Genomic DNA, 61,811 nt, shown 5'->3' on the forward strand with positions numbered 1-61,811 from the left:
AGAGAAGAGAACAAGAAAATGTGGAATCCTCTATGTCACAGTATAGAGATTCCTTGAGGTGTCAGAGGAAAAGAGAAATAGAAAGAAGAATGAGAAGAAGAATTCGAACTTTAATTAGATAAGGTTCGAATTGTGCATTGAGAAGGAGTGGTACTCCATAAATAGAAGGATGTGAGAAGGAGGGAAGTAGTTTTTCGAAAATTAATTAAAATATTTTGAAAACATTTTTGAAAAAACACTAATTGATTTTCGAAAATAAAAGTGGAAAAGAAATCAAGTGATTTTTGAAAAAGATTTTTAAATTAGAAATCAAAAAGATTTGATTGAAAACTATTTTGAAAAAGATGTGGTTAAGAAGATATGATTGGTTTTAAAAAGATGAGATTGAGAAGATATGATTTGAAAACAATTTTAAAAGATATGTTTTGAAAACAATTTTAAAAGATATGATTTTAAAATAAATGACTTGCCTAACAAGAAAAGATATGAGTCAAACATGAAACCTTCCTCAACAGAAAAGGCAAAAAATGTTCAATCAAATCATTAATTGTTAGTAAGTATCTTTGAAAAAGGAAAGAAACTAATTTTGAAAACATTTGATTGAAAAGATATGATTTGAAAAAGATTTGATTTTGAAAAACTTTTAAAACTTGAAAAAAAATTGATTTGAAAACAAAATCTTCCCCCTTTGCCATCCTGGCGTTAAACGCCCAGAATGGTATCCATTCTGGCGTTTAACGCCCAAAATGCACCCTTTTTGGGCGTTAAACGCCCAACCAGGTACCCTGGCTGGCGTTTAAACGCCAGTCTGTCTTCTTCACTGGGCATTTTCGAATGCTCAGCTTTTTCTGTATAATTCCTCTGCAGTATGTTCTGAATCTTCAATTCTTTGTATTATTGACTTGAAAAGACACAAATTAAAAATATTTTTGGATTTTTAATAATCAAAATGCAACAAGAATCAGATAACAATGCATGCAAGACACCAAACTTAGCAGTTTGTATACTACTGACACATAAACTCTCAAGTCAAAAGAATTCAAAGATCAGAGTAAGAAATCATCAAGAATTACTTGAAGATCCTTAAGACACATGAATGAATGCATGCAATTGACACCAAACTTAAGATGAGACACTAGACTCAAGCAAGAAACATCAAATATTTTTGGTTTTTATGGTTTTTATGAATTTTTTTTTTGTGATTTTCGAAAATTAAGTGGAAAAAGATATCAAAATTCTTAATGAGAATTCCAGGAATCAGTGCAATGCTAGTCTAAGACTCCGGTCCAGGAATTAGACATGGCTTCACAGCCAGCCAAGCTTTCAAAGAAAGCTTCGGTCCAAAACACTAGACATAGCCTAAGGCCAGCCAAGCCTTAGCAGATCACTGCTCCAAAAGCAAGATCAACAAGCTCTTGTGTGATAAGTTGAAACCTCGGTCCAATGAAATTAGACATGGCTTTACAGCCAGCCAGATTTCAGCAAATCATCATGAAACTCTAGAATTCATCTTCAAGAATTTCGAAAAAAAATAAATGCCTAATCTAAGCAACAAGATGAACCGTCAGTTGTCCATACACAAGAACAATCCCCGGCAACGGCGCCAAAAACTTGGTGCACGAAATTGTGATCAATACTTTTCAAAACACAAACAATCCCTAGTAATGGCTCCAAAGACTTGGTGCTCAATACCATGGCATAAACACAACTTCGCACAACTAACCAGCAAGTGCACTGTTATTCAATCATTGAATCCTACTCAGAATACCACAGACAAGGTTAGACCTTCCGGATTCTCTTGAATGCCGCCATCAGTTCTTGCCTATACCACGAAGACTCTGATCTCACGGAATGGCTGGCTCGTTTGTCAGGCGAGCACTCAGTTGTCAGGCGATCAACCATGCATCATGCAATCAGAAATCCAAGAGATATTCACCAAGCCTCGAATGCTTGTAGAACAAGAATGGTTGTCAGTCACCTTGTTCATAGGTGAGAATGATGATGAGTGTCAATCATCACCTTCATCAAGTTGAATAACAAGTGATATCTTGGACAAAGAACAAGCGGAATTGAATAGAAGAACAATAGTAATTGCATTAATACTCGAGGTACAGCAGAGCTCCACACCTTAATCTATGGTGTGTAGAAACTCCACCGTTGAAAATACATAAGAACAAGGTCTAGGCACGGCCGAATGGCCAGCCTCCCAAAGTGATCAAAAGATCTAAAGAAAGGGTTCCAAAGATCAGAAGATGATGTCAAATACAATAGTAAAAGGTCCTACTTATAGAAAACTAGTAGCCTAAGGTGTACAAAGATGAGTAAATGACATAGAAATCCACTTCCGGGCCCACTTGGTGTGTGCTTGGGCTGAGCAATGAAGCATTTTCGTGTAGAGACTTGTCTTGGAGTTAAACGCCAGCTTTTATGCCAGTTTGGGCGTTTAACTCCCAATCAGGTGCCAGTTCCGGCGTTTAACGCTGGAATTTCTGTAGGTGACTTTGAACGCCGGTTTGGGCCATCAAATCTTGAGCAAAGTATGGACTATCATATATTGCTGGAAAGCCCAGGATGTCTACTTTCCAACGCCGTTGAGAGCGCGCCAATTGGGCTTCTGTAGCTCCAGAAAATCCTCTTCGAGTGCAGGGAGGTCAGAATCCAACAGCATCTGCAGTCCTTTTCAGTCTCTGGATCAGATTTTTGCTCAGGTCCCTCAATTTCAGCCAGAAAATACATGAAATCACAGAAAAACACACAAACTCATAGTGAAATCCAGAAAAGTGAATTTTAATTAAAAACTAATAAAAATATACTAAAAACTATCTAGATCATACTAAAAACATACTAAAAACAATGCCAAAAAGTGTACAAATTATCCGCTCATCAGGGATCCTGTGGGGTCCACAGATCCTGAGGTGTCAAGGAAAATTCATCCCTGCACCATGTGGCGAGCAAATATGCTCTTTATGCCAATTCTGGCGTTAAACGCCGGGCTGGTGCCCATTTCTGGCGTTTAACGCCAGCTTCTTGCCCTTTCCTGGCGTTTAACGCCAGTCTGGTGCCCCTTTCTGGCGTTAAACACCCAGAATGGTGCCAGACTGGGCGTTAAACGCCCATTTGCTGCCTTTATTGGCATTTAAACGCCAGCAAGATCTTCATCCAGGGTATGCTGTTTTTCTTTCTGTTTTTCATTTGTTTTTGCTTTTTCAACTGATTTTGTGACTTCTCATGATCATCAACCTACAGAAAATATAAAATAACAAAGGAAAATAGATAATTATAACATTGGGTTGCCTCCCAACAAGCGCTTGTTTTAATGTCAGTAGCTTGACATTGGACTCTCATGGAGCCTCACAGATACTCAGAGCAATGTTGGAACCTCCTAACACCAAACTTAGAGTTTGAATGTGGGGGTTCAACACCAAACTTAGAAGTTGGTTGTGGCCTCCCAACACCAAACTTAGAGTTTGGCTGTGGGGGCTCTATTTGGCTCTATTTTGAGAGAAGCTCTTCATGCTTCCTCTCTATGGTAACTGATGAGCGGATAATTTATACGCTTTTTGGCATTATTTTTAGTATGTTTTAGTCAGTTTTTATTATATTTTTATTTGTTTTTAGTTAAAATTCACTTTTCTTGACTTTACTATGAGTTTGTATGTTTTTCTGTGATTTCAGGTATTTTCTGGCTGAAATTGAGGGACCTGAGCAAAAATCTGATTCAGAGACTGAAAAGGACTGCAGATGCTGTTGGATTCTGACCTCCCTGCACTCGAAGTGGATTTTCTGGAGCTACAGAAGCCCAATTGGCGCGCTCTCAACGGCGTTGAAAAGTGGACATCCTGGGCTTTCCATCAATGTATAATAATCCATACTTTGCCTGAGATTTGGTGGCCCAAACCGGCGTTCCAAATCAGCTCAAGAATGCCCGGCATTAAACGCCGGAACTGGCACAAGAATGGGAGTTAAATGCCCAAACTGGCACAAAAGCTGGCGTTTAACTCCAAGAAAAGTCTCTACACGAAAATGCTTCAATGCTCAGCCCAAGCACACACCAAGTGGGCCCGGAAGTGGATTTTTATGTCATTTACTCATTTCTGTAAATCCTAGGCTACTAGTTCTCTACAAATAGGACCTTGTACTATTGTATTTTCATCTTTGGACATCTAGTTCTTAGATCAGATCTTTAGATCTTTGAATCTTTGGATCCTTGATCATTTGGAGTCTTTTGATCACGTTTTGGGGGCTGGCCTCACGGCCATGCCTAGACCTTGTTCTTATGTATTTTCAACGGTGGAGTTTCTACACACCATAGATTAAGGTGTGGAGCTCTGCTGTACCTCGAGTATTAATGCAATTACTATTGTTCTTCTATTCAATTCAGCTTGTTCTTATTCCAAGATATTCATTCGCACTCAAGAACTTGATGAATGTGATGATTATGTGACGCTCATCATCATTCTCACTTATGAACGCGTGCCTGACAACCACTCCCGTTCTACAAGCAACAAGGCTTGAATGTTTATCTCTTAGATTCCTTAATTGAAATCTTCGTGGTATAAGCTAGAATTGATGGCGGCATTCAAGAGAATCCGAAAGGTCTAAACCTTGTCTGTGGTATTCTGAGTAGGATTCAATGATTGAATGACTGTGACGAGCTTCAAACTCCTGAAGGCTGGGCATTAGTGACAGACGCAAAAGAATCAATGGATTCTATTCCAACCTGATTGAGAACCGACAGATGATTAGCCGTGCCGTGACAGGGTGCGTTGAACATTTTCACTGAGAGGACGGGATTGTAGCTACTGATAACGGTGATGCCCAACATACAGCTTGCCATAGAAAGGAGTAAGAAGGATTTGATGAAGACAGTAGGAAAGCAGAGAGACGGAAGGGACAAAGCATCTCCATTCGCTTATCTGAAGTTCTCACCAATGAATTACATAAGTATCTCTATCTTTACTTTATGCTTTATTCATATATCATCCATAACCATTTGAATCTGCCTGACTGAGATTTACAAGGTGACCATAGCTTGCTTCATACCAACAATCTCTGTGGGATCGACCCTTACTCGCGTAAGGTTTATTACTTGGACGACCCAGTGCACTTGCTGGTTAGTTGTGCGAAGTTGTGAAATTATGTTTATACCATGGTATTGAGCACCAAGTTTTTGGATTCATTACCGGGGATTATTTGAGTTGTGAAAAGTAGAGATCACAATTTCGTGCACCAGTAACAGTGGGATATTCTTGAGCCTTAAACACAAAGGATTCTTCATTCACTTGAATGATCAATTCTCCTCTGTCCACATCAATCACAGCCTTTGCTGTGGCTAGGAAGGGTCTGCCAAGGATGATGGATTCATCCATGCACTTCCCAGTCTCTAGGACTATGAAATCATCAGGGATGTAATGGTCTTCAATCTTTACCAGAACATCCTCTACAAGTCCATAAGCTTGTTTTCTTGAATTGTCTGCCATCTCTAGTGAGATTCTTGCAGCTTGCACCTCAAAGATCCCTAGCTTCTCTATTACAGAGAGAGGCATGAGGTTTATGCTTGACCCTAGGTCACACAAGGCCTTCTTGAAGGTCATGGTGCCTATGGCACAAGGTATTGAGAACTTCCCAGTGTCCTGTCTCTTTTGAGGTAATTTCTGCCTAGACAAGTTATCCAGTTCTTTGGTGAGCAAAGGGGGTTCATCCTCCCAAGTCTCATTACCAAATAACTTGTCATTTAGCTTCATGATTGCTCCAAGGTATTTAGCAACTTGCTTTTCAGTGACATACTCATCCTCTTCAGAGGAAGAATACTCATCAGAGCTCATGAATGGCAGAAGTAAATCCAATGGAATCTCTATGGTCTCAGTGTGAGCCTCAGATTCCCATGGTTCCTCATTAGGGAACTCATTGGAGGCCAGTGGACGTCCATTGAGGTCTTCCCCAGTGGCGTTCACTGCCTCTTCCTCCTCTCCAAGTTCGGCCATGTGGGTCATGTTAATGGCCTTGCATTCTCCTTTTGGATTCTCTTCTGTATTGCTTGGAAGAGTACTAGGAGGGAGTTTAGTAATTTTCTTGCTCAGCTGACCCACTTGTGCCTCCAAATTCCTAATGGAGGACCTTGTTTTAGTCATGAAACTTTGAGTGGTTTTGATTAGATCAGAGACCACGGTTGCTAAGTCAGAGTGGCTCTGCTTAGAATTCTCTATCTGTTGCTGAGAAGATGATGGAAAAGGCTTGCCATTGCTAAACCTGTTTCTTCCACCATTATTGTTGTTGAAACCTTGTTGAGGTCTCTGTTGATCCTTCCATGAGAGATTTGGATGATTTCTCCATGAAGAATTATAGGTGTTTCCATAGGGTTCTCCCATGTAATTCACCTCTTCCATTGAAGGATTCTCAGGATCATAAGCTTCTTTTTCAGATGAAGCGTCCTTAGTACTGCCTGTTGCAGCTTGCATTCCAGACAGACTTTGAGAAATCAAATTGACTTGCTGAGTCAATATTTTGTTCTGAGCCAGTATGGCATTTAGAGTGTCAATCTCAAGAACTCCTTTCTTCTGATTAGTCCCATTGTTCACAGGATTCTTTTCAGAAGTGTACATGAATTGGTTATTTGCAACCATTTCAATTAGTTCTTGAGCTTTTGTAGGCATCTTCTTCAGATGAAGAGATCCTCCAGCAGAACTATCTAATGACATCTTGGACAGTTCAGACAGACCATCATAGAAGATACCTATGATGCTTCATTCAGAAAGCATGTCAGAGGGACACTTTCTGATCAATTGTTTGTATCTTTCCCAAGCTTCATAGAGGGATTCTCCTTCCTTCTGTCTGAAGGTTTGGACTTCCACTCTAAGCTTACTCAATTTTTGAGGTGGAAAGAACTTTGCCAAGAAGGCATTGACTAGCTTTTCCCAAGAGTTCAGGCCTTCTTTAAGTTGTGAATCCAACTATATCCTAGCTCTGTCTCATACAGCAAAAGGAAATAGCATAAGTCTGTAGACCTCAGGGTCAACCCCATTAGTCTTGACAGTGTCACAGATTTGCAAGAATTCAGCTAAAAACTGATAAGGATCTTCCAATGGAAGTCCATGAAACTTGCAATTCTGTTGCATTAGAGAAACTAATAAAGGCTTAAGCTCAAAGTTGTTTGCTCCAATGGCAGGGATAGAGATGCTTCTCCCATAGAAGTCGGGAGTAGGTGCAGTAAAGTCACCCAACACCTTCCTTGCATTGTTGGCATTGTTGTTGTTTTCGGCTGCCATGGGTTCTTCTTCTTTGAAGATTTCTGTTAGGTCCTCTACAGAGAGTTGTGCCTTAGCTTCTCTTAGCTTTCGCTTCAAGGTCCTTTCAGGTTCAGGGTCAGCCTTAACAAGAATGCTTTTGTCTTTGCTCCTGCTCATATGAAAGAGAAGAGAACAAGAAAATATGGAATCCTTTATGTCACATTATCGAGATTCCTTGAGGTGTCAGAGGAAAAGAAAAATAGAAGGAAGAGGTAGAAAATTCGAACTTATCAAGGAAAGATGGAGTTCGAATTGTGCATTGAGGAGTAGTGTTAGTCCATAAATAGAAGGATGTGAGAAGAGGGGAAGAAATTTTTGAAAATAAATTAAAAAGATTTTAAAAACATTTTGAAAAACTCTAATTGATTTTCGAAAACTAAGAGTGGAAAAGAAATCAAGTGATTTTTGAAATAAGAAATCAGAAAAATATGATTGAAAACTATTTTGAAAAAGATATGATTAAAGAGATATGATTGAAAAGATATAGTTTTAAAAAGATATGATTGAGAAGATATGATTTGAAAAACAATTTAAAAAATTTGATTTTAAAAATTAATGACTTGGCTAACAAGAAATATATGATTCAAACATTAAACATTTCTCAACAGAAAAGGCAACATACTTGAAATGTTGAATCAAATCATTAATTGATAGCAAGTATTTTTGAAAATGGAAAGAAATTGATTTTGAAAAAGATTTGATTGAAAAGATATGATTTGAAAAAGATTTGATTTTGAAAAAAATTTTGAAAACATGAAAAAATTTGAATTAAAAAACAGAATCTTCCCTCTTGTGCCATCCTGGCGTTAAACGCCCAGAATGGTGCACATTCTGGCGTTTAACGCCCAAAACACTACCCTTTTGGGCGTTAAACGCCCAACCAGGCACCCTGGCTGGCGTTTAAACGCCAGTTTTCCTTCTTCACTGGGCGTTTTGAACGCCCAACCTTTTCTGTGTAATTCCTCTGCTGTATGTTCTGAATCTTCAATTCTTTGTATTATTGACTTGAAAAGACACAATTTAAAAATTTTTTGGATTTTTAATAATGAGGAATAGTCAAAATGCAACTAAAATCAAATAAACAATGCATGCAAGACACCAAACTTAGAAGTTTGTATACTACTGACACTAACAAATGAGAATGCATATGAGAAACAACAAAACACTCAAGTCAAGAGAATTTAAAAATCAGAGCAAGGAAATCATCAAGAACAACTTGAAGATCAATGAAGACACATGCATGAATTCGAAAAATGCAAGAAGAACAGAAACATGCAATTGACACCAAACTTAAAATGAGACACTAGACTCAACAAAAAACATGAAAATATTTTTGGTTTTTATGATTTTGTAATTTTTTTGGATTTTTTGAAAATTAAGTGGAAAAGAAAATAAAGATATCAAAATTCTTAATGAGAATTCCAGGAATCATGCAATGTTAGTCTAAAGCTTTAGTCTAAAGAAATTAGACATGGCTAGCCAAGCTTCAGCAGGACATTGCATTCAAGAGCTAAATTGATGAAAATCAATCAGCTTTAGTGATGATAAGAACATCACCTTGAAACACTAGAATTCATTCTTAAGAACTCTGAAAAAAATACCTAATCTAAGCAACAAGATGAACCGTCAGTTGTCCAAACTCGAAACAATCCCCGGCAACGGCGCCAAAAACTTGGTGCACGAAATTGTGATCCATTCTTTTCACAACTCAAACAGTCCCCGGTAATGGCTCCAAAAACTTGGTGCTCAATACCATGGTCTAAACATAATTTCACAACATCGCACAACAAACCAGCAAGTGCACTGGGTCGTCCAAGTAATAAACCTTACGCGAGTAAGGGTCGATCCCACGGAGATTTTTGGTATGAAGCAAGCTATGGTCATCTTGTAAATCTCAGTCAGGAAGATTCAAATGGGTATGGGTGATATATGAATAAAGCATAAAATAAAGATAGAGATACTTATGTAATTCATTGGTGAGAATTTCAGATAAGCGTATGGAGATGCTTTGTCCCTTTCGTCTTTCTGCTTTCCTACTGTCTTCATCCAATCCTTCTTACTCCTTTCCATGGCAAGCTGTATGTTGGGCATCACCGTTGTGAGTGGCTACAATCCCGTCCTCTCAGTGAAAATGTTCAACGCACCCTGTCATGGCACGACTAATCATCTGTCGGTTCTCAATCAGGTTGGAATAGAATCCATTGATTCTTTTGCGTCTGTCACTAATGCCCAGCCTTCAGGAGTTTGAAGCTCGTCACAGTCATTCAATCATTGAATCCTACTCAGAATACCACAGACAAGGTTTAGTCCTTCCGGATTCTCTTGAATGCCGCCATCAATTCTAGCTTATACCACGAAGATTCTGATTAAGGAATCCAAGAGAGAAACATTCAAGACTTGTTTGCTTGTAAAACGGGAGTGGTTATCAGGCACGCGTTCATAAGTGAGAATAATGATGAGCGTCACATAATCATCACATTCATCATGTTCTTGGGTACGAATGAATATCTTAGAACAAGAACAAGCTGAATTGAATAGAAGAACAATAGTAATTGCATTAATACTCGAGGTACAGCAGAGCTCCACACCTTAATCTATGGTGTGTAGAAACTCCACCGTTGAAAATACATAAGAGATAATAGTGATCATTGGCTTCGGCCCCAGAGAGGGAACCAGAAGAACCAAGATGATCTAAGAACTAGACGTCCAAAGATGAGAATACCATAGTAAAAGGTCCTATTTGTAGAGAACTAGTAGCCTAGGGTTTAGAGAAATGAGTAAATGACATAAAAATCCACTTCCGGGCCCACTTGGTGTGTGCTTGGGCTGAGCATTGAAGCATTTTTGTGTAGAGACTTTTCTTGGAGTTAAACGCCAGCTTTTGTGCCAGTTTGGGCGTTTAACTCCCATTCTTGTGCCAGTTCCGGCGTTTAACGCCGGGCAGTTTTGAGCTGATTTAGAACGCCAGTTTGGGCCATCAAATCTCGGGCAAAGTATGAACTATTATACATTGCTGGAAAGCCCAGGATGTCTACTTTTTAACGCCGTTGAGAGCGCGCCAATTGGACTTCTGTAGCTCCAGAAAATCCACTTCGAGTGCAGGGAGGTCAGAATCCAACAGCATCTGCAGTCCTTTTCAATCTCTGAATCTGATTTTTGCTCAGGTCCCTCAATTCCAGCCAGAAAATACCTGAAATCACAGAAAAACACACAAACTCATAGTAAAGTCCAGAAAAGTGAATTTTAACTAAAAACCAATAAAAATATAATAAAAACTAACTAAAACATACTAAAAACATACTAAAAACAATGCCAGAAAGCGTATAAATTATCCGCTCATCAATGACCACATCATATATCTTAACCATTCAACAACATCAATAATTCAATGCCTATCTTAGGGCCTCTAGCCTAAGTATTTCCTACCACATTACATATTAGATACGAGAAATCGAGACCATACCTTAGCCGATTTCCCAAACCACTTGTCCACAAGCCTTCTAGGTCTCAACACCTCCAAGAACAGATTTTTACCACCAAAAATCCCTTTTTAAACTTTCCAAGGTCTCAATCAAGCTCCAATATTCATATATACATAACCTAAGCCACAATCATCATACCCATACACAACATCTCAATACCCAAACATCATAGAACAACAAATTATACTAGGGTTGAGAATCTTACCACACCCAAGGTCCAAGGAGACAAGATTAATCTTCTCCTTCAAGAGAGTTGGGTCCTATAACATCAAAGAGCCCAAAATCTCAACATTTTTTCTCATGAAACTCGAAAATAAGGCTGGAAATTCAAAGAGAAAAACGTGGCTTACCTCAAGATTGGTTGTATGGGTTTTGTAGAGCTCTCCGCGGTGAACGCGTGGCCGCAAATGGAGCGGCAATCGGAGCTCTAGATCAAAAGTTATGGTGGTTTAAAGATCAAGGGAGAGATAAAACTTGAGAGAGTGTTCTTCCCTCCATGGCCTCCATTTTTCAGCGTGTGAGTGTCTCAAATGAGGAGAGAAAGTGCTAAAAACTAGGATTTTAGTTTAGTTATGTTGGGCTAAGGGCCCACTTTGGGTTCAGTTGGCCCGGTTTGGCCCGTTCGGTCCAATCTTGGTCCGATTTCTATAAAATTGGTACCGAAATTCTCGTCTCAATCTCCTCTATCATATTAAGCCATAAAAATCACATTTTTAGCTTTCTAGAATAAATTCTCATTTATGGGTTAATTAGCCATTAATTAACCGGGTCTTACATTCTACCCACCTAATTGGGAATTTTGCCCACAAAATTCAAATTACATTACCCGAGAATAAGTGCGGATAATCCATTCGCATCTCTGACTCAAGTTCCCAAGTGTGTTCCTCAACACTGCCTCGACTCCAAGCCACTTTGATTAATGAAACCTCTTTTCCACGCAACCGTTTGATACTAGTATCATCAATTCTAACTGGAGCCACTGGAAGCGTCAAATCTCCTCTTAACTGAACCGATTCAGGTTCCAACACATGGCTAGCATCAGGAGTATACTTCCGAAGTTGTGACACGTGAAACACGTCGTGCAGGTTCGAAAGATGCGGTGGTAGAGCCATCCGATACGCCACCGGTCCAATCCTCTCCAGGATCTGAAATGGACCAATGTATCTAGGATTCAACTTCTTTGCCTTAATCGCCCTAAGCATCTGATCGACGTAACTCTTCTGGCGACTCTGCGCCATAAGCATCCTATCTCAGATTTTCTTGACTTGTTCAATGGTCTCAGCTATTATCTCTGGCCCCAACAAGCCTTTCTCTCCAGCTTCATACCAACATAGCAGAGATTGACATTTCCTCCCATACAAGGCCTCATACGAAGCCATTCCGATGCTCGCATGGTAACTATTATTGTATGCAAACTCCAATAACGGCATATACCGATCCCAACTCACCGATTGGTCTAAAACACAAGCTCTCAACATATCCTCTAGTGTTTGGATTGTCCTCTCGGATTGACCATCTGTTTGAGGATGGTAAGCCGTACTTAAGCTTAATCGGGTTCTAAAAGCTTTCTGAAATGCAACCCAGAACCTCGAAGTAAAATGAGGATCTCTATCAGAGATTATAGTAGCAGGTACACCATGAAGTCTCACAATCTCTTTTATGTATAACCGTGCTAGCTCCTCAAGGGTGTAAGTCATCCAAATGGGTAAAAAGTGAGCTGACTTCGTCAGTCGGTCCACAATCACCCAGATAGCATCAAAACCAGCCTTAGTCCTTGGCAATCCCGACACAAAGTCCATTGCAATACTTTCTCATTTCCATTGGAGAACCTCTAGGGGTTGCAACATCCCTGAAGGTCTTTGATGTTCAATCTTTACCTTTTGACAAGTTAAGCACTTTGAAACATATTCCGCCACATCATTCTTCATATCCGGCCACCAAAATATCGCCTTTAAATCATGGTACATCTTAGTACTTCCCGAGTGAATGGAGAATCCGCTTTTGTGTGCCTCCTTTAAGATATCTTGCCTCAAAGTGCCAACATCCGGCACAATGATCCTACCCTTGAATCTCCATAACCCATCTTTTTCTTTCGACGCTCTTCACTGTTTCCCTTGCTCAATAGCCGGTAACACCTTCCATAATACTTCATCATTTTCATGAGCCTTTAGGAGTTCAGACTTAAAGTCACTTGAAATTTCTAATCGGCTCAAACACAAGGTTCCAGATACTTCTCGAGCACCAATTTTTAGACTCTCGAATTCCTTGAGCAACTTTTCCTCTTGAAGCATCATCCAAGCCGCATATAACGACTTCCGACTTAACGCATCCGCCACTACATTTGCCTTTCCCAGATGGTAATTCAATTCAAAGTCGTAGTCCTTTAATAATTCCATCCACCTCCTCTGCCTCATATTAAGCTCTTTCTGATCAAAGAGATATTTCAAGCTCTTGTGATCGGAGAAGACTTGGAACTTAACCCCATAGAGATAATGCCTCCAGACCTTCAAGGCAAACACAATCGCAACGAGTTCCAAATCGTGCGTAGGGTAACTAACTTCATGAGGTCTCAACTGTCATGAGGCATACGCCACCACACTATGATGCTGCATTAGCACACACCCTAGACCTTTTAATGAGGCATCACAGTACACCTCAAACGGTTCGTTCAGCTCAGGTAGCACCAACACAGGTGCAGTGGTTAACTTTTTCTTCAATGCCTGAAAGCTCTCCTCACACTTAGGAGACCAAACAAACGGAGTGTCTTTGCGGGTTAACTTTGTCAACGGCAAAGCTAATTGTAAAAAGCCTTTGATGAACCTTCAGTAATAGCCAGCTAAGCCCAGAAAACTCCTTATCTCAGTTACTGTGGTTGGTTGCTTCCAACCCATCACAGCCTCCACCATAGTTGGATGTACGGCTATTCCCTTCTTACTCACCACGTGACCCAAAAACTTCACCTCACTCTTCCAAAACTCACACTTAGACAGTTTCGCATAGAGTTTCTTCTTCTTTAGAATATGCAACACGGTCCTCAAGTGTTCTGCATGCTCTTCTTCAGTCTTGGAGTAAATCAGTATGTCGTCAATGAAGACAACAACGAATTTATCCAGAAATAGACGGAACACTCTATTCATGTAATCCATAAACACTCCAGGAGTGTTCGTCAACCCAAAAGACATTACAGTGTACTCGTAATGACCATAACGACTCCTGAAAGTAGTCTCTATTTTCGTCCAAAGTTAATTAGCCATTAATCAACCAGGTCTTACACTCTCGATCCTAAAGGAATATTAATAATATAATGGCATAAAAGATCATCTAATTGCATATAATGAAAATAGTGCATATTAAATAATAAAACCTATAAAAGGATATGTACTCTCGATCCTAAAGGAATATTAATAATATAATGGCATAAAAGATCATATAATTGCATATAATGAAAATAGGACATATTAAATAATAAAACTTATAAAAGGATATATACTCTCGACCCTAGAGAAATATTAATAATATAATGGCATAAAAGATCATATAAATGCACATAATGAAAAATAGGTCATATTATATAATTGAATAAAACTAATAAAAAAAAGGCATGTACTAATGACTTTAAGAGGACATGAATACATAATGGACAAGCATGATCATTGTGGATAAAAGATGAGGAATAAGATAATTAATGCTATGAGATACCAAAACATGATAACATGCATAGATGGAAAAATAATAATAGAGCATAATACATGCTAAACATAAAAGTTAAAAAAAAGCATAATTTCCTACTATTTTTCTAATGCCTCTTTATTGTCTATGAGCTTGCCTCTTGTGTTTGCATACAGAATATTTTCGTAGAGAGAGAAGGGGGAGGATTAGGGTTTGAGAAGGGTGATCTTCTACCTATTGGTGTACCCCTATTTATATACTTTCAGTGGCAGGGTGGTTGGGATCATTTTAAATTAAAAAAAAGGGCGGTTATTAGATTCTTATCCATAATTCAAAATTCTAAACCCATCTCCTAACTGATTTTCAAAAATTCGAATTTAATTTTGTTTCTAGAAGGGATGAAGGGAGGTTGTTACAGTCTCTATTAAGCTTGTCGATTTTTCAAAATTCTAATAAAATCGATAATATTTCCGTCTATAATATGAGTTTGAGAATTTTACCTTCTTACTAAAATCGACAACATTGCCGTCGATATTATTTTATAAAATAGACGACATTTCTGCCGATATTTGATTCAATAAAATTGACAATATTTCCGTCTATAATATGAGTTTGTGAATTTTACTTGCTTAATAAAATCAACAACATTTTTATCGATATTTGATTCAATAAAATTGACATAATAGCCGTCAATTTAATTATTTAGATACCGACAAATTCTTTGTCTATATTTTGTTTTATTTGTCTATTTTAAATTTAAAAAGTGACAACGCTACCGTCAATTTTAATAGCTATATTTTTTAATTATTTTTCTATTTGAAAAATAGTAAATAATTAATGCAAATAAATTTTTAAATATAAAAATAAAATTTATACAGAATATTAGATAACAAGACGAATAAACCTTTAAATATAAAAATAAAATTTATACTAATGTGATATTAGATACCAATGTGATAGCTTTATTTGAATCTATAAATATTCAAGAAAGAAAACACTCAGAAGGAGTATTGAGTACACCTACTCTTCTAGAAAAGGACAAGAAACTAAGGATTTGAACCGTACCTTCCCAGGCCAGCTGGTCTTTTTACATGACTAGCATTTCGTGAAGTAGAAGAATTGCTTTGGCTTGAGTCTTCCTCTCCTATGAACTTGGATCGTCCCATTGTGGCATACCCAAACTTGGCAATATCATTATACCTGATAGCATTATTAAAAAGTCTAATTTTTAAGACAAACTCAAACATGACTTGAAGCACCAAATTAGTAAATCCAAAGCACATATTCACCAAAATAAACCGTCGATTTAATTATTAACGTACCGACAATGTCAACGCCTATTTTTTATTTATTTTTGTTTATTTTAATTTAAAAAAGTGACAAACAGTGTGATTAGCGGATAATTTATACGTTTTTTGGCATTGTTTTTAGTATGTTTTAGTTAGCTTTTATTATATTTTTATTAGTTTTTAGTTAAAATTCACTTCTCTGGACTTTACTATGAGTTTGTGTGTTTTTCTGTGATTTCAGGTATTTTTTGGCTGAAATTGAGGGACCTGAGCAAAAATCTGATTCAGAGGCTGAAAAGGACTGCAGATGCTGTTGGATTCTGACCTCCCTGCACTCGAAGTGGATTTTCTGGAGCTACAGAAGCCCAATTGACGCGCTCTCAATTGCGTTGGAAAGTAGACATCGTGGGCATTCCAGCATTGTATAATAGTCCATACTTTGCCCGAGATTTGATGGCACAAACAGGCGTTCCAAGTCAGCTCAAGAATTCTGGCGTTAAACGCCGGAACTGGCACAAGAATGGGAGTTAAACGCCCAAACTGGCACAAAAGCTGGCGTTTAACTCCAAGAAAAGTCTCTACACATGAAAGCTTCAATGCTCAGCCCAAGCACACACCAAGTGGGCCCGGAAGTGGATTTTTATGTCATTTACTCATCTTTGTAAACCCTAAGCTACTAGTTCTCTACAAATAGGACATTTTGCTATTGTATTAAGGGAATCTTTTGATCATGTTTTTATGATTGAACCCTCTTTGGGAGGTTGGCCATTCGGCCATGCCTAGACCTTGTTCTTATGTATTTTCAACGGTGGAGTTTCTACACACCATAGATTAAGGTGTGGAGCTCTGCTATATCTCGAGTATTAATGCAATTACCACTGTTCTTCTATTCAATTCAGCTTATTCTTGTTCTAAGATATTCATTCGTACCCAAGAACATGATGAATGTGATGATTATGTGACGCTCATCATCATTCTCACTTATGAACGCGTGCCTGGCAACCACTTCCGTTCTACAAGCAAACAAGGCTTGAATGTTTATCTCTTGGATTCCTTAATCAGAATCTTCGTGGTATAAGCTAGAATTGATGGCGGCATTCTTGAGAATCCAGAAAGTCTAAATATTGTCTGTGGTATTCTGAGTAGGATTCAAGGATTGAGTGATTGTGACGAGCTTCAAACTCGCGATTGTGGGGCATTAGTGACAGACGCAAAAGAATCACTGGATTCTATTCCGACATGATCGAGAACCGACAGATGAATAGCCGTGCTGTGACAGAGCGCGTTAAACATTTTCACTGAGAGGACAGGACTGTAGCCACTGACAACGGTGATGCCCAACATACAGCTTGCCATGGAAAAGGAGTAAGAAGGATTGGATGAAGACAGTAGAAAAGTAGAGAGACAGAAGGGACAAAGCATCTCCATACGCTTATCTGAAGTTCTCACCAATAAATTACATAAGTATCTCTATCTTTATTTTATGTTTTATTTATCTTTTAATCATTAATCCTCCATAACCATTTGAATCCGCCTGACTGAGATTTACAAGATGACCATAGCTTGCTTCATACTAATAATCTCCGTGGGATCGACCCTTACTCGCGTAAGGTTTATTACTTGGACGACCCAGTGCACTTGCTGGTTAGTTGTGCGAAGTTGTGATAAAGAGTTGAGATTGCAATTGAGCGTACCATGTTGATGGCGCCATTGATGATCACAATTTCGTGCACCAAGTTTTTGGCACCGTTGCCGGGGATTGTTCGAGTTTGGACAACTGACGGTTCATCTTGTTGCTTAGATTAGGTACTTTTCTTTAGAATTTTTAAGAATGAATTCTAGAGTTTCAAGGTGATATTTTTATCATCACCAAAGCTGATTGATTCTCATCAATTTAGCTCTTGAATGTAATGTCCTGCTGAAGCTTGAGTAGCCATGTCTAATTTCTTTAGACTAAAGCTTTAGACTAACATTGCATGATTCTTGGAATTCTCATTAAGAATTTTGATATCCTTATTTTCTTTTCCACTCAATTTTCAAAAAAATCCAAAAAAAAATTATAAAATCTTAAAACCAAAAAATAATTTTATGTTTCTTGTTTGAGTCTAGTGTCTAATTTTAAGTTTGGTGTCCATTGCATGTTTTTAGTCTTTTGATTTTTGAAAATTACATGCATTATGTTCTTCATTGATCTTCAAGTTGTTCTTGATGATTTCCTTGCTCTGATCTTTAAATTCTTTTGTCTTGAGTGTTTTGTTGTTTCTCATATGCATTCTCAATTTGTTAGTGTCAATAGTATACAAACTTCTAAGTTTGGTGTCTTGCATGCATTGTTTATTTGATTTTAGTTGCATTTTGATTATTCCTCATCATTAAAAATTCAAAAAAAAATTTGTGTCTTTTCAAGTCAATAATACAGAGAATTGAAGATTCAGAACATATAGCAGAGGAATTATACAGAAAAAGCTGGGCGTTCAAAATGCCCAGTGAAAAAGGAAAACTGGCGTTTAAACGCCAGCCAGGGTGCCTGGCTGGGTGTTTAACGCCCAAAAGGGTAGAGTTTTGGGCGTTAAACGCCAGAATGGATACCATTCTGGGCATTTAACGCCAGGATGGCACAAGAGGGAAGATTTTGTTTTTAATTCAAATTTTTTTCAAGTTTTCATAATTTTTCAAAATCAAATCTTTTTCAAATCATGTCTTTTCAATCATATATTTTCAAAATCAATTTCTTTCCATTTTTCAATAATACTTGCTAACAATTAATGATTTGATTCAAACATTTCAAGTATGTTACCGTTTCTGTTGAGAAAGGTTTAATGTCTGAATCATATCTTTTAAAATTTCTTGTTAGCTAAGTCGTTAATTTTAAAAATCAAATCTTTTTAAACTGTTTTTCAATCATATCTTTTCAATCATATCTTCTTAATCACATCTTTTTCAAAATAATTTTCAATCAGATCTTTTTGATTTCTAATTTCAAAATCTTTTTCAAAAATCACTTTATTTCTTTCCCAACTTTAATTTTCGAAAATCATTCTTCAGTTTTTCAAAATTTCTTCAAAATCTTTTACTTTAATTTCTAAAATTCTTCCCCTCTTCTCACATCCTTCTATTTATGGACTAACACCCCTCCTCAATGCACAATTCGAGCTCTATCCCTCTTGATAAGTTCGAATTCTTCTACCTCCTCCTTCTATTCTTCTTTTCCTCTGACACCTCAAGGAATCTCTATACTGTGACATAGAGGATTCCATATTTTCTTGTTCTCTTCTCTTTCATATGAGCAGGAGCAAAGACAAAAGCATTCTTGTTGAGGCTGACCCTGAACCTGAAAGGACCTTGAAGCAAAAGCTAAGAGAAGCTAAAGCACTACTCTCTGTAGAGGACCTAACAGAAATCTTCAAACAAGAAGAAGACATGTCAGCCGAAAACAACAACAATGCCAACAATGCAAGGAAGGTGCTGGGTGACTTTACTGCACCTACTCCCGACTTCTATGGGAGAAGCATCTCTATCCCTGCAATTGGAGCAAACAACTTTGAGCTTAAGCCTTAATTAGTTTCTCTAATGCAACAGAATTGCAAGTTCCATGGACTTTCATTGAAAGATCCTCATCAGTTTTTAGCTGAATTCTTGCAAATTTGTGACACTGTCAAGACCAATGGGGTTGACCCTGAGGTCTACAGACTTATAATATTCCCTTTTGCTGTAAGAGACAGAGCTAGGATATGGTTGGACTCACAACCTAAAGAAAGCCTGAACTCTTGGGAAAAGCTAGTCAATGCTTTCTTGGCAAAGTTCTTTCCACCTCAAAAATTGAGTAAGCTTAGAGTGGAAGTCCAAACCTTCAGACAGAAGGAAGGTGAATCCCTCTATGAAGCTTGGGAAAGATACAAACAATTAATCAGAAAGTGTCCTTCTGACATGCTTTCTGAATGGAACATCATAGGTATCTTCTATGATGGTCTGTCTGAACTGTCCAAGATGTCATTGGATAGCTCTGCTGGAGGATCTCTTCATCTGAAGAAGACGCCTGCAGAAGCTCAAGAACTCATTGAAATAGTTGCAAATAACCAATTCATATACACTTCTGAAAGGAATCCTGTGAACAATAGGACGAATCTGAAGAAAGGAGTTCTTGAGATTGATACTCTGACTGCCATATTGACTCAGAACAAAATATTGACTCAGCAAGTCAATATGATTTCTCAAAGTCTGTCTGGAATACAAGCTGCACCAGGCAGTACTAAGGACGCTTCATCTGAAGAAGAAGCTTATGATCCTGAGAACCCATCAATGGAAGAGGTGAATTACATGGGAGAACCCTATGGAAACACCTATAATCCTTCCTGGAGAAATCATCCAAATCTCTCATGGAAGGATCAACAGAGACCTCAACAAGGTTTCAACAACAATAATGGTGGAAGAAACAGGTTTGGCAATGGCAAGCCTTTTCCATCATCTTCTCAGCAACAGACAGAGAATTCTAAGCAGAGCCTTTCTGACTTAGCAACCATGCTCTCTGATCTAATCAAAACCACTCAAAGTATCATGACTGAAACAAGGTCCTCCATTAGAAACTTGGAGGCACAAGTGGGTCAGCTGAGTAAGAAAGTTACTGAACTCCCTCCTAGTACTCTTCTAAGCAATACAGAAGAGAATCCAAAGGGAGAGTGTAAGGCCATCAACATGGCCGAATTTGGAGAGGAGGAAGAGGCAGTAATCACCAATGAGGAAGACCTCAATGGACGTCCACTGGCCTCTAATGAGTTCCCTAATGAGGAACCATGGGAATCTGAGGCTCACACTGAGACCATAGAGATTCCATTGGAATTTCTTTTGCCATTCATGAGCTCTGATGAGTATTCTTCCTCTGAAGCTAAATACCTTGGAGCAAGCATGAAGCTAAATGACAAGTTATTTGGTAATGAGACTTGGGAGGATGAACTCCCTTTGCTCACCAAAGAACTGGATGACTTGACTAGGCAGAGTTTACCTCAAAAGAGACAGGACCCTGCGAAGTTCTCAATACCTTGTACATTAGGCACCATGACTTTCGAGAAGGCTCTGTGTGACCTAGGGTCAAGCATAAACCTCATGCCTCTCTCTGTAATGGAGAAGCTAGGGATCTTTGAGGTGCAAGCTGCAAGAATCTCACTAGAGATGGCAGACAATTCAAGAAAATAAGCTTATGGAGTTGTAGAAGATGTTCTGGTAAAGGTAGAAGACCATTACATCCCTGCTGATTTCATAATCCTAGAGACTGGAAAGTGCATGGATGAATCCATCATCCTTGGCAGACCCTTCCTAGCCACAGCAAAGGCTGTGATTGATGCTGACAGAGGAGAATTGATCATTCAAGTGAATGAAGAATCCTTTGTGTTTAAGGCTCAAGGATACCCCTTTGTAACCATGGAGAGGAAGCATGAAGAGCTTCCTTCAAAACAGAGTCAAACAGAGCCCCCACGATCAAACTCTAAGTTTGGTGTTGGGAGGCCACAACCAACTTCTAAGTTTGGTGTTGAACCCCCACATTCAAACTCTAAGTTTGGTGTTGGGAGGTTCCAACATTGCTCTGAGTATCTGTGAGGCTCCATGAGAGCCCACTGTCAAGCTACTGACATTAAAGAAGCGCTTGTTGGGAGGCAACCCAATGTTATATTTATCTATTTTTCTTTGTTATTTTATGTTTTCTATAGGTTGATGATCATGGAAAGTCACAAAATCAATTGAAAAAGCAAAAGCAGAATGAAAAACAGAAAGAAAAAAATAGCACACCCTGGAGGAAAATCTGCTGGCGTTTAAATGCCAGTGAAGATAGCAGAATGGGCGTTTAACGCCTAGTCTGGCACCATTTTGGGCGTTTAACGCCAGAAAGGGGCACCAGACTGGCGTTTAACGCCAGGAATGGGCAAAAAGCTGGCGTTAAACGCCAGAAATGGGCACCAGCCCGGCGTTTAACGCCAGGATTGGCAGAAGGAGCATTTTTGCTCGCCACTTGGTTGGTGCACGAAATTGTGATCACTACTTTTACACAAAACAATCCCCGGTAATGGCTCCAAAGACTTCGTGCTCAATCTAATGGCATAAACACAACTTCGCACAACTAACCAGCAAGTGCACTGGGTCGTCCAAGTAATAAACCTTACGCGAGTAAGGGTCGATCCCACGGAGATTGTTGGTATGAAGCAAGCTATGGTCACCTTGTAGATCTCAGTCAGGCAGACTCAAATGGGTATAGTGATAAACGAATAAAGCATAAAGATAAAGATAGGGATACTTATGTATATCATTGGTGAGAGCTTCAGATAAGCGTATGAAGACGCCTTCCCTTCCGTCTCTCTGCTTTCCTACTGTCTTCATCCAATCCTTCTAACTCCTTTCCATGGCAAGCTCATGTAGGGTTTCACCGTTGTCAGTGGCTACCTCCCATCCTCTCAGTGAAAACGTTGCCTATGCTCTGTCACAGCATGGATAATCATCTGTCGGTTCTCGGTCAGGCCGGAATAGAATCCATTGATTCTTTTGCGTCTGTCACTAACGCCCCGCCTGCTAGGAGTTTGAAGCACGTCACAGTCATTCAATCATTGAATCCTACTCAGAATACCACAGACAAGGTTAGACCTTCCGGATTCTCTTGAATGCCGCCATCAGTTCTCGCCTATACCACGAAGACTCTGATCTCACGGAATGGCTGGCTCGTTTGTCAGGCGAGCACTCGGTTGTCAGGCGATCAACCATGCATCGTGTATCAGGAATCCAAGAGATATTCACTAAGCCTTATATGCTTGTAGAACAAGAGTGGTTGTCAGTCACTTTGTTCATAAGTGAGAATGATGATGAGTGTCACGGATCAACACATTCATCAAGTTGAAGAACAGGTGATATCTTGGAACAAGAACAAGCGGAATTGAATAGAAGAACAATAGTAATTGCATTAATACTCGAGGTACAGCAGAGCTCCACACCTTAATCTATGGTGTGTAGAAACTCCACCGTTGAAAATACATAAGAACAAGGTCTAGGCATGGCCGTGAGGCCAGCCTCCCGGTGATCAAAAGATTCAAAGATCTCCAGATGTCTAATACAATAGTAAAAGGTCCTACTTATAGAAAACTAGTAGCCTAAGGTGTACAAAGATGAGTAAATGACATACAAATCCACTTCCGGGCCCACTTGGTGTGTGCTTGGGCTGAGCAATAAAGCATTTTCGTGTAAAGACTCTCCTTGGAGTTAAACGCCAGCTTTTATGCCAGTTTGGGCGTTTAACTCCCATTTAGGTGCCAGTTCCGGCGTTTAACGCTGGAATTCCTGAGGGTGACTTTGAACGCCGGTTTGGGCCATCAAATCTTGAGCAAAGTATGGACTATCATATATTGCTGGAAAGCCCAGGATGTCTACTTTCCAACGCCGTTGAGAGAGCGCCAATTAGGTTTCTGTAGCTCCAGAAAATCCACTTCGAGTGCAGGGAGGTCAGAATCCAACAGCATCTGCAGTCCTTTTGAGTCTCTGGATCAGATTTTTGCTCAGATCCCTCAATTTCAGCCAGAAAATACCTGAAATCACAGAAAAACACACAAACTCATAGTAAAGTCCAGAAAAGTGAATTTTAACTAAAAACTAATAAAAATATACTAAAAACTAACTAAAAGATACTAAAAACATACTAAAAACAATGCCAAAAAGCGTACAAATTATCCGCTCATCACAACACCAAACTTAAATTGTTGCTTGTCCCCAAGCAACTGAAGATCAAATAGGATAAAAAGAAGAGAATATGCAATGAACTCCAAAAACATCTATGAAGATCAGTATTAATTAGATGAGCGGGGCTTTTAGCTTTTTGCCTCTGAATAGTTTTGGCATCTCACTTTATCCTTTGGAATTCAGAATGATTGGCTTCTTTAGGAACTTAGAATCCAGATAGTGTTATTGATTCTCCTAGTTAAGTATGATGATTCTTGAACACAGCTACTTCATGAGTCTTGGCCGTGGCCCAAAGCACTCTGTCTTCCAGTATTACCACCGGATACATACATGCCACAGACACATAATTGGGTGAACCTTTTCAGATTGTGACTCAGCTTTGCTAAAGTCCCCAATTAGAGGTGTCCAGGGTTCTTAAGCACACTCTTATTGCCTTGGATCACAACTTTATTTCTTTCTTTTTCTTTCTTTTTTTCTTCTCTTTTTTTTCGGTTTTTTTTTTTCGCTTGCTTTCTTCTTCTTTTTTTGTATTCACTGCTTTTTCTTGCTTCAAGAATCATTTTTATGATTTTTCAGATCCTCAGTAACATGTCTCCTTTTTCATCATTCTTTCAAGAGCCAACATTCATGAACCACAAATTCAAAAGACATATGCACTGTTCAAGCATACATTCATAGAACAAAAGTGTTGCCACCACATCAAAATAATTAAACTGTTATAAAATTCAAAATTCATGCAATTCTTTTCTTTTTCAATTAAGAACAATCTCTAAGAAAGGTGATGGATTCATAGGACATTCATAACTTTAAGGCATAGACACTAAGACACTAATGATCATAGGACACAAGCATAGATAAACATAAAGCATAATTTTCGAAAAACAAGAAAATAAAGAACAAGGAGATTAAAGAACGGGTCCACCTTAGTGATGGCGGCTTGTTCTTCCTCTTGAAGGTCTTATGGAGTGCTTGAGCTCCTCAATGTCTCTTCCTTGTCTTTGTTGCTCCTCTCTCATGATTCTTTGATCTTCTCTAATTTCATGGAGGAGAATGGAGTGTTCTTGGTGCTCCACCCTTAGTTGTCCCATGTTAGAACTCAATTCTCCTAGGGAGGTGTTTAGTTGCTCCCAATAGTCTTGTGGAGGAAAGTTTATCCCTTGAGGCATCTCAGGGATCTCATGATGAGAGGGATCTCTTGTTTGCTCCATCCTTTTCTTGGTGATGGGCTTGTCCTCATCAATGGGGGTGTCCCCTTCTATGTCAACTCCTACTGAATAACAGAGGTGACAAATGAGATGAGGAAAGGCTAACCTTGCCAAGGTGGAGGACTTGTCCGCCACCTTGTAGAGTTCTTGAGCTATGACCTCATGAACTTCCACTTTTTCTCCAATCATGATGCTATGAATCATGATGGCCCGGTCTAGAGTAACTTCGGACCGGTTGCTAGTGGGAATGATTGAGCGTTGAATAAACTCCAACCATCCTCTAGCCATGGGCTTGAGGTCATGCCTTCTCAATTGAACCGGCTTCCCTCTTGAATCTCTCTTCCATTGTGCGCCCTCTTCACATATGACTGTGAGGACTTGGTCCAACCTTTGATCAAAGTTGACCCTTCTAGTGTAAGGATGTTCATCTCCTTGCATCATGGGCAAGTTGAATGCTAACCTTACATTTTCCGGACTAAAATCCAAGTATTTCCCCCGAACCATAGTAAGATAATTCTTTAGATCCGGGTTCACACTTTGATCATGGTTCTTGGTGATCTATGCATTGGCATAAAACTCTTGAACCATCAAGATTCCGACTTGTTGAATGGGGTTGGTAAGCACTTTCCAACCTATTCTTCGGATCTCATGGCGGATCTCCAGATATTCACCCTTTTTGAGTGAAAAGGGGACCTCGGGGATCACCTTCTTCAAGGCCACAACTTCATAGAAGTGGTCTTGATGCACCCTTGAGATGAATCTATCCATCTCCCATGACTCGGAGGTGGAAGCTTTTGCCTTCCCTTTCCTCTTTCTAGAGGTTTCTCCGGCCTTGGATGCCATAAATAGTTATGGAAAAACGAAAAAGCAACGCTTTTACCACACCAAACTTAAAAGGTTTGCTCGTCCTCGAGCAAAAGAAGAAGAAGAGTAGAAGAAGAAGAAATGAGGAAGAAGGGAGTGGTTATGTATTCGGTCAAGGAGGGGAGAAGTGGTGTTAGGTTGTGTGAAAATGAAGGAGTGAAGAAGGGTATTTATAGGAGAGGGGGGATAGGGTTCGGCCATTATGGGTGGGTTTGGGAGGGAAAGTGGTTTGAATTTGAAGGGTGAGGTAGGTGGGGTTTTATGAAGGATGGATGTGAGTGGTGAAGAGAAAGATGGGAGTTGATAGGTGAAGGGTTTTTGGGGAAGAGGTATTGAGGTGATTGGTGAATGGGTGAAGAAGAGAGAGAGTGGTGGGGTTGGTGGGGATCCTGTGGGGTCCACAGATCCTGTGGTGTCAAGGAAAAGTCATCCCTGCACCAATTGGCTTTCAAAATCACGTTTTGAGCCATTTCTGGCGTTAAACGCCGGGCTGGTGCCCCTTTCTGGCGTTTAATGCCAGGTTCTTGCCCTTTTCTGGCGTTTAACGCCAGTCTGGTGCCCCTTTCTGGCGTTAAACGCCCAGAATGGTGCCAGACTGGGCGTTAAACATCCAACTGCTAGCCTTACTGGCGTTTAAACGCCAGCAACATCTTCCTCCAGGGTGTGCTGTTTTTCTTCCTGTTTTTCATTCTGTTTTTGCTTTTTCAATTGATTTTGTGTCTTCTTATGATCATCAACCTACAAAAAAAAATAAAATAACAAAAGAAAATAGATAAAATATAACATTGGGTTGCCTCCCAACAAGCGCTTCTTTAATGTCAGTAGCTTGACAGAGGGCTCTCATGGAGCCTCACAGATACTCAGAGCAATGTTGGAACCTCCCAACACCAAACTTAGAGTTTGAATGTGGGGGTTCAACACCAAACTTAGAGTTTGGTTGTGGCCTCCCAACACCAAACTTAGAGTTTGACTGTGGGGGCTCTGTTTGACTCTGATTTGAGAGAAGCTCTTCATGCTTCCTCTCCATGGTGACAGAGGGATATCCTTGAGCCTTAAACACAAAGGATTCTTCATTCACTTGAATGATTAGTTCACCTCCATCAACATCAATCACAGCCTTTGCTGTGGCTAGGAAGGGTCTGCCAAGGATGATGGATTCATCCATGCATTTCCCAGTCTCTAGGACTATGAAATCAGTAGGGATGTAATGGTCTTCAATCTTCACCAATACATCCTCTACAAGTCCATGAGCTTGTTTTCTTGAGTTGTCTGCCATCTCTAGTGAGATTCTTGCAGCTTGTACCTCAAAGATCCCTAGCTTCTCCATTACAGAGAGAGGCATGAGGTTTACACTTGACCCTAAGTCACACAGCGCCTTCTTGAAGGTCATGGTGCCTATGGTACAAGGTACTGAAAACTTCCCAGGATCTTGTCTCTTTTGAGGAAATTTCTGCCTAGACAAGTCATCCAGTTCTTTGGTGAGCAAAGGGGGTTCATCCTCCCAAGTCTCATTTCCAAATAACTTGTCATTTAGCTTCATGATTGCTCCAAGGTATTTAGCAACTTGCTCTTCAGTGCCATACTCATCCTCTTCAGAGGAGGAATACTCATCAGAGCTCATGAAAGGCAGAAGTAAGTCCAATGGAATCTCTATGGTCTCATTTTGAGCCTCAGATTCCCATGGTTCCTCATTAGGGAACTCATTGGAGGTTGGTGCACGCCCATTGAGGCCTTCCTCAGTGGCGTCCACTTCCTCTCTTTCCTCTCCAGATTCGGCCATGGTTATGGCTTTGCACTCTCCTTTTGGATTTTCTTCTGTATTACTTGGGAGAGTACTAGGAGGGAGTTCAGTAACTTTCTTGCTCAGCTGTCCCACTTGTGCCTCCAAATTCCTAATGGAGGACCTTGTTTCAGTCATGAAACTTTGAGTGGTTTTGATTAGATCAGAGACCATGGTTGCTAAGTCAGAGGGGTTCTGCTTAGAATTCTCTGTCTGTTGCTGAGAAGATGATGGAAAAGGCTTGCCATTGCTAAACCTGTTTCTTCCACCATTATTGTTATTGAAACCTTGTTGAGGTCTCTCTTGATTCTTCCATGAGAAATTTGGGTGATTTCTCCATGAAGAATTATAGGTGTTTCCATAGGGTTCTCCTAGGTAATTCACCTCTTCCATTGAAGGGTTCTCAGGATCATAAGCTTCTTCTTCAGATGAAGCATCCTTAGTACTGCTTGGTGCATTTTGCATTCCAGACAGACCTTGAGAAATCAAATTGACTTGTTGAGTCAATATCTTGTTCTGAGCCAAAATGGCATTCAGAGTAACAATCTCAAGAACTCCTTTCTTCTGACTTGTCCCATTGTTCACAGGATTTCTTTCAGAAGTGTACATGAATTGGTTATTTGCAACCATTTCAATGAGCTCTTGAGCCTCTGTAGGCGTCTTCTTCAGATGAAGAGATCCTCCAGCAGAGCTATCCAAAGACATCTTGGATAGTTCAGAGAGACCATCATAGAAAATACCTATGATGCTCCATTCAGAAAGCATGTCTGAGGGACATTTTCTGATTAATTGTTTGTATCTTTCCCAAGCTTCATAGAGGGATTCACAATCCTTCTGTCTGAAGGTTTGGACTTCCACTCTAAGCTTACTCAATTTTTGTGGTGGAAAGAACTTTGCCAAGAAGGCATTGACTAGCTTTTCCCAAGAGTCCAGGCTTTCTTTAGGTTGAGAGTCCAACCATATCCTAGCTCTGTCTCTTACAGCAAAAGGGAATAGCATCAGTCTGTAGACCTCAGGGTCAACCCCATTAGTCTTGACTGTGTCACAGATTTGCAAGAACTCAGCTAAAAACTGATGAGGATCTTCCAATGGAAGTCCATGGAACTTGCAATTCTGTTGCATTAGAGAAACTAATTGAGGCTTAAGCTCAAAGTTGTTTGCTCCAATGGCAGGGATAGAGATGCTTCTCCCATAGAAGTTGGGAGTAGGTGCAGTAAAGTCACCCAGCACCTTCCTTGCATTGTTGGCATTGTTGTTGTTTTCGGCTGCCATGGGTTCTTCTTCTTTGAAGAATTCGGTCAGGTCCCCAACAAAGAGTTGTGCCTTAGCTTCTCTTAGCTTTCGTTTCAAGGTCCTTTCAGGTTCAGGGTCAGCTTCAACAAGAATGCCTTTGTCTCTGCTCCTGCTCATATGAAAGAGAAGAGAACAAGAAAATGTGGAATCCTCTATGTCACAGTATAGAGATTCCTTGAGGTGTCAGAGGAAAAGAAAAATGGAAGACAGAGGCAGAAAATTCGAACTTATCAAAGAAGATGGAGTTCGAATTTTGCATTAAGGAATAGTGTTAGTCCATAAATGGAAGGATGTGAAAAGAAGGGAAGTAATATTCGAAAATTAAGTAAAAAATTTTGAAAACATTTTTGAAAAACACTACTTGATTTTCGAAAATAAGAGTGGGAAAGAAATCAATTGATTTTTGAAAAAGATTTTGAAATTAGAAGTTAAAAAGATTTGATTGAAAACTATTTTGAAAAAGATGTGATTAAAAAGATATGATTGGTTTTAAAAAGATGTGATTGAGAAGATATGATTTGAAAAACATTTTAAAAAAAGATTTGATTTTAAAATTAATGACTTGCTTGACAAGAAAAGATATGATTCAAAAATTAAACCTTCCTCAACAGAAAAGGCAACATACTTGAAATTTTGAATCAAATCATTAATTGTTAGCAAGTCTCTTTGAAAAAGGAAAGAAATTGATTTTGAAAACATTTGATTGAAAAGATATGATTTGAAAAAGATTTGATTTTGAAAAACTTTGAAAACTTGAAAAAAAATTGATTTTGAAAACAAAATCTTCCCCCTTGTGCCATCCTGGCGTTAAACGCCCAGAATGGTATCCATTCTGGCGTTTAACGCCCAAAATGCTACTTTTTTGGGCGTTAAACGCCCAACCAGGTACCCTGGCTGGCGTTTAAACGCCAGTCTGTCCTTCTTCACTGGGCGTTTTGAACGCCCAGCTTTTTCTGTGTAATTCCTCTGCTGCATGTTCTGAATCTTCAGTCCCCTGTACTATTGACTTGAAAATAGAACCAAGATCAAATAAACAAGGCATGCAAGACACCAAACTTAAGATTAGACACTAGACTCAAGCAAGAAACATAAAGTATTTTTGGTTTTTATGATTTTTATAAATTTTTTTGTGCTTTTTTCGAAAATTATATGGAAATAGAAAATAAAGGTTTCAGAATTCTCAATTTGAATTTCCAGGAATCATTGCAATGCTAGTCTAAGACTCCGGTCCAGGAATTAGACATGGCTTCACAGCCAGCCAAGCTTTCAAAGAAAGCTTCGATCCAAAACACTAGACATGGCCAATGGCCAGCCAAGCCTTAGCAGATCATTGCTCCAATAGCAAGATTGATAGAGATCAACAAGCTATTGTGATGATCAGTTGAAACCTCGGTCCAATAAGATTAGACATGGCTTCGCAGCCAGCCAGATTTCAGCAGATCACCATGAAACACTAGAATTCATTCTTAAGAACTCTGAAGAAAAATACCTAATCTAAGCAACAAGATGAACCGTCAGTTGTCCATACTCAAGAACAATCCCCGGCAACGGCGCCAAAAACTTGGTGCACGAAATTGTGATCACTACTTTTACACAAAACAATCCCCGGTAATGGCTCCAAAGACTTAGTGCTCAATATAATGGCATAAACACAACTTCGCACAACTAACCAGCAAGTGCACTGGGTCGTCCAAGTAATAAACCTTACGCGAGTAAGGGTCGATCCCACGGAGATTGTTGGTATGAAGCAAGCTATGGTCACCTTGTAGATCTCAGTCAGGCAGACTCAAATGGGTATAGTGATAAACGAATAAAGCATAAAGATAAAGATAGGGATACTTATGTATATCATTGGTGAGAGCTTCAGATAAGCGTATGAAGACGCCTTCCCTTCCGTCTCTCTGCTTTCCTACTGTCTTCATCCAATCCTTCTTACTCCTTTCCATGGCAAGCTCATGTAGGGTTTCACCGTTGTCAGTGGCTACCTCCCATCCTCTCAGTGAAAACGTTGCCTATGCTCTGTCACAGCATGGATAATCATCTGTCGGTTCTCGGTCAGGCCGGAATAGAATCCATTGATTCTTTTGCGTCTGTCACTAACGCCCCGCCTGCTAGGAGTTTGAAGCACGTCACAGTCATTCAATCATTGAATCCTACTCAGAATACCACAAACAAGGTTAGACCTTCCGGATTCTCTTGAATGCCGCCATCAGTTCTCGCCTATACCACGAAGACTCTGATCTCACGGAATGGCTGGCTCGTTTGTCAGGCGAGCACTCGGTTGTCAGGCGATCAACCATGCATCGTGTATCAAGAATCCAAGAGATATTCACTAAGCCTCATATGCTTGTAGAACAAGAGTGGTTGTCAGTCACTTTGTTCATAAGTGAGAATGATGATGAGTGTCACGGATCAACACATTCATCAAGTTGAAGAACAGGTGATATCTTGGAACAAGAACAAGCGGAATTGAATAGAAGAACAATAGTAATTGCATTAATACTCGAGGTACAGCAGAGCTCCACACCTTAATCTATGGTGTGTAGAAACTCCACCGTTGAAAATACATAAGAACAAGGTCTAGGCATGGCCGTGAGGCCAGCCTCCCAGTGATCAAAAGATTCAAAGATCTCCAGATGTCTAATACAATAGTAAAAGGTCCTACTTATAGAAAACTAGTAGCCTAAGGTGTACAAAGATGAGTAAATGACATAAAAATCCACTTCCGGGCCCACTTGGTGTGTGCTTGGGCTGAGCAATGAAGCATTTTCGTGTAGAGACTCTCCTTGGAGTTAAATGCCAGCTTTTATGCCAGTTTGGGCGTTTAACTCCCATTTAGGTGCCAGTTCCGGCGTTTAACGCTGGAATTCCTGAGGGTGACTTTGAACGCCGGTTTGGGCCATCAAATCTTGGACAAAGTATAGACTATCATATATTGCTGGAAAGCCCAGGATGTCTACTTTCCAACGCCGTTGAGAGCGCGCCAATTGGGCTTCTGTAGCGCCAGAAAATCCACTTCGAGTGCAGGGAGGTCAGAATCCAACAGCATCTGCAGTCCTTTTGAGTCTCTGGATCAGATTTTTGCTCAGATCCCTCAATTTCAGCCAGAAAATACCTGAAATCACAGAAAAACACACAAACTCATAGTAAAGTCCAGAAAAGTGAATTTTAACTAAAAACTAATAAAAATATACTAAAAACTAACTAAAAGATACTAAAAACATACTAAAAACAATGCCAAAAAGCGTACAAATTATCCGCTCATCATTGGTGCAGGGATGAATTATCCTTGACACCTCAGGATCTGTGGACCCCACAGGATCCCACCTACCCCACCACTCTCTCTCTTCTTCACCCATTCACCAATCACCTCAACACCTCTTCCCCAAAAACCCCTCACCTATCAAATCCTACCATTCTCTTCACCACTCACATCCATCCTTCATAAAACCCCACCTACGTCACCATTCAAATTCAAACCACTTTCCCTCCCAAACCCACCCATAATGGCCTAACCTTACCCCTCTCTCCACCCCTATATAAACCCATCTTCACTCCTTCATTTTCACACAACCTACACACTACTTCTCTCCCTTGGCCGAAAAACAAAGCCACCTCCATCTCCTCTATTTCTTTTTTTTCTACCCTCTTCTTTCTTCTTTTGTTCGAGGACGAGCAAACCTTCTAAGTTTGGTGTGGTAAAAGCATTGCTTTTTGTTTTTTCATAACCATTTATGGCATCTAAGGCTGGAGAAACCTCTAGAAAGAGGAAAGGGAAGGCAAAAGCTTCCACCTCCGAGTCATGGGAGATGGAGAGATTCATCTCAAGGGTGCATCAAGACCACTTCCATGAAGAAGGTGACCCTCGAGGTCCCTTTCAAACTCAAAAAGAGTGAATATCCAGAGATCCGACATGAGATCCGAAGAAGAGGTTGGGAAGTTCTTACCAACCCCATTCAACAAGTCGGAATCTTAATGGTTCAAGAGTTCTATGCCAATGCATGGATCACCAAGAACCATGATCAAAGTGTGAACCCGGACCCAAAGAATTGGCATACAATGGTTCGGGGGAAACGCTTAGATTTTAGTCCGGAAAATGTAAGGTTGGCATTCAACTCGCCCATGATGCAAGGAGATGAACACCCTTACACTAGAAGGGTCAACTTTGATCAAAGGTTGGACCAAGTCCTCATAGACATTTGTGAAGAGGGCGCTCAATGGAAGAGAGATTCAAGAGGGAAGCCGGTTCAACTGAGAAGGCATGACCTCAAGCCCATGGCTAGGGGATGGTTGGAGTTTATCCAACGCTCAATCATTCCCACTAGCAACCGGTCCGAAGTTACTATAGACCGGGCTATCATGATTCATAGCATCATGATTGGAGAGGAAGTAGAAATTCATGAGGTTATATCCCAAGAACTTTATAAGGTGGCGGACAAGTCCTCTACCTTGGCAAGGTTAGACTTCCCTCATCTCATTTGTCACCTCTGTAATTCAGTTGGAATTAACATAGAGGGAGACATCCTCATTAATGAGGACAAGCCCATCACTAAGAAGAGGATGGAACAAACAAGAGATCCCACTCATGAACATGAGGAAATTCATCATCATGAAATCCCTGAGATGCCTCAAGGGATGCACTTTCCTCCACAAAACTATTGGGAGCAAATCAACACCTCCCTAGGAGAATTGAGTTCCAACATGGGACAACTAAGGGTGGAGCACCAAGAACATTCCATCCTCCTCTATGAAATTAGAGAAGATCAAAGAATCATGAGAGATGAGCAACAAAGGCAAGAAAGAGACATTGAGGAGCTCAAGCACTCCATAAGATCTTCAAGAGGAAGAACAAGCCGCCATCACTAAGGTGGACCCGTTCTTTAATCTCCTTGTTCTTTATTTTTCTGTTTTTTTCGAAAATTATGCTTTATGTTTTATTTATGTTTGTGTCTTATGATCATTAGTGTCTTAGTGTCTATGCCTTAAAATTATGAATGTCCTATGAATCCATCACCTTTCTTAAATGAAAAATGTTCTTAATTAAAAAAAAGAAGAATTGCATGAATTTTGAATTTTATAACAGATTAATTATTTTGATGTGGTGGCAATACTTTGACTTCTGAATGTATGCTTGAACAGTGCATATGTCTTTTGAATTTGTTGTTCATGAATGTTGGCTCTTGAAAGAATGATGAAAAAAGAAACGTGTTACTAAGGATCTGAAAAATCATAAAAATGATTCTTGAAGCAAGAAAAAGCAGTGAATACAAAAAAAAAAGAGAGAAAGCAAGCAGAAAAAGCCAACAGCCCTTTAAACCAAAAGGTAAGGCTAAAAATAAAGTCGTGATCCAAGGCAAAAAAAAAGAGTGTACTTAAGAACCCTGGACACCTCTAATTGGGGACTCTAGCAAAGCTGAGTCACAATCTGAAAAGGTTCACCCAGTTATGTGTCTGTGGCATGTATGTATCCGATGGTAATACTGGAAGACAGAGTGCTTTGGGCCACGGCCAAGACTCATAAAGTAGCTGTGTTCAAGAATCATCATACTTAACTAGGAGAATCAATAACACTATCTGGATTCTGAGTTCCTATAGAAGCCAATCATTCTGAATTTCAAAGGATAGAGTGAATTCAAAGGCAAAAAGCTAAAAGCCCCACTCATCTAACTAATACTGATCTTCATAGATGTTTTTGGAATTCATTTCATATTCTCTTCTTTTTATCTTATTTGATTTTCAGTTGCTTGGGGACAAGCAACAATTTAAGTTTGGTGTTGTGATGAGCGGATAATTTATACGCTTTTTGGCATTGTTTTAGTATGTTTTAGTTAGTTTTTATTATATTTTTATTAGTTTTTAGTTAAAATTCACTTTTCTGGACTTTACTATGAGTTTGTGTATTTTTTTGTGATTTCAGGTATTTTCTGGCTGAAATTGAGGGACCTTAGCAAAAATCTGATTCAGAGGTTGAAAAGGACTGCAGATGCTGTTAGATTCTGACCTCCCTACACTCGAAGTGGATTTTCTGGAGCTACAGAAGCCCAATTGACGCGCTCTTAACTGCGTTGGAAAGTAGACATTCTGGGCTTTCCAGCAATGTATAATAGTCTATACTTTGCCTGAGATTTGATGGCCCAAACAAGCGTTTCATGTCAGCTCAAGAATTCTGGCGTTAAATGCCGGAACTGGCACAAGAATGGGAGTTAAACGCCCAAACTGGCACAAAAGCTGGCGTTTAACTCCAAGAAAAGTCTCTACACATGAAAGCTTCAATGCTCAGCCCAAGCACACACCAAGTGGGCCCGGAAGTGGATTTTTATGTCATTTAATCATCTTTGTAAACCCTAAGCTACTAGTTCTCCACAAATAGGACCTTTTGCTATTGTATTAAGGGAATCTTTTGATCATGTTTTTATGATTGAACCCTCTTTGGGAGGCTGGCCATTCGGCCATGCCTAGACCTTGTTCTTATGTATTTTCAACGGTGGAGTTTCTACACACCATAGATTAAGGTGTGGAGCTCTGCTGTACCTCGAGTATTAATGCAATTACTACCGTTCTTCTATTCAATTCAGCTTATTCTTGTTCTAAGATATTCATTCGTACCCAAGAACATGATGAATGTGATGATTATGTGACGCTCATCATCATTCTCACTTATGAACGCGTGCCTGACAAACACTTCTGTTCTACAAGCAAACAAGGCTTGAATGTTTATCTCTTGGATTCCTTAATCAGAATCTTCGTGGTATAAGCTAGAATTGATGGCGGCATTGTTGAGAATCCGGAAAGTCTAAACCTTGTCTGTGGTATTCCGAGTTAGATTCAAGGATTGAATGACTGTGACGAGCTTCAAACTCCTTAAGGCTGGGCGTTAGTGACAGACGCAAAAGAATCACTGGATTCTATTCCGACATGATCGAGAACCGATGGTGCACGAAATTGTGATCACTACAATTCGAAATAATCCCTAGTAATGGCTCCAAAGACTTGGTGCTCAATACCATGGCATAAACACAACTTCGCACAACTAACCAGCAAGTGCACTGGGTCGTCCAAGTAATACCTTACGTGAGTAAGGGTCGATCCCACGGAGATTGTTGCTATGAAGCAAGCTATGGTCACCTTGTAAATCTCAGTCAGGCAGACTCAAATGGGTATAGTGATAAACGAATAAAGCATAAAGATAAAGATAGAGATACTTATGTATATCATTGGTGGGAGCTTCAGACAAGCGTATGAAGATGCCTTCCCTTCCGTCTCTCTGCTTTCCTACAGTCTTCATCCAATCCTTCTTACTCCTTTCCATGGCAAGCTCGTGTAGGGTTTCACCGTTGTCAGTGGCTACCTCCCATCCTCTCAGTGAAAACGATTGCATATGCTCTGTCACAGCATAGCGGAATTCAGCTGTCGGTTCTCGGTCAGGTCGGAATAAAATCCATCGATCCTTTTGCGTCTGTCACTAACGCCCCGCCTGCTAGGAGTTTGAAGCACGTCACAGTCATTCAATCATTGAATCCTACTCAGAATACCACAGACAAGGTTAGACCTTCCGGATTCTCTTGAATGCCGCCATCAGTTCTCGCCTATACCACGAAGATTCCTTTTAAAGAATCCAAGAGATATTCACTAGAGCCTCGTATGCTTGTAGAACAAGAGTGGTTGTCAGTCACTTTGTTCATAAGTGAGAATGATGATGAGTGTCACTGATCATCACATTCATCAAGTTGAAGAACAAGTGATATCTTGGACAAAGAACAAGCGGAATTGAATAGAAGAACAATAGTAATTGCATTAATACTCGAGGTACAGCAGAGCTCCACACCTTAATCTATGGTGTGTAGAAACTCCACCGTTGAAAATACATAAGAACAAAGTCTAGGCATGGCCGAATGGCCAGCCTCCCCCAAAGAGGGTTTAATCATCAAAGCATGATCAAAAGATCAAAATACAACAGTAAAAGGTCCTATATATAGAAAACTAGTAGCCTAGGGTGTACAGAGATGAGTAAATGACATAAAAATCCACTTCCGGGCCCACTTGGTGTGTGCTTGGGCTGAGCAATGAACCATTTTCGTGTAGAGACTCTTCTTGGAGTTAAACGCCAGCTTTTATGCCAGTTTGGGCGTTTAACTCCCATTTAGGTGCCAGTTCCGGCGTTTAACGCTGGAATTTCTTGAGGTGACTTTGAACGCCGGTTTGGGCCATCAAATCTTGGGCAAAGTATGGACTATCATATATTGCGGGAAAGCCCAGGATGTCTACTTTCCAACGCCGTTGAGAGCGTGCCAATTGGGCTTTTGTAGCTCCAGAAAATCCACTTTGAGTGCAGGGAGGTCAGAATCCAACAGCATCTGCAGTCCTTTTGAGTCTCTGGATCAGATTTTTGCTCAGATCCCTCAATTTCAGCCAGAAAATACCTGAAATCACAGAAAAACACACAAACTCATAGTAAAGTCCAGAAAAGTGAATTTTAGCTAAAAACTAATAAAAATATACTAAAAACTCAACTAAAACTACTAAAAACATACTAAAAACAATGCTAAAAAGCGTATAAATTATCCGCTCATCAACCGACAGATGAATAGTCGTGCTGTGACAGAGCGCATTGAACATTTTCACTGAGAGGACAGGACTGTAGCCACTGACAATGGTGATGCCCAACATACAGCTTGCCATGGAAAGGAGTAAGAAGGATTGAATGAAGACAGTAGAAAAGCAGAGAGACGGAAGGGACAAAGCATCTCTATACGCTTATCTGAAGTTCTCACCAATGAATTACATAAGTATCTCTATCTTTATTTTATGTTTTATTTATCTTTTAATCATTAATCCTCCATAACCATTTGAATCCGCCTGACTGAGATTTACAAGATGACCATAGCTTGCTTCATACCAACAATCTCTGTGGGATCGACCCTTACTCACGTAAGGTTTATTACTTGGACGACCCAGTGCACTTGCTGGTTAGTTGTGCGAAGTTGTGATAAATAGTTGAGATTGCAATTGAGCGTACCATGTTGATGGTGCCATTGATGATCACAATTTCGTACACCATAGTGCCATCGATTTTAATAGCATTTTTTATTAGTTTTTTGTACCTCGTTCTTGTACATTTTAATCTTCCTGAATGACCTTTAAAGCAAACAAGAGGAGAATGGGATACATACGCCTTCTTCTTAAGACCCTTCCTTTCCTTGGAGAATGGAGATGCGCTCTCAGCTTTAGTTGTTTCTATGGCTCTTTTACAACCGCCTTAGCCAACCATATTAAACAACATCAAGAATAACAAGAGGAAATTTTTTTTTTGACAAATATAGGCAATAAAACAGCAATATCACTCTTTCATGAAATTTATTTAAAAGGTTTCATCTTTCTGTCTACTAAAACAAAAAGAAGAATCCATTTATAAACATCCCTGAAAAAGAATAAATTAGTTTGTCAGGGATAAAGTTACATGAATCCAGCCAAAATTAGTTTTAGTTTCCTTTTTTCCCAACCAGAGGAACAATCCTTAATATATATACATAGACTCCATTAATCTTAGGGTGTCCAATACTAATTCCACATTGATACCAAAATTCAGTCATAAGACTGCGCAAAAGATAAAAAACAATGAAAGTGTTAAACAATGACAATCTTATGTTGCTTTTGGTTTATGCATATTTTAACCTCCCAAATGAAAAAGAAAGGCAAATTCCTGCAATAGGAATCTGAGTAAGAACAAAAAAAAATATGAAAAGGAATTTTATTTATGTGCAATAGAAAAAAGCAATAGATCACAAATGAATAGCTAATCATCAGGTTCAACAAAAGTAAAATAAAACAAAAAAAACTAACAAACAAACAACATATAATCCCTTAAAAGAAACTCCAAGTGATCTAACTCCACTCCTACCTACCAAATCTAAACACAGCCAAATAAGCAAAAGAAAACCAAAATAGAAACATCACACTAAAGCTTTCAAATAACTGCTATCATTAATAGAAAAAAATCATTTCCAACACTTTGGACATTTTTACAATTTGCTGCAAAGATGTTGATAAAACCGCCATACAGGCACATAAAAAAACCTTTGAGGTTAACTTTAACATCAGTTACAGTGCAAATACCAACACTAATAACCACAACCATGACTGACATTTTCACTTCCCTTGAGTAATGCTTGCTATAAAGGATCCATTCCATCACACAAACCACTGGAATCATGCTAGTTTTGATAAAATGAGATATTAAATCAAACACTCCTTAATCCTTGCTTAGAATTTTATATACAGTAAAACTACTCTTTCCTGCAACATAAATTTTATTTTTATCTCATAAAATTAGGAACATCTAAATTCTTATCACTCATCAGCATGAGGCAACTTCAACTGACCAACTTTTTAATAAATTAAACTAACTAAATTAAGCTAATTAGATATGATTTCTCTTTTGCATGTTGATATAAACACATATATATTCCTATTCCTATATAATTAACAGAGAATCTTTATCTCAACAAGAATAGAAAACACTAAACGTAACCAGGTAGAGAAACATGTAATGCCTTTTAATTTCTTTTTTTAATAATTAGGTAGAGAAAATGATAGGATTCTTTTGGTCACACAGTGAACCCCAGCCTGGAGGCAATAAAGATGGCTCGAACACACCCCCCCTATGAACTTGAATCACATTCACTAAGTCAAGGTAGCACCAATCATATCCATCATCTTCTAATGGATTCTAAATTAATTCACATAAACAACATTCAAACTTCATTTAGTTAACCACGTACACTTCACTAAAATCATAGATCGCAATCAGATTGAAATTAAAAGTTAATAATCATAATAATAATGCAGAGATTAAAAATTACAACAGGCTAACTTGTATTATATATTTCAGAAATCACAAAATAAAAAATTGCAAAATAAAGAACAATTTCCAACTAAGAGAGCTTCAATGAAAAAATTCACATACCAAATCAGCAGAAGAGCCTCCTTATAATGCAGCAACGAGAAAGTTTAACTCTGTTGTGGTTCATCAGTGAAGCTTGAAAGATGGCTTTGAATTCTAAAATTGATGAGTTTTAAGTCAATCATCAATGGAGGTTTTGTATTTGCTATGCGTGAGAAAGAAAAGATCAAAGAGACCAAAGTTAGAGTTGAAAAATGAAACTGCAGATAGAAGGAGAGAGAGTAACTGAACGAGAGTGACAACGGAGTGCGTGTGACGGAGCGACGACAAATGCGGGAGCATCAGAGCAAAAACGGCGCGGCGGCACTGGAGAGGGAAGGTTGGTAAAATGGCGAAGGGAAAATGGATAAGGCACGAATTGGGAGAAAATGGTGAAATGGCGGAGGTAAAATGTAAGTGGTGAATTGGGGGAAAACAAGGGATAGGAGAAATAAACGTGGGTACCATCTTTTGTTGATAAAAATAGGCGCTAACTTGGTGGATTTTAGTTAAAATAAAAATCAACACTCTAACCGTCTATTTTATATAATAAATTTATAATTACAAATATTAAAATAGACGACCTATCCGTCGATTTTAAAGAAAAAAATTCCAACCCACACCTCCGCCGATTATGTGACAATAAAAATAAAATATTATAAGGCCACCAAAACAATAGACAACTTGGTCATCGATTTTAATATTTTATTTTTAATTAATTTTTTTCATTTTATCGACAACAAACTGTCGAAAAATATTGACAAAAATATAACCGTCGATTTTTAGCATCGATAATTATGCTGTTTCTTGTAGTGTATTTTATTAAGAACTAAATTTATTGGCTAAGACATTGATATAGCCCTTAATGTGAATTGATATTATGAATTGATATTCAATGATTTATGTTATGAATCATGTGTTTATAATCAAACTTAGTGCTTTTATATGCTTGATCATTATTCAAAAGATATATTATTTATAATGCACTTGAGAAAGAAGTTGTAAATGAAACTACTAATTATAAATATTATAAATTGAGCAAAAACTAGAGATAGACAATTGTAATTTATATGGTTATTATAAAATTTCACAAAAACATAATCCTTTAGTCACATAAATTATTGTCACGAACGAATCTACTCACAAAATTATGGGAGCATTTGTCCCCATTGAATCTTAAAAACAAAAAATATATATAGGAAAAGTCTATTATAATAGTGTATATGTCCCTATATTTAAAAGAATTTTATTTGTGCACAAACATAAAATATTAATATGATAATAAATATTACTGTATTATATGAATTTAACCTATTGATATTATTGGAAAATCATATTTACTCAACTAAAACATGCAAATATAATAATAATCTAATTACCTAACCATCCAAATCCAACTCTAGCTTTTCAAATATAAAAGAATATTTTTTATTGAGATTATATATATATATATATATATATATATATATATATATATATATTATTTTATTTTATTTTATTTAATTTTGATAGTGTTACATATAATTAATAATTATTTTTGTCGAAAAGACTTCTACCATAAATATTATAAACTCTTCAACTAAATAGAAAAAAAAATTGTTAAATAATTGTTTAATAGAAAAAATTCGATTAATATGCTTTGAATTTAATTTTGTATTTTTTTTCTTTCACTATTAAAAGTTTTTGGATCTATCATTGCTTGTAACTAAGAAATTAGTACATTTATACGAGTTTGAGAGAGTTTTTTGAATTTGAGAAAAGACTTAAAACTACATTAGAAAATTTGACCAATTTGAATTCATAACAAAACGTTGAATAACACTAAATCCAATATATTCAATTCCATAATACGGTGAAATCAAATGTTCTAGCAATTTGTGATTTATTGCATATAAGTCGTGTTACTATTTATATTTTCATTGCATTCTATATAGCACACAACCAAATCAACAACAAAATTAAATTCTGTCAATCCAAATAATAGTTAAAAAAGAAATTTCATAACATGACAATTCCTCATGGGAATGACACTTTGTTACTCATCATTTTTATTACTTGAAACAGCTAGTGCATTTGTTATTTGGTGTGATATTCAAAGCACGTCAAGGTACCACCAACCCTGGGCAATGTTGACACCACCCTCTTCTCCTCACACGGGTTTGCTATTCATTGCCGTTGGAAGTGACTTTACCGCTGGTGACTCTGGCGAGAAATGTAACTCCACCAGCGGACCATCCTCGGTGCCACCAAACATAACCTTCGTCGAGCTCGAGAATAGCAGGATTTCTAGATTCATTCCTCTCAAATCAGTGTTGACATCATCATCTAGATCAATGTACCGCCCTTTAGTTTTGGTGTCCCATGATTTGTGATCGTCATCCCTAATTCATGATTGCTAATTGATTGGGGCAACATACCATATTTCATAGCAACCCCACCACCGTCAATATCCTCTTATTCAACGCTATGTTCATCCATGACAAGATATGGATCTGAATCTATTTAACATAGAGAATTCTCATCTGCCCATATCTGACTGTTTAAAATAGATGTGTAATTATTCATCTCTATTTTTGAAATTTCCAAATTTGTTGTGGATAGATTTGCTTCCCCCCTTGGTGGGTCAAGAGTTGTTGCTGTTAGGCCACCGTGAAAAAACTCTCAACCATGGAAAAAACTTCGAGAAAGAACTAAGTGAGAGAATACAAGATAAAAAGATATCACATCCAGTTCAAAAGTTTAAGGTGTAAAATTAATAAATCTCATATCTTATAAACCTCCCACTACTCTTTATTTTTTTAATGTGAGACTAATTCATTATACTCCTCACACTTACTACTTAACAAACTATCTTTTTTAAGTGTGAGTCACCACATTAAGTGTTGTGTTTCTAAGTTTGTGTTTCAACTTTAATCCCACATAAAAGGGAGTTGTGAAACTTTAAGTGTTTATATATTAGAATTGAATACCTATAGACAAATAAAATTCAATGAAACTGGTAGGCCTTCATACAAATGGACTAAATTTGTTTATTCTTGGACTTTAATTTTGCAAAATAAATAATTGATTATTTGTCTCCAGCTTTAGTGAAATTAGTAAAACTGTAACAGCCCAGACCACCGGCTAGCACGATATTGTTCACTTTGGCACACAAGGCCTCACAGTTTTGCTTTTGACGATAGGGATGATAGCCGAAGCCCCCCAACACTCACTCGTCAAAATGCATCATGCTAGGGAGAGGTATCCACACCTTTATAAGGCATGCTTCGTTCTCCTCCCCAACCGATGTGGGACCCTAATATCCACTCCCCTAAGGGACCCCAGCACCCTCACTGGCACATCGATCCGGGTTCCGATTCTGATACCATCTGTAACAGCTCAGCTCACCCGCTAGCACGATATTGTCCGCTTTGGCACACAAGGCCTCACGGTTTTGTTTTTGACGATAATGATGATAGTCGAAGCCCCTCCACACTCACTCGTCAAAACGCGTCATGCTAGGGAGAGGTATCTACACCTTTATAAGGCATGCTTTGTTCCCCTCCCCAATCGATGTGAGACCTTACAATCCACCCCCTAAGGGACCTCAGCGCCCTTACTGGCACATCGATCTGGGCTCCGATTCTGATACCATCTGTAACAGCTCAGACCACCCACTAGCACGATATAGTTCGCTTTGGCACACAAATTCTCACGGTTTTGCTTTTGACGATAGGGATGATAGCCAAAGCCCCCCACACTCACTCGTCAAAATGCGTCATGCTAGGGAGAGGTATCCACACCCTTATATGGCATGTTTCGTTCCCTTCCCTAACCGATGTGAGACCTTACAAAAATTAGTGAAATTGAACAATATAAAAGGAAGCAGGTAAACACTACATACATAGTCAGTGACACACACAAATTTCTATCTCTTAACTCCATCTCTCGCTCTTTGAAACATGAAGGCAAGATAAGCCTTTATTCATATTAGCAAGCTTTGGTTGTAATAATTTTAATTAAGAAGAAGAACAAGATTGTGTTGCTCCAAGTATTCTAAGAATATTAGTATGGATTGTATTATTGATGATCCATGTCTAATCCTGGAGGATTTCTGTCGAAGCCATTCCACTTAAGGGTAGGGCGGTAATAAATCTTTAAGGACAATGTCTAGCATGATTCGTGGTAAATTTGCTTTAATATTCTTTTAATTTATTTGTATATGATGAGCGGATAATTTGTACCCTTTTTGGCATTGTTTTTAGTATGTTTTTGGTAGTTTTAGTTGAGTTTTTATTATATTTTTATTAGTTTTTAGTTAAAATTCACTTTTCTAGACTTTACTATGAGTTTGTGTGTTTTTCTGTGATTTCAGGTATTTTCTGGCTGAAATTGAGGGATCTGAGCAAAAATCTGATCCAGGGACTCAAAAGGACTGCAGATGCTGTTGGATTCTGACCTCCCTGCACTCGAAGTGGATTTTCTGGAGCTACAGAAGCCCAATTGGCGCGCTCTCAACGGCGTTGGAAAGTAGACATCCTGGGCTTTCCAGCAATATATGATAGTTCATACTTTGCCCAAGATTTGATGGCCCAAACCGGCGTTCAAAGTCACCCTCAGAATTCCCAGCGTTAAACGCCGGAACTGGCACCTAATTGGGAGTTAAACGCCCAAACTGGCATAAAAGCTGGCGTTTAACTCCAAGAAGAGTCTCTACACGAAAATGCTTCATTGCTCAGCCCAAGCACACACCAAGTGGGCCCGGAAGTGGATTTTTATGTCATTTACTCATCTCTGTACACCCTAGGCTACTAGTTCTCTATATATAGGACCTTTTACTATTGTATTTTTATCTTTGGACATTTAGTTCTTAGATCATTTGGGAGGCTGGCCTCACGGCCATGCCTAGACCTTGTTCTTATGTATTTTCAACGGTGGAGTTTCTACACACCATAGATTAAGGTGTGGAGCTCTGTTGTACCTCGAGTATTAATGCAATTACTATTGTTCTTCTATTCAATTCCGCTTGTTCTTGTTCCAAGATATCACCTGTTCTTCAACTTGATGAATGTGATGATCCGTGACACTCGTCATCATTCTCACTTATGAACAAAGTGACTGACAACCACTCTTGTTCTACAAGCATCCGAGGCTTAGTGAGTATCTCTTGGATTCCTGATACACGATGCATGGTTGATCGCCTGACAACCGAGTGCTCGCCTGACAAACGAGCCAGCCATTCCGTGAGATCAGAGTCTTCGTGGTATAGGCGAGAACTGATGGCGGCATTCAAGAGAATCCGGAAGGTCTAACCTTGTCTGTGGTATTCTGAGTAGGATTCAATGATTGAATGACTGTGACGTGCTTCAAACTCCTAGCAGGCGGGGCGTTAGTGACAGACGCAAAAGGATCGATGGATTTTATTCCGGCCTGACCGAGAACCGACAGCTGATTAGCCATATGCTGTGACAGAGCATGGGAACATTTTCACTGAGAGGATGGGAGGTAGCCACTGACAACGGTGAAACCCTACATGAGCTTGCCATGGAAAGGTGTAAGAAGGATTGGATGAAGACAGTAGGAAAGCAGAGAGACGGAAGGGAAGGCATCTTCATTCGCTTATCTGAAGCTCTCACCAATGATATACATAAGTATCTCTATCTTTATCTTTATGCTTTATTCGTTTATCACTATACCCATTGAGTCTGCCTGACTGAGATTTACAAGGTGACCATAGCTTGCTTCATACCAACAATCTCCGTGGGATCGACCCTTACTCACGTAAGGTATTACTTGGACGACCCAGTGCACTTGCTGGTTAGTTGTGCGAAGTTGTAGTGATCACAATTTCGCGTACCAAGTTTTTGGCGCCGTTGCCGGGGATTGTTTTGTGTATGGACAACTGACGGTTCATCTTGTTGCTTAGATTAGGTATTTTTGTTCAGAGTTCTTAAGAATGAATTCTAGTGTTTCAAGGTGATGTTCTTATCATCACCAAAGCTGATTGATTCTCATCAATTTAGCTCTTGAATGCAATGTCCTGCTGAAGCTTAGCCGGCCATGTCTAATTCCTTTAGACTAAAGCTTTAGACTAACATTGCATGATTCCTAGAATTCTCATTAAGAATTTTGATACCTTTATTTTCCTTTTCACTTAATTTTCGAAAAATCCAAAAAAAATTACAAAATCATAAAAACCAAAAATATTTCTTGTTTAAGTCTAGTGTCTCATTTTAAGTTTGGTGTCAATTGCATGTTTCTGTTCTTCTTGCATTTTTCGAATTTATGCATGTGTCTTCATTAATCTTCAAGTGTTCTTGATAATTTTCTTGTTTTGATCTTTGAATTCTATTGACTTGAGTGTTTTGTTATTTCTCATATGCATTCTCATTTTGTTAGTGTCAATAGTATACAAACTGCTAAGTTTGGTGTCTTGCATGCATTGTTATTTGATTTTAGTTGCATTTTGATTATTCCTCATTATTAAAAATCCAAAAATATTTTTAATTTGTGTCTTTTCAAGTCAATAATACAGAGAATTGAAGATTCAGAACATACTGCAGAGGAATTACACAGAAAAAGCTGGGCGTTCAAAACGCCCAGTGAAGAAGGACAGACTGGCGTTTAAACGCCAGCCAGGGTACCTGGTTGGGCGTTTAACGCCCAAAAGGGTAAAGTTTTGGGCGTTAAACGCCAGAATGTGCACCATTCTGGGCGTTTAACGCCAGGATGGCACAAGGGGGAAGATTTTGTTTTTCAAATCAATTTTTTTCAAGTTTTCAAAGTTTTTCAAAATCAAATCTTTTTCAAATCATATCTTTTCAATCAAATGTTTTCAAAATCAATTTCTTTCCTTTTTCAAAGATACTTGCTAACAATTAATGATTTGATTGAACATTTCAAGTATGTTGCCTTTTCTGTTGAGAAAGGTTTAATGTTTGAATCATATCTTTTCTTGTTAGGCAAGTCATTAATTTTTAAAATCAAATCTTTTTTAAAATGTTTTTCAAATCATATCTTCTCAATCACATCTTTTTTAAAACTAATCATATCTTCTTAACCACATCTTTTTCAAAATAGTTTTCAATCAAATCTTTTTGATTTCTAATTTCAAAATCTTTTTCAAAAATCACTTGATTTCTTTTCCACTTTCATTTTCGAAAATCAATTAGTGTTTTTCAAAAATGTTTTCAAAATCTTTTACTTAATTTTCGAAAATTACTTCCCTTCTTCTCACATCCTTCTATTTATGGACTAACACTATCCCTTAATGCAAAATTCGAACTCCATCTTCTTTGATAAAGTTCGAATTTTCTACTTCTGTCTTCTACTTTTCTTTTCCTCTGACACTTCAAGGAATCTCTATACTGTGACATAGAGAATTCCATATTTTCTTGTTCTCTTCTCCTTCATATGAGCAGGAACAAAGACAAAGGCATTCTTGTTGAAGCTGACCCTGAACCTGAAAGGACCTTGAAGCGAAAGCTAAGAGAAGCTAAGGCACAACTCTCTGTTGAGGACCTGACCGAATTCTTCAAAGAAGAAGAACCCATGGCAGCCGAAAACAACAACAATACCAACAATGCAAGGAAGGTGCTGGGTGACTTTACTGCACCTACTCCCGACTTCTATGGGAGAAGCATCTCTATCCCTGCCATTGGAGCAAACAACTTTGAGCTTAAGCCTCAATTAGTTTCTCTAATGCAACAGAATTGCAAGTTCCATGGACTTCCATTGGAAGATCCTCATCAGTTCTTAGCTGAATTCTTGCAAATCTGTGACACTGTCAAGACTAATGGGGTTGACCCTGAGATCTACAGACTGATGCTATTCCCTTTTGCTGTAAGAGACAGAGCTAGAATATGGTTGGACTCTCAACCTAAGGAAAGCCTGGACTCTTGGGAAAAGCTAGTCAATGCCTTCTTGGCAAAGTTCTTTCCACCTCAAAAATTGAGTAAGCTTAGAGTGGAAGTCCAAACCTTCAGACAGAAGGATGGAGAATCCCTCTATGAAGCTTGGGAAAGATACAAACAATTAATCAGAAAATGTCCTTCTGACATGCTTTCTGAATGGAGCATCATAGGTATTTTCTATGATGGTCTCTCTGAACTATCCAAGATGTCTTTGGATAGCTCTGCTGGAGGATCTCTTCACCTGAAGAAGACGCCTACAGAAGCTCAAGAGCTAATTGAAATGGTTGCAAATAACCAATTCATGTACACTTCTGAAAGGAATCCTGTGAACAATGGGACTAGTCAGAAGAAAGGAGTTCTTAAGATTGATACTCTGAATGCCATATTGGCTCAGAATAAAATATTGACTCAACAAGTCAATTTGATTTCTCAAAGTCTGTCTGGAATGCAAAATGCACCAAGCAGTACTAAGGATGCTTCATCTGAAGGAGAAGCTTATGATCCTGAGAACCCTTCAATGGAAGAGGTGAATTACCTAGGGGAACCCTATGGAAACACCTATAATTCTTCATGGAGAAATCACCCAAATTTCTCATGGAAGAATCAAGAGAGACCTTAACAAGGTTTCAATAACAATAATGGTGGAAGAAACAGGTTTAGCAATGGCAAGCCTTTTCCATCATCTTCTCAGCAACAAATAGAGAATTCTAAGCAGAACCCCTCTGACTTAGCAACCATGGTCTCTGATCTAATCAAAACCACTCAAAGTTTCATGACTGAAACAAGGTCCTCCATTAGGAATTTGGAGGCACAAGTGGGACAGCTGAGCAAGAAAGTTACTGAACTCCCTCCTAGTACTCTCCCAAGTAATACAGAAGAAAATCCAAAAGGAGAGTGCAAAGCCATAACCATGGCCGAATCTGGAGAGGAGGGAGAGGAAGTGAACGCCGCTGAGGAAGACCTCAATGGGCGTGCACTGACCTCCAATGAGTTCCCTAATGAGGAACCATGGGAATCTGAGGCTCAAAATGAGACCATAGAGATTCCATTGGACTTACTTCTGCCTTTCATGAGCTCTGATGAGTATTCTTCCTCTGAAGAGGATGAGTATGTCACTGAAGAGCAAGTTGCTAAATACCTTGGAGCAATCATGAAGCTAAATGACAAGTTGTTTGGTAATGAGACTTGGGAGGGTGAACCTCCTTTGCTCACCAAAGAACTGGATGACTTGTCTAGGCAGAAATTACCTCAAAAGAGACAAGATCCTGGGAAGTTTTCCATACCTTGTACCATAGGCACCATGACCTTCAAGAAGGCTCTGTGTGACTTAGGGTCAAGTGTAAACCTCATGCCTCTCTCTGTAATGGAGAAGCTAAGGATCTTTGAGGTACAAGCTGCAAGAATCTCACTAGAGATGGCAGACAACTCAAGAAAACAAGCTTATGGACTTGTAGAGGATGTATTGGTGAAGATTGAAGACCATTACATCCCTACTGATTTCATAGTCCTAGAGACTGGGAAGTGCATGGATGAATCCATCATCCTTGGCAGACCCTTCTTAGCCACAGCAAAGGCTGTGATTGATGTTGATAGAGGTGAACTGATCATTCAAGTGAATGAAGAATCCTTTGTGTTTAAGGTTCAAGGATATCCCTCTGTCACCATGGAGAAGAAGCATGAAGAGCTTCTCTCAAATCAGAGTCAAACAGAGCCCCCACAGTCAAACTCTAAGTTTGGTGTTGGGAGGCCACAACCAAACTCTAAGTTTGGTGTTGAACCCCCACATTCAAACTCTAAGTTTGGTGTTGGGAGGTTCCAACATTGCTCTGAGTATCTGTGAGGCTCCATGAGAGCCCTCTGTCAAGCTACTGACATTAAAGAAGCGCTTGTTGGGAGGCAACCCAATGTTATGTTTTATCTATTTTCTTTTGTTATTTTATGTTTTTTGTAGGTTGATGATCATAAGAAGTCACAAAATCAATTGAAAAAGCAAAAACAGAATGAAAAACAGGAAGAAAAACAGCACACCCTGGAGGAAGAACCCACTGGCGTTTAGGCTAGCAGTTGGGCGTTTAACGCCCAGTCTGGCACCATTCTGGGCGTTTAACGCGAGAAAGGGGCACCAGACTGGCGTTAAACGCCAGAAAAGGGCAAGAACCTGGCGTTAAACGCCAGAAATGGGCACCAGCCCGGCGTTTAACGCCAGATTTGGCACAAAACGTGTTTTTGCATGCCATTTGGAGCAGGGATGACTTTTCCTTGACACCTCAGGATCTGTGGACCCCACAGGATCCCCACCAACCCACCACACTCTCTTCTTCTTCACCCATTCATCCTTCATAAAACCCCACCTACCTCACCATTCAAATTCACACCACTTCTCCCCCTCTTTGGCTTAACACAAAGCCATTCCCTTCTTCCTCATTTCTTCTTCTTCTACTCTCTTCTTTCTTCTTTTGCTCGAGGACGAGCAAACCTTTTAAGTTTGGTGTGGTAAAAGCATTGCTTTTTGTTTTTCCATAACCATTTATGGCATCCAAGGCCGGAGAAACCTCTAGAAAGAGGAAAGGGAAGGCAAAAGCTTTCACCTCCGAGTCATGAGAGATGGAGAGATTCATCTCAAGGGTGCATCAAGACCACTTCTATGAAGTTGTGGCCATGAAGAAGGGTCAACTTTTGATCAAAAGGTTGAACCAAGTCCTCATAGATATCTGTGAAGAGGACGCCCAATGGAAGAGAAATTCAAGAGGGAAGCCGGTTCAACTGAGAAGGCATGACCTCAAGCCCATCACTAAGAAAAGGATGGAGCAAACAAGAGATCCTCCTCCTCATAAAGTCCCTAAGATGCCTCAAGGGATGCACTTTCCTCCACAAAACTATTGGGAGCAAATCAACACCTCCCTAGGAGAATTGAGTTCCAACATGGGACAACTAAGGGTGGAGCACCAAGAACACTCCATCCTCCTCCATGAAATTAGAGAAGATCAAAGAATCATGAGAGAGGAGCAACAAAGACAAGGAAGAGACATTGAGGAGCTCAAGCACTCCATAAGACCTTCAAGAGGAAGAACAAGCCGCCATCACTAAGGTGGACCCGTTCTTTAATCTCCTTGTTCTTTGCTTTTCTGTTTTTCGAAAATTATGCTTTATGTTTATCCATGTTTGTGTCTTATGATCATTAGTGTCTTAGTGTCTATGCCTTAAAGCTATGAATATGAATCCATCACCTTTCTTAAATGAAAACTGTTTTTATTACAAAAGAACAAGAAGTACAGAATTTCGAATTCATCTTTAAAACTAGCTTAATTAGTTTGATGTGGTGACAATACTTTTTGTTTTCTGAATGTATGCTTGAACAGTGCATATGTCTTTTGAATTTGTTGTTCATGAATGTTAAAATTGTTGGCTCTTGAAAGAATGATGAAAAGGAGACATGTTACTGAGGATCTGAAAAATCATAAAAATGATTCTTGAAGCAAGAAAAAGCAGTGAATACAAAAAAAAAGGAAGCAAGCGAAAAAAAAAACCGAAAAAAAAGGAAAAAAAAGGAAAAAGAAAAAAAAAGAAAAGAAATAAAGTTGTGATCCAAGGTAATAAGAGTGTGCTTAAGAACCCTGGACACCTCTAATTGGGGACTCTAGCAAAGCTGAGTCACAATCTGAAAAGGTTCACCCAATTATGTGTCTGTGGCATGTATGTATCCGGTGGTAATACTGGAAGACAGAGTGCTTTGGGCCACGGCCAAGACTCATAAAGTAGCTGTGTTCAAGAATCATCATACTTAACTAAGAGAATCAATAACACTATCTGGATTCTGAGTTCCTAAAGAAGCCAATCATTCTGAACCTCAGAGGATAAAGTGAGATGCCAAAACTGTTTGGAGGCAAAAAGCTACTAGTCCCGCTCATCTAATTTGGAGCTAAGTTTCATTGATAATTTGGAGTCTATAGTATATTCTCTTCTTTTTATCTTATTTGATTTTCAGTTGCTTGGGGACAAGCAACAATTTAAGTTTGGTGTTGTGATGAGCGGATAATTTGTACCCTTTTTGGCATTGTTTTTAGTATGTTTTTGGTAGTTTTAGTTGAGTTTTTATTATATTTTTATTAGTTTTTAGTTAAAATTCACTTTTCTGGACTTTACTATGAGTTTGTGTGTTTTTCTGTGATTTCAGGTATTTTCTGGCTGAAATTGAGGGATCTGAGCAAAAATCTGATCCAGAGACTCAAAAGGACTGCAGATGCTGTTGGATTCTGACCTCCCTGCACTCGAAGTGGATTTTCTGGAGCTACAGAAGCCCAATTGGCGCGCTCTCAACGGCGTTGGAAAGTAGACATCCTGGGCTTTCCAGCAATATATGATAGTCCATACTTTGCCCAAGATTTCATGGCCCAAACCGGCGTTCAAAGTCACCCTCAGAATTCCCAGCGTTAAACGCCGGAACTGGCACCTAATTGGGAGTTAAACGCCCAAACTGGCATAAAAGCTGGCGTTTAACTCCAAGAAGAGTCTCTACACGAAAATGCTTCATTGCTCAGCCCAAGCACACACCAAGTGGGCCCGGAAGTGGATTTTTATGTCATTTACTCATCTCTGTACACCCTAGGCTACTAGTTCTCTATATATAGGACCTTTTACTATTGTATTTTTATCTTTGGACATTTACTTCTTAGATCATTTGGGAGGCTGGCCTCACGGCCATGCCTAGACCTTGTTCTTATGTATTTTCAACGGTGGATTTTCTACACACCATAGATTAAGGTGTGGAGCTCTGCTGTACCTCGAGTATTAATGCAATTACTATTGTTCTTCTATTCAATTCCGCTTGTTCTTGTTCCAAGATATCACCTGTTCTTCAACTTGATGAATGTGATGATCCGTGACACTCATCATCATTCTCACTTATGAACAAAGTGACTGACAACCACTCTTGTTCTACAAGCATCCGAGGCTTAGTGAGTATCTCTTGGATTCCTGATACACGATGCATGGTTGATCGCCTGACAACCGAGTGCTCGCCTGACAAACGAGCCAGCCATTCTGTGAGATCAGAGTCTTCGTGGTATAGGCGAGAACTGATGGCGGCATTCAAGAGAATCCGGAAGGTCTAACCTTGTCTGTGGTATTCTGAGTAGGATTCAATGATTGAATGACTGTGACGTGCTTCAAACTCCTAGCAGGCGGGGCGTTAGTGACAGACGCAAAAGGATCGATGGATTTTATTCCGGCCTGACCGAGAACCGACAGCTGATTAGCCATATGCTGTGACAGAGCATGGGAACATTTTCACTGAGAGGATGGGAGGTAGCCACTGACAACGGTGAAACCCTACATGAGCTTGCCATGGAAAGGAGTAAGAAGGATTGGATGAAGACAGTAGGAAAGCAGAGAGACGGAAGGGAAGGCATCTTCATTCGCTTATCTGAAGCTCTCACCAATGATATACATAAGTATCTCTATCTTTATCTTTATGCTTTATTCGTTTATCACTATACCCATTGAGTCTGCCTGACTGAGATTTACAAGGTGACCATAGCTTGCTTCATACCAACAATCTCCGTGGGATCGACCCTTACTCACGTAAGGTATTACTTGGACGACCCAGTGCACTTGCTGGTTAGTTGTGCGAAGTTGTAGTGATCACAATTTCGCGCACCAGTATACAAAATTTTATTTGTATTTAAAATAGTTAAAATACTATTTTAAAAATCTATTTTTCAACAATCTTAAGGATTGATTACCGCAATTATTTTATTATGGATCATAATATTTTAGCCGCTACAAAAATTATTTTCAATGCTTTAAAAATTGATTTTTTATAGAACTAATTTTAAACAATGGTAAAATAAGATTACGAAAGTGTTGGATTTTTCTGGAATCAATTCCGTCTTAGTTGATCCTAAGCCAGATGAAGACACCAAAAATTATGATCAAGCTTTGAAAGATTGAAAAATGAAAAATAAATTATGTAGACATACAATTTTAAGAGCATTAAATAATGACTTATATGATATTTATTGTCATTATGTTTATGCTAAAATAATTTAGGAGGGGAAAGCTCAGTATACAAGCGATTAGGGCTTGTAACTATTACAAGTTTATTAATGCCTAATCTACCAAAACGTGTTGCAACTCCTACGTCACTTACACGCACTTTATTCATGCCATTTCACGTTTTTTTTTGTGCCTCTTTTTCTTCTTCTTCTTTCTCCGTGCTTCCTCTTCTTCTTCCTCTTCCTCTTCCTCTTCCTCTTCCTCTTCTTCTTCTTCTTCTTCTTCTTCTTCTTCTTCTTTTTCTTCTTCTTCTTCTTCTTCTTCTTCTTTCTCTGTGTCTCTTTTTCTTCTCTTCCTCCCTCTTTTTTTTATTGAAATTTCTTCTCCTCTTTTCGTTTTCTCTTTCTCCTTCATCAAAATCACTAGAAAAAACGAAGAAACATTATTCAAGGTACGTTTCTTGCCTTCTCTTTCTCCTTCTTCTTCTTCTTCTTGCTACACGTTCTTCTTCCTCTTTCTGTTCTTCTTCTTTATTTACGTGCTTTTCTCTCTGTTTTCTTTTTTTGTTATTCTCGATTTCTATTGTTTTTTGACATCAAGCTCTGAAATCATTTTTGAAGAAGAAGAAGTAGCAGAAGATGAGGAGGAGAAAGAAGAAGTAGCAGAAGATGAGGAGGAGAAAGAGAAAGAGTTCTGAATTATGCATGATTTTGGGTGTATTTTCTTAAATCCTTTGGGTGTATTTTCTGTAATCTTTTGGGTGTATTTCTATAATTGTTTGGGTGAATTCCTGTAACCGTTTGGGTGTATTTTTGTAATCTCTTGGGTGTATTTTATGTAATCGTTTGGGTGTATTTCTGTAATCTCTTGGGTGTATTTTATGTAATCGTTTGGGTGTATTTCTGTAATGCCTGCCATTTTTTCTAAAATAAAAAATACACCCATAGATATCAGTAAGATATACCCATAGATATGAGTCAGATACACCCATAGATATCAGTCAGATATCACTCAAATACACCCAAATGATTACAGAAATACACCCAAAGGATTACAGAAAATACACCCAAACGGTTACAAGAATTCACCCAAACGATTATAGAATACACCCAAAGGGTTACAGAAAATACACTCAAAGGATTTAAGAAAATACACCCAAAATTCGTTGAAGTACATCTTATGCATAATTCAGAACTCTTTCTCTTTCTCCTCCTTATCTTCTGTTGTTTCTTCTTCTTCAAAAACGATTTTACCATGAAAAATTGAAAAAAAATGAGGAAACAGAGAGAAAAGACGTAAATGAAGAAGAAGAAGAAGAAAACGAGGAAGAAGAACGTGAAAAAACGAAAGAAAAGGAGAAGAAGAAGAGTAAGAAGAAGAAGAACGTGCAGCAAGAAGAAGAAGAATTTCAGAAACCATGAAAATCGAAAAAAACGAAGAAGAAGAAGAAGAAGAAGAAGAAGAAGAAGAAGAAGAGGAAGAGGAAGAGGAAGAGGAAGAAGAAGAAGACGAAGACGAAGAGGAAGAGGAAGAGGAAGAGGAAGAAGAAGAAGAAGAAGAAGACGAAGAGGAACTGTTTGAGTGGGGCGCGTGTAGTTACGCTCCATTCAAAATGAGTTAGTGCGCGTGTTAATAAAGTTTGGGCTGATAACTTGTAAAACTTGTACGGCCTTTTTACTTGTATGTGTAGCAGGCCCCAATTTAGGATGTGTTGGTACAAAAGTGTATTTATGAAGAAAAATCTAGTAAAAAGTTTCTAATTCATAATTTTAATGCATTTCAAATGGTTGAAGATAAAAGTATTTTTTCTCAACTTAACGTGTTACTAAGCTTGTAGATGAACTTGTTAAAGAAAGAGAAGTTCTACCCAAAAAATTTGTATCTCAAACTCTTGTTGATAAATTGTCTGATTCATGGAAGGATTATAAATTAAGTTTTATGCAAAAGAGAAAAATCATGAATTTGCCAGATATCATAGTGCATATTAAAATAGAGGATAATAATAGAACTGTACTAGTGAAAAATATAAAAGAATTGTATGCTAAAGTCAATACTGCTAAAATAGTGGACAAAAATCATTCGAACCATGAAAATAAATTTTATAATAAGGTGATTAAGCCTGATTTCAAAAAGTAAGAATTATTTAACCCTAAAAAAAGGTGTTTGTTTTATTTGTGGCAGATTTAGACACTTTACATCAACTTGTAGAATGAAAAAGAATAATAATCAAGGAGACGAAAGTAATAGTAGAAATGAAATAAAATACGCAGTCGTAAACATAGCAAATTACAAAGATGATGATGTTATAATGGCAATGGTATCTGAATGCTATTTAGTGAAGGACTCCAAGAATTGGGTTGTGGACTCTGGTGCCATAAAGTACATTTGTGCTAAGAAAAAATTATTTTCTAAGTTCATTCTCATAAATAATGGAAATGAAGCTATTTATTCAAGGAATCCTAACAAGATTTTCGTTTTACTTAAAGGTAAGATGTCAATGAAAATGACATTTGAAAAAATTCTTGTGTTGTCTGATATACTATATCTGTCGGCCATCAAACATTGTCTAATATCAGTCCACCTTCTCAATAATGACAAAGTTAAGGTAACATTTGATAATGATATTATTTTGCTGCCTAATAATGATGCATATATAGAAAAATATTACTAAAATGATAGTCTATTTATTTAAATAATAATAATAATAATAATAATAATAATAATAATAATAATAATAATAATAGAAAATTTAGCTTACATTTATTTAGTTGATTTTCTTGATATTTGGCATATTAGACTTGAATATGTTAATGTATCGTATATTCTGAAATTAAAAGAAATGGGTTTAATTAGTAAGTTGGATAACTCTAATTTAAATAAATGTGATGTGTGTGTTAAAACAAAAATGACTAAAAAACCTTCTAAATAAATTACTAGGCAAAGTGAATTATTAGAACTTGTGCATATTGACTTGGGTTATTTGAAACATATTCCTATTATAAGTGAAAAAATTTTTTATGTTATTTTTATTAATGATTGTTCTAGATATGCAAATTGTATTTGTTAAGAATTAAGGATAAAGCATGCAATATGTTTATTAAGTATAAAAGTGAAATAAAAAAAACTAACTTGGTAAAAAAATTAAAAGGTTAAGAATTGATACAGGCGGTAAATGTTAATCTAATCCTTTCAATGAGTTTTGTGAAAAATATGGTATAAGACATGATATAACCATATCATATTCTCTTGGATCTAACGGCATAGGTAAAAAAAAATAGAACTTTAAAAAAATGATGAATGCATTGTTTATTAGTTTAGCACTACCTCATTCCATGTGAAAGAAGTTTTTCTATTTACATACTATATACAAAATTGGGTACCGCACAAAATATTTAGCAAAATACCCTATGAACTTTGGTTTAATAAAATGTTTAGTTTAAATCACTTAAAAGTTTAAAGTTGTTTAGTTAAAGTTATGTTGCCGGATCCTAAAAAAAGGAAAATAGGTTTAAAAACATGTGATTGTATATTTATTGGATATGTTTAAAGTAGTAGTGCATATATATTTTTTGCTATTAAAAGTAATGTACTTGAATCTAACACTATAATTGAATTTTATAATGCATTTTTCTTTGAGAATATATATCCTAGTAAATTTAAGGATAAAAATGTTTCTAGCATGCATGTCTTGTCTAATAATGTTGTTGATGAACAAGATAATGAGATAAGAAAAAGTAAAATAGCTAGAAAAGAAAATAATTTTAGTGATGATTATGTTACTTTTCTTAATTTTAATAATCCTTTTGTCACATAACGATACTATGTCTTCTCTTAATGTTCTTTTTTGTGATAAATGTTGAAATTGAATCTATTATGTCTAATTATACTTGGTAATTAGTTTATTTATCTCCTAATGAAAAATCTATTGGATACAAATGGGATATTTAAGAAGAAATTAAAATCAAATAATAGTATCGATAAATATAAAGTTAGATGAATAGCTAAAGGTTACAAACAAGAAAAGGATATAGATTATTTTGATACATATTCTTCAATTGCTAGAATTACATCTATTAAAATTTTATTTGTTATTACATCTATATTTAAATTTGTTGTGCATCAAATGGATATGAAAACTGTATTTCTAAATAGAAATCTTGATGAAAAAATTTATATGGATTAACTCGAAGGTTGCGTGGTAAAAAGTAAAGATAATAAGGTATATAAACTTGTCAAATCTCTTTATAGTTTAAAGCAAACTTTAAAATAATGGCATGAAAAATTTGATGAAGTTATGCTTTCTAATGAGTATGTGACTAATAGATCTAATAAATGCATATATAGAAAATTTAATAATAACGTTGGTGTTATTGTTTGTGTATATGTTGATAATTTGTTAATATTTGGAACATGTCTAGAAAAAGTAGATAAAACTAACAAGTTTTATCTTCTCAATTTGATATAAAGGATACGGGTGTTGTAAATGTTATTCTTAGAATAAAGATAATAAGAAGAAATAATAGTTTTATAAATTTCAATCTCATTATGTTAAAAATATGCTTAAGAAACTTGGATATTATAATTACAAACTTATATTTACACCATATGATTCAAGTTTCTATCTATTTAAGTATAAAGGTGATAGTGTGTCTCAAATTGAATATGCTCGTATAATTAATAGTTTGAAGTATTTTATGAATTGCACTCGACATGACATTGCATATGCTGTAAATAGATTGAGTAGATATACTCATGATCCTAATAAAAGAAATTATGAATTATGGCTTATTGTATTCCAGTTGTCCCTCTATTTTAGTATATATTGATGCAAATTAGATTTCTGATTTTGATGAGATAAAATTTACAAGTGATTTTATATTTATGTTAGCAGAAGGTGCAGTCTCTTAAAAATCTACCAAATAGACATGCATTACTAGATCAACTATGAAATTATAATTTATAGCTTTAGAGAAGGTGGCAACTGAAGCCGAATAGCTAAGAGACTTATTAGTAGATATCCCATTATAGAGTAAGATAGAAACATCTATGACTATACACTATGATAGGTAGACTATTATTGTTAGAGAAAAGAATAAGCTTTACAATAGTAAAAGCTGACATATAAGAATGAGGCGTAACATTGTAAGACAACTTATTGAAAGTTGTGTAATATCCATGAACTTTGTAAGATCAAAAAAGAATTTAGTTGATCTTTTGATGAAACCACTTTCTAAGACATTAGTGAGTGAAACATTAAAGGGGATGGGACTGATGTCCATTGAGTAAAACTGTATGATTAATGCTCAACCACTTTGATTAGATCTTCTATGAAGACGGTTCAATTCGGTCAACGAAGTCATACAAGTTTTAGAGGTATTATCAGCTCTAATACCACTTATTGGGTCACTGTGGGAGTATTTGACCACCGAAAAGACTTCGGGGAGGATCAAAATGAGAGAACACAAGATGAGAAAACACCATATCCAACTCAAAACCTTAAGGTGTCAAGTTAATAGGTCTCTCATCTTATAAACTTTTCATTTTTTTCCAATGTGTACTCCCACACTTGCTACTTATGAGTTGCTGCTTTAATCCACTGGAGTTCCATATTTCAAACTTTCTGTTGATCAACTATTGGAAGAATAAGGATGAACTTAAGTTGGTAACTGATGCGTGAGCATCTTTCCTATCTTTTTCTAGTGAATTTGCATCTAATTTGTTGAGTTTGAAGAATTAATTATCTTTTAGCCAATATGGATGCTACTTTGAGTCTTTTACAATTTTGTTTATTTTAGGTAGCATTCGGCAGAATTTGATGGAGTTTCTGCAGCACAAGAATCAAAGGAGATGGCATCGAGGAGCGACGCGTACGCATGACTGACGCGTACGCGTGATTTGGAGCTTTCCATGGCGACGCTTGCGCGTGACTGATGCGTACGCGTGATTTGAAAATTTGCTCAGCGATGCGTCCGCGTGACCGACGCGTCCCTGTGACTTGCGAAAAAGACCATCGACGCGTACGCGTGACATGCGCCACGTGCAGAAAATGAAGAAAAATGCTAGGGGCGATTTCTGGGCTGTTTTAACTCAGTTTTCAGCCCAGAAAACACAGATTCGAAGCTGAAGAATGGACAAAACATGTGGTCCCCACCCATCAAGTGAAGACTTGTCAATTAAATTCAAATTTAAATTCAAATATTATTTTTAGAAAAATATATTATTTTTAATTTGAGATATTTAGATTTTAAATTAATTAGGATTAGTTATAAAAAGGAGATTCCATTAGGGAACATTATCCCATTCTATTCCAAATTTACATTCCGTATTCCATAATATTCTACTCTGAACAATGAGCAACTAATCCTCCACTGTTAAGGTTAGGAGCTCTGTCTATTGTATGGATTGATTCATTTGCTCTTTCTAATTTAATTTATGTTTTGATTTATATTTCAATAATTATTTTCGTTCTTTATTTTATGAATTTGGGTGGAACGGAAGTATGACCCTCTTTCTATTTGAGTTCTTGTAAAACTTGGAAAAGCTCTTTACTTGAACAACAGCTTGAAAACATATTATCCTGAATTTCTAATTATTTGTATTTAACAGGATGCGTGACATATAATCCCTTTATTTTTAGATAATTTGGATTCTTGTGGCATATAAACTGGAATTTGATCATCACCTTCTAATTGGATTTAATTGACCAAGGAATTGGCAGTTAATGAATTTTAGAGGAGACTAGGAAGGTCTAAGAAATTAGGGTCTAGTCACATATAGTTTTCCATGAATTAAATCATACATGATTAAAAATAGTTGATAAGAAAGTCAATCCGAAAAATAGACAACTCCGAAACCTTAACTGTTTTCTCCATATTTTATTCCCAACTTATTTATTTGTCTATCCTTTTGATATTCTGAGTTCGAACTTAAATCTTTTGAACATCTCAAAACCATTTTCAGCTTGCCGAACTAAGCCAATCAATCAATCGTTGTTGCTTGATCCATCAATCCTCGTGGGATCGACACTTACTCACGTAAGGTATTACTTTGTATGATCCGGTGCACTTGCCGGTTAGTTTGTAGTTGTAAACACCGCATCAAGTTTTTGGCGCCATTACCGAGGATTGACTGTGATTAACAACTATTCGTTGTTTGATTGCTTAGATTAGATAATTTTTTTTATTATATTTTTTATTTTTATTTTATTATTAATTTTTATTTTGTATTTTTTTACGTTATTATTTTTCTTTTTTTTCTTTTACGTTATTTTTTTCCTTTTCGTTTACTTTCCCCCCTCCCCTGATTCGTTCTCTTTTCCTTTTCTTTTATTATTTAGTTTTTTAAAATAAATAAATAAATATAAAAAAATTATTTAATAGTACTAATATTTTTGGTAATTGCTGAAATTAAGTTTGGTGTTTTCTAGTTTAGGTTATCTCACTGGGAATTCTCTGCACTCTGACGTAGAGATTCCCATCTTTTCTTGTTTTTTGTTTGTTTATGCACAGGAACAGAGACAAAGAACATCTCTTAGACTTTGATCCTGAACCTGAAAGGACTTTCAGGTGGCATTTACAACAAGCAAGACTTTACAAGGCTGCAGAATCCACTATGGATCCTAATGATGCTGATAATGCCAATGTGACCAATCCGAATGGGAATGAGCAACAAAGGAGAGTACTTGGCTCTTTCTCTGCTCCTACTGCAGATCTGTATGGAAAAAGTATTATGGTGTCTCCTATAGCTGCGAACAACTTTGAGTTGAAGCCACAACTGGTCATCCTGGTGCAACAAAATTGTCAGTATTACGGTCTTTTCCACGAAGACCCAAATTAATTTATTTCTAATTTTCTACAAATATGTGATACTGTGAAGACGAATGGAGCAAACCCAGAGGTGTACAAACTCATGTTCTTACCGTTTTCTCTGAGGGATGGAGCAAAGCTATGGCTAGATTCTCAACCCAAAGAGAGTTTGGATACTTGGAACAAGGTGGTTATTGAGTTTCTCACTAAATTTTTTCCAAGAAGCTGACTAAGCTTAGGGTGGAGGTTCAGACCTTCAGGCAGAAGGATGGTGAAACTCTGTATGAAGCTTGGGAGAGATACAAGCTACTGACTAGGCAATGCCCTCCGGACATGTTCTCCAAATGGACTCAACTAGATATCTTTTATGAAGGCTCGGGTGAAATGTCCAACATGTGCTTAGACAATTTTGCAGGAGGTTCATTGCACAAGAAGAAGACACTGGAGGAGACTATTAAGCTTATTGAATTGGTTGCTAGCAACCAATATTTATACTCATCTAACAGGAATCCTGTGAACTTTGAGGCTCCTCAGAAAAAGGGTGTCATGGAAGTAGATGCTCTTAATGCTATTCTTGCTCAGAACAAGCTTATGTCTCAGCAA

General features: G+C 38.0%; 3 non-coding genes across 3 annotated transcripts; 1 reads left to right on the top strand and 2 right to left on the bottom strand.

The window, feature by feature from the left end:
• Window positions 1–19,551: 19,551 nt before the first annotated feature.
• LOC130958620 (small nucleolar RNA R71) lies at window positions 19,552–19,659 on the bottom strand. The gene has a single exon (XR_009077733.1). It is a non-coding gene; the product is annotated as a small nucleolar RNA R71 (small nucleolar RNA).
• An 8,385-nt stretch (window positions 19,660–28,044) lies between these two features.
• Window positions 28,045–28,152, top strand: LOC130958835 (small nucleolar RNA R71). The gene has a single exon (XR_009077938.1). It is a non-coding gene; the product is annotated as a small nucleolar RNA R71 (small nucleolar RNA).
• Window positions 28,153–47,452: 19,300 nt separating this feature from the next.
• Window positions 47,453–47,560, bottom strand: LOC130959493 (small nucleolar RNA R71). The gene has a single exon (XR_009078569.1). It is a non-coding gene; the product is annotated as a small nucleolar RNA R71 (small nucleolar RNA).
• Between the last annotated feature and the right edge of the window lie 14,251 nt (window positions 47,561–61,811).

The sequence above is a fragment of the Arachis stenosperma genome, chromosome 10 (assembly GCF_014773155.1).
Source record: "Arachis stenosperma cultivar V10309 chromosome 10, arast.V10309.gnm1.PFL2, whole genome shotgun sequence".
In the NCBI taxonomy this organism is placed as follows: Eukaryota; Viridiplantae; Streptophyta; class Magnoliopsida; order Fabales; family Fabaceae; genus Arachis; species Arachis stenosperma.